At 44.9% G+C, this 72089-nt stretch overlaps 1 protein-coding gene and 2 pseudogenes across 1 annotated transcript in view; 2 read left to right on the top strand and 1 right to left on the bottom strand.

Annotated features, from left to right (window-relative positions):
- Positions 1-27513: 27513 nt before the first annotated feature.
- On the bottom strand, positions 27514-27609 carry LOC116748242 (annotated as a pseudogene).
- A 9294-nt stretch (positions 27610-36903) lies between these two features.
- Positions 36904-38093, top strand: LOC116747513 (annotated as a pseudogene).
- Positions 38094-60831: 22738 nt separating this feature from the next.
- Positions 60832-72089, top strand: part of NYX (nyctalopin) — a 19194-nt gene continuing 7936 nt past the window's right edge. Inside the window, exon 1 of the mRNA XM_032618891.1 lies at positions 60832-60915. Within this exon, the coding sequence (XP_032474782.1) occupies positions 60832-60915 (84 nt within the window). The remainder of the gene's footprint in view (positions 60916-72089) is intronic.

The raw sequence follows: 72089 nt of genomic DNA on the forward strand, positions 1-72089 counted from the left end.
TCCCACACTCTGCCTCTGACTTAGTTTTTGTTCACCCTGTTCCTTCTAGCTGGAATTGGCGCTATATTAATGTTTAAAATAATTTTATGTATTGTACTCAGAATATTAAGCTGCCATTTACAATTATAACGGATGTGGAGAAAATAATTTCTCTAATGGGTGGAAGAAAGGGTAGGTTACAGTTAGTGTAGAATGATCTCAACTATTTTGAAAATACATAGAAGGGAATCTGCTAAAATAATGACAATACTTGCTTCTGACTAAAAGCTTTTCTGTTGCTTCTTATTGAACAAATTTTATACAATTAGAATATATTCCTTTTTAAAAAATTATTTTTAAATTTTATTTTTGGCTGCGTTGGGTCTTCGTTGCTGTGCACGGGCTTTCTCTAGTTGTGGCGAGCGGGGGATACTCTGTTGCGGTGCGCGGGCTTCTCATTGCAGTGGCTTCTCTTGTTGCGGAGCACGGGCTGTAGAGCGCAGGCTCAGTAGTTGTGGCGCATGGACTTAGTTGCTCCGTGGCATGTGGGATCTTCCTGGACCGGGGCTCGAACCCGTGTCCCCTGCATTGGCAGGCGGATTCTTAACCGCTGCGCCACCAGGGAAGCCCTAGAATATATATTCTAATAAAACTTAGGTTTTTGTTTTTTCTTTTTTTTTTTTCACCACACTGCATGGCTTGCAGGATCTTAATTTCCTGACCAAGAATTGAACCGGGGGCCATGGCAGTGAAAGTGCTGAGTCCAAACCACTGGACTGCCATGGAACTCCCAAAACTTAGGTTTTTAAAATTTTTTTAGTTTGAAATGATTACAGATTCACAGGAAGTTTCAAAAATAGTACAGAGAAGTCCTGAGTACCCTTCCCCAAGTTTCCCCAGTGGTTACATCTGGCATAACTGTAATACAACATCAAAACCAGGAAATTGATGGTGGTACAAGCCACAGACCTTATTCAGATGTTACCAGTTTTACATGGATTTATATAATTCTATGCAGTTTTATCATGTGTTGATTTGTGTTCCATCATCACCAAGATCTCCCTCATGCTACCTCTTTGTAGTCACACCTGTCCCCTTCCTGCCTCCCCACCCTGTCACCAACCCCTGACAACTACTCACCTGTTTTCCATCTCTAAAACGTCATTTCAAAATTGTTGCGTAAATGGAATTGCTCAGTATATGACCTTTTGAGACTGGGTTTTTTTGTCACTCGGCATAAGGCCCTTGAGAGCCATCCAGGTTTTTGCAAATAATTTGTTCCTTTTTATTGCTGAGCAGTATGGATGTTCCGTGGTTTGTTTATCCACTCAGCCATTGAAAGACATTTGGCTTGTTTCCCATTTTTGACTGTTACAAATTAAAGCTGCTGTGAGCATTTGTGTACTGGTTTTTGTGTGGACATAAGTTTTCACTTTTCTGGCATAAATGCCCAGGAATGCAATTGCTAGATTGTATGGTAAGTTATGTTTAGTTTAACAACCCATCAAACCATTTTCCAGAGTGGCTGTACCATTTTACGTTCCCACCAGCAATGCATATGAGAGATCCAGTTTCTCTGTGTCCTCACCAACATTTGGTATTTTCACATTTTGGCTGTTCTAATTGGTGTGAAGTGATATCTCATTGTGGTCTTAATCTGCATTTCCCTAATGGCTAGTGATGTTGAACATCTTTTCATGTGCTTATTTGCCATCCTTATATTCTCTTTGGTAAAATACATGTTCGTGTCTTTTGCCCATTTTTTAATTATTGTTTTTCACTGTTGAGTTTTTATATATCATAGATACAAGTCCTTTGTCAGATATTGGATTTGTAAAGATTTTCTCCCAGTCTATAGCGCATCTTTTCGTTGTCTTTTTTTTCCCTTCGGCTGCGTTGCTGCACCTAGCTTTCTCTAGTAGCCGCGAGCAGGGGCTTCTCATTAAGGTGGCTTCTCTTGTTGCGGAGCACGGGCTCTAGGTGCACGGGCTTCAGTAGTTGTGGCACGCGGGCTCAGTAGTTCTGCCTGGCGGGCTCTAGAGCGCAGGCTCAGCAGTTGTGGCGCACGGACTTAGTGGCTCCGTGGCATGTGGGATCTTCCCGGGCCAGGGCTCGAACCCGTGTCCCCTGCATTGGCAGGCGGATTCTTAACCACTGTGCCACCAGGGAAGTCCCTTTATCTTTTTTTTTTTTTTGCGGTACGCGGGCCTCTCACTGTTGTGGCCTCTCCCGTTGCGGAGCACAGGCTCCGGACGCGCAGGCTCAGTGGCCATGGCTCACGGGCCCAGCCGCTCCGCGGCATGTGGGATCTTCCCGGACCGGGGCACGAACCCGTGTCCCCTGCATCGGCAGGCGGACTCTCAACCACTGCGCCACCAGGGAAGCCCCCCTTTATCTTCTTAACAGGGTCTTTTGTAGAACACTTTTAATTTTTTTTTAAAACGTTTAAAATTTTGATGCAGCCCAATTTATCAATATTTCCTTTTGTGGGTCTTGTTTTTGGTGTCATGTCTAAGAACTCTTCACTTAGTCCTAGGTCCTAAAGATTTTCTCCTATTTTTTCTGATAATTTTATTGTTTTACATTTAAATTGATGATCTATTTTGACTCAGTTTTTACTGTGTGAGGTTTAGATTGAGATTTACTTTTTTATCTATGGGTGTCCAATTGTTCTTTCTCTATTTGTTGAAAAGACTATCCTTCCTCCATTGAATTGCTTTTGCAACTTTGTAAAAAATCAGTTGTTTATCCCCGTGTGGGTCTATTTCTGGGCTCTCTGTTCTGTTTCATTGATCTATGTGTCTATCCTTCCACAAATACCAGAGTTTCAATTATGTTTCTAGCTATATAGTAAGTCTTAAAATTGGCTAGAGTGACTTCTCCCATTTTGCTCTTTTTCAGAACTGTTTTAGCTATTCTAGTTTTTGCCTTTCCGTATTAATTTTAGAATAAGCTTTTCTACATCTACAAAAAAATTTTGCTGGGATTTTGATGGTTATTGTCCTGAACTATAGATCAATTTGGGAGAGAACTGACATCTTTACTGTATTGAAAACATATATATATATATATATATATATATATATATATATATGTATATATGTATTTTGAATTGAGGTATAATTGATGTACAGTATTATGTTTTAGGTGTACAACAGTGATTCACACTTTTTTTTTTTTTTTGGTACGCGGGCCTCTCACTGTTGTGGCCTCTCCCGTTGTGGAGCACAGGCTCCGGACGCGCAGGCTCAGCGGCCATGGCTCACGGGCCCAGCCGCTCCGCGGCATGTGGGATCCTCCCGGCCCGGGGCACGAACCCGTGTCCCCTGCATCGGCAGGCGGACTCTCAACCACTGCGCCACCAGGGAAGCCCTGATTCACACTTTTTAAAGGTTCTATTCCATTTATAGTTATTATAAAATATTGGCTGTGTTGTACAATATATCCTTGTAGCTTATTTATTTTATACAGGGTAGTTTGTTCCTCTTAATCCCCTACCCCTATCTTGCCCCCTCCTCCCTCTCCCCACTGGTAACCACTAGTTTGTTTTCTATATCTGTGAGTCTGTTTCTTTTTTGTTATATTCACTAGTTTGTTTTATTTTTTAGATTCTACCTATTAGTGATATTATACACTATTTGTCTTTCTCTCTCTGACTAATTTCACTTAGCATAGTGCCCTCCAAGTCCATCGATGTTGTTGCAAATGGCAAAATTTCATTCTTTTTTATGGCTGAGTAGTATTCCATTGTATATATGTACCACATCTTCTTTGTTCATTCATCTGTTAATGGACACTTAGGTTGCTTCCTTATCTTGGCAGTTGTAAATAATGCTGCTATGAACATCCGGGTGCATGTATCTTTTTGAATTAGTGCTAAAACTTATATCCAGCCAACAGGGAGATTATCTGGTACTTTTCACATGGAACACTCCCATTAATTCATCCTAAGATCATGCTTCTCTTTTGGAGCATGTCCATGGTGCAAGTGTCTCCATGAAATGCCACATTTTGTGGAGAAAGTTCATGCAGGAATATTAAGGAGTCCAGCTGCTAGTCATGGCAGCCTGGGTATTTCAGACCAACTCTCCCGTTGAAGATTACCATAAAAATGCAAGTGTAAATTTCATGCCGTCATTCCTTTTCTGAGCCAGTAAGCACCTCCTGGAAGGGTCGGGAGAGAGACAGAGGTCTCCCAATAGCCAATTAAGTAAGTTAGTAACTGCCTGTGCAGAAATTGCAACATTCAGCTAATCCCAAACTTGGAAGAAACCTTACACCTTTTCAGTTTCATCTTCTTAAAACTCATTATTTTGAGAGTACTTTGGAGTCTTACTTGAATATTAATTCTCAGCATGCTTCGAACTTAATTACCATAGTGTTCCAGAATTTTAATAACACAAAATTTTAATGGCAGTTTTCATCAAGGAACTGTGTCCTTGCAATGTACTGTGGAGACTTCCCGTAGGAGTTCTTTAGCTTCCCGTAGGAGTTCTTTAGCTGGCATACACTCAGCCAGAGCCTTTTCTTTCACAAGGGGCACAGAAGCTGCCATGTGTAATTCACACTCCTGTTCATTCTGTAGATTTCAAAGAGATCTACAGGGTTAACAGTTTATCTTGTAAGAGGACCTGTGGGATAAATTTATCTTGGTATTAGTGTAACAAATAGGCTTTGCTTCTAAGAAACATGTTTTTCTCTTCTGAACACTGTGGAAGCTGTACATGATTTCACTTGCCACCTCCCCCCACCCCACCGAGCCCCAGGTCTATGGCATTTACTGACGATATCCCTGGTTGAATCTTCATCTACTCAGTTTTTCTTTTCCAACTTCTTTTCATTTTCTTGCATGGAAATTTATAAGTTGCCTCCAAATTTTGGAGATAAGGTATAAATATATAAAATGAAACAGCACTATTTTTTTTTTTTTTAGTGTATTGTTTTGGTTTCTTACCAAACAAGAAGGAATATCTTGAGGACAGGAATTTAGATTTAATGATGATAATAAAAATTACTTTTTAAGAATTAAAAAAATGTTTCCTAAAATTTGTCAGCACAGCAACTCAAGTAATCTTATTCATTTCCTGCTTAGGAATTGGGTGGGATACAACTCTTCAGGTTTTATCACTAGCAGGAAGTTGGGTTTATCTTCCTGTCTTGTGGCTTTCCAGAGACTCAGTCCTGGATGGTTCCTATGAATGTGTTATCTACTAGGGGAGATCAAACAACTGATGAGATTTGTTTTGAATGGTAGCGTCAATAAGGTGGACATAGCTACAGGCTCACTATGTTTTAATGATGAAGCAGCCAAAATAAAGGTGTTTTTAAAGGTGTGTAGTACCAGAAGATAAGGTTATGTTTGGGTAACAGCCCCGTTTAAAAAGCTTAAGAGAGCTTCCCTGGTGGCGCAGTGGTTGAGAGTCCGCCTGCCGATGCAGGGGACACGGGTTCGTGCCCCGGTCCGGGAAGATCCCACGTGCCGCGGAGCGGCTGGGCCCGTGAGCCATGGCTGCTGAGCCTGCGCGTCCGGAGCCTGTGCTCCGCAACGGGAGAGGCCACAACAGTGAGAGGCCCGCATACAGCAAAAAAAAAAAAAAAAAAAAAAAAGCTTAAGAAAGGAACTAACATCATCACCCCTGGCCCTATCATGCTTTTTCTCCTCTCACATGTTTTCCATTACTTCCTAGTGAGGAAGCATGGAGGGTTCCTGTTTAAGGCCCAATCTTCTATTCGTGCCTTTCCCAAGAACCTAGTGCTGTGGTACTCTCTCATCTATTAGTGCATCATCCATATTGCCCTCTCTCCCAGATCATTCCTTTATTATCTCCCATCTCAAAGCCCTCTCTTGATCTCATGTCCCTCTCCTGCTTGCTACTCCATTTTTCTCCCCCCCCCCACCCCAGCCTGTCTCCACAAAACCTCAGGTTCACTGCAACTACTTCCTTACCTCTTGTATTTTTCTTTTACTCTAATCAGCTTTTCTTCTCCATCATTCCACTGAAGTGGCTCTTATTGAAGTCACAGTCGCCTATTCTTCCTCATCTTACTAGGCCTTTCAGCAGCCAGCGCTGACACTGAGCGCTGTCTCGTTGACCCTTTTGTCCTAAGGTTCCCACAAGCTCACACTTACCTGGGGAGGGCCCCAGGGTGCAGTCATTAATCAGCCTCTCTGTCTCCAGTCTCTCCCTAAGTGCTTTCATCCATCTTTATGGCCTCGGCTATCATCTCTTTTAATTATTTAATGTTTTATGTAGATAATACATTCACTTATTTCACGTGATATATGAAGCTATAGTGAAGTTTTATTTCCACCTGCCCCATCCCAACTCGTAACCCCATATTAGTTACTTGTATATCCTTACAGAGTGTCCATATACAAAAGTAGCAATGTATGAATATACTTTCTCCTCAGTTTACATGAAAGAACACTATAAACATTGTTCCATACCTTTTTCCTACTATACAATATATACTGGAGATTTTTACATATCAGTACACAGAAAGAGTCCATTCTTCTTTACATTTGTATAATCAGAATATTCTATTGTGTGGCTATACCGTAATTATCCAACTATCCTCCTATTGATGACCACATAGGTAGTTTTCCATCATTTGCTATTACCAGTGATTAACTTTGTACACATAAGTATGTCTATGGAAATTTGGGTACATGTGAACAAGTTGTTCCCCACGGGAGTTGAATCAATTTGCACTTCCACCAGCAATGCATCAGAGTGCTTCTTTTCCCATAGCTTTGTCTGTGAACACAGTGACAAACTTGTATTTTGGCCAGTGTGACCGATTCTATTTTTTACCTGTATGGTTTTAATGAATAGTTCTCTTCTGAGTGACCTTAAACACCTTCCCGTATGTTTAAGGGCTATTTGCATTTCTTTTTCTGTGAACTATCTACAAATATCTCTTGCTTATTTTTCTTTTGTGTTAGTGGTTTTTCTTATGGATTTGTAGAAGCTCTCTATATTAGGAAGATTTGTTCTTTGTTATGAGTAGCCAATTTTTTTTAACTTTGTCATTTGTATTTTCACTTTCACTTTCACATCATAGTTTTGTTTCTCAGCTATGCAGAGAGCTTTTTTTCTGTGTAGGTTTTTTTTTTTTTTTTTTTTGCGGTACGCGGGCCTCTCACTGCTGTGGCCTCTCCCGTTGCGGAGCACAGGCTCCGGACGCGCAGGCCCAGCGGCCATGGCTCACGGGCCCAGCCGCTCCGCGGCATGTGGGATCCTCCCAGACCAGGGCACGAACCTGCGTCCCCTACATCGGCAGGCGGACTCTCAACCACTGCGCCACCAGGGAAGCCCTTCTGTGTAGTTTATTTCATCAATCTCATGGCGGAGGGATGGCTGAGAGGCCCTCCATCTTGACCTTGCATCATTAGCCAATGAATTGAGTTCCTGGAAAAGGAGGCTCTGTCCCCCTTTCCATACAGCCAGGCAGGGAGTCAGAGTGGTGGGTTGGGAGGCACTGTTTAGTTACTTTTAAACTTTGGTCATTTTCCAGAGCCATCTCCCAACCATCAACATTCTGGACGATGCCCTGGAGTCTGAGGGTTGTCAGTGCCAGGTGTGGGGGTGCTTGTGCCAGGCTAGAAACTGGCCCCCAGGGACGCAGTGGCCCCCAACCCGTCAAACTGGGTGGGCAGGGTGCCTGGTGAGGAACAAGGCAGCTCCAATCCACTGATGCTGCAAAGGAGTGAGGTCTGGAACGTGACTCCAGCTGAAGCTTCTGGAAGGTCAGTGTGGGTGCATTCAGAGTTCAAATTCTCAATGTCCCCCAATCCTGGCCTGGGGCTGGATGAGATTGGAGGGCTGACCTTAAGCAAGCTAGAGCGAATAGAAGGTACACCATGAGCTCTCCCGTGGATTTCTCCCTTCATTTCAAAGCCTTATCTCAAACAGCCTCTATCCCTAGGACATGGCCCTGGGGACATAGCCCGAGCACCTGCCGTGGCCTCTGTTCCTCAGGGGTGACCTTGCTCGCTCTTCCTCAGAGCTCTGGGAATTTTCTCAGCCTACTTAGGAGAAGCTGTCTTGACTCTTCCAGTCATGAACAGAGTTCCCCCACCCCCTCCTGGGACTGGAACTGTTTTCCAAAAGCTAGAAGATTGCCGAGTAGGCAGGGGGCAAAGGGCTCAGCTGCTTTTCCCTCAGGGCAGAGTCCCCTTTAGCTCCACTCTCACTGGCTTCTGCGAGAGACGTTCCGATGGGCTTATTTATTTATGACTGAGATCCAGATGATGAGGCGACATGAGAAACATACAAAGGCTCCATAAAATTTAGCAAAGACTTGGGCAGCAGCCCATGTGAAATCCATTTGTTTTTCTATTTAAAAAGGGGTGGGGGAAAGCCTTCATTCCATGGCCGCAAAGGAACTTACACCATCTGCTCATCTCCCAGCCAAGGAATACAATTCCAGGAAGCAGAAGGGAGGCTGATCAGTGATGGCTGTCAGCTGTGAACAGCTGTTTATTCTCAATGACTATTTCCACGTAGACCCATTGCAGGGATCTGCTGTCCTTTACACGGCACAGACGAAACAAAACCCACCCCTTCTTCCGCCCTTTGACACGCGGTGACCCTCGCTCAGTCCTGCCTGGGACTCGATGACAAGCCCAGGGGCAAAGAAAAGCTGGGTCTCAACGGACTCTGACCTACCTCACAGGGAGTCTGTCCCCGCAAGGCAAGAAAACAGCCTTCAGTTGTTCCAGGGACTAAGGTTTCACTCTTCCTGTTGCCAGGAACTGAGCTTCTGAGTAGCAACTGTCCGCGTCCCACACAAATAGCTTCGTCTGGATTTGCAGCAAGATCTGGGCTGGGGGGCTTTGCTATGAATTCTAACCCTGTGATTTCAGCACATGTCCTCTCGATGTTGTAAAAGCGTGTGTGTGTGTGTGACTAGAATCACTTCTGGATAGGAAGTTATACAGGCAAAAAAACAAGCAAAACAAAACAACCCCAAAACAAACAAAAAAGATGACGCTTTGCTGTGAGTACAAAGGAGCCACAGCTCAGCCTGACGGGTCCTTCCAGAGAGATAAGGAACTGGACAGCAAAAGTCACGCGCCGCCCAAGCCTCAGAAGAGAGGTCGAGGTGAAATGGAAACTTCCTGTTTATTTTAGTCCTTTAAAGCCCCGGGGGCGGGGATTTAAACCATGGCTGTGGCACTGGGAAGGAATCAGAACAGATAGATCAGTCCAGAAAATTGTGGCGTTGCCTGGCTCATCGACCACGCCCTCGCGTTCCCACCTGAGGACAAAACAGAGCTAATAGCATAATCACGCAAAGGAGTGACCCAGAACTTGCACCATATGCTTTCTTTTTTCATTTTTTAAAAAAATTTATATATATTTAAAATTCTTGGCTGCGTTGGGTCTTCGTTACTGCGCGCGGGCTTTCTCTAGCTGCGGCGAGCGGGGGCTACTCTTCGTTGCGGTGCGCGGGCTTCTCATTGCTGTGGCTTCCCTTGTTGCGGAGCACGGGCTCTAGGCGCGCATGGGCTTCAGTAGTTGTGGCTCGTGGGCTCTGGAGCACAGACTCAGTAGCTGTGGCACACGGGCTTAGTTGCTCCGTGGCATATGGGATCTTCCCGGACCAGGGCTCGAACCCGTGTCCTCTAGTATTGGCAGGTGGATTCTTAACCACTGGGCCACCAGGGAAGCCCCCCGTATGCTTTCTATTAACCAATTTTAACCTTACAGCGTCCTTCTTGGGGTGGGGGTGGGGATGGGGAGCAGATACCATCCTCATTTTTTAATTTATTTTTTAATTTATTTTTTTACATAATAGAGGCCTCCCAGGAGGCTAAGTGACCCAATCACACACAAACAGCAACTCAAAGGCTGAGTCGGGAACTGGCTTGGTCTCAGGCCCTCCCCCTAGCCCAGCTACTTCCTCCTAAATATCTCTAAGCACTCAGTTTCTTGGGCCTTTAGTTTTAGCACCTGGGCTGCAATGTTCACGCTCATAGTCTCGCCATTTCCACCATGCGCACTTGGAAGTGAAACCGCACACCCCAGGTTGGGATTCGAACCCACAGTCTCTGGCTTAGTGGGGGACTCGAACCCACAGTCTCCCAGCTGAAACCGCACACCTCATCTCAGGACTTAATGAAGTTCAGATTCTTTAGGTCTCGGCACAGGAGGAATTCAGCGAGAGGCAAAGTGATAGGTAAGTAGATTTATTGAGAGAGATGCGTACTCACTCCATAGACAGCGTGTGGGCCATCTTGGAAAGGGAGAGGCCTGGGGGTTGTAGAGCTGCTTAGTTTTTTTTTGTTTTTTTGTTTGTTTGTTTTTGCGGTACGCGGGCCTCTCACTGTTGTGGCCTCTCCCGTTGTGGAGCACAGGCTCCGGACGCGCAGGCTCAGCGGCCATGGCTCACGGGCCCAGCTGCTCCGCGGCATGTGGGATCTTCCCCGACCCGGGCACGAACCCCTGTCCCCTGCGTCGGCAGGCGGACTCTCAACCACTGCGCCACCGGGGAAGCCCGAGGTGGTTAGTTTTTATGGGCTGTGTAATTTCCTAGGCTAATGAGTGGATTATTCCAACTATTTTGGGGAAGTGGTGGGGATTTCCAGGATTTGGCCACCACCCACTTTTTGGCCTTTTATGATCAGCCTCGGAACTGTCACGGCGCCTGTGGGTGTGTCATTCAGCATATGCTAATGTATTACAATGAGGGTATAATGAGGCTCAAAGTACACTGGAAGTTGAATCTTCCACCATTTTGGACCTAGCCGGTTCTAACCAGTTTATGTCGTATCCTAAACGGTTATGTCATTCTCTTAAAGGTTGTGTCCTGCCCTATTCCCCCGTCTCAGAAGGTCATCCAACCCAGGGTCACCCAACACCTCAGAGTAGTCCCAGCTAATTCTCAGGACGTACACAAGCAGGGCTTCCAGAATTTAGCACAGGGATGCTCAAACTGTGTCATACCTGTGGAGCATGTTAAAAATACATACGGCAAGGATGTGGAGAAACTGGAACCCTCATTCATTGCTGGTGGGATTGTTCTGTGGTGCAGTTGCTGGGGAAAACACTTTGGTGGTTCCTCAAAACCAGAGTTATCCCACGACCCAGCAATTCTACTACTAGGTATCTACCCACAAGAAGTGAAAACTTATGTACACACAAAAATTTGTACACGAATGTTCACAGCAGCATTATTCATAATACTGTAGTCAAAGAGTGGAAACAGGGCTTCCCTGGTGGTGCAGTGGTTGAGAGTCCGCCTGCCGATGCAGGGGACACGGGTTCGTGCACCGGTCCGGGAAGATCCCACATGCCGCGGAGCGGCTGGGCCCGTGAGCCATGGCCGCTGAGCCTGCGCGTCCGGAGCCTGTGCTCCACAACGGGAGAGGCCACAACAGTGAGAGGCCCGCGTACCGCAAAAAAAAAAAAAAAAAAAAAAAAAGAAAGTGGAAACAGCCCAAATATCCAGCAAAAGATAAATGGAAACAAAACGCTATCTATCCCTACAGTGGACTATCATCCAGCAATTTAAAGGAATGAAGTACTAACACCTGCTACACCATAGATGAGCCTTAAAAACATTATGCTGGGTGCAGAAGCCAGTCACAGGGGACCACATATCATATGATTTTATTTAAAGGAAATTTCCAGATTAAGCAAATCCATAGAGACAGAAAGTGGCTTAGTGGTTGCCAGGGGCTGGAGGAAGGTGGAGGATGGCAGTGACTACTAATGGGTATGGAATTTCCTTTGTGGGTGATGAAAATGTTCTAAAATTAGCTAGTGGTGATACTTGCAAAACTCTGAATATACTGAAAACCACTGACTTGTATACTTTAAAAGGGTGAATTTTCTCATCACAAGGAAAAAAATTTTTTTCTTTTATTTTGTATCTTTATGAGATGATGGATGTTCACTAAACTTATTTTTCACTTTAAATTAACTTAAACTTATTCACTAAACTTACGTAAGCCAAACCGTTATGCTATAGACCTTAAACTTATACAGTGCTGTATGTCGACCGTATCTCACTAAAGCTGGAAGAGAAAAAAGGGTGAATTTTATGGTATGTAAACTAGATCCCAGTTAAGCTATTACCAAAAAAATACATACACCTGGGCCTACCTTCAGAGATTCTGCTTTAGCAAGTCTGAGGTGGGAGCTGGCCAGCTGCCGGGGAGAGAGTGGTTTACGAGGAAATATGTATGACACTGAAACCGCACAATTCAGACTGGGACTTGAACCCAGCCAAAACCCAGATTGTGACTTGAACCCACTGCCTTTTTTTGGCCACGCTGAACGGCTTGTGGGCTCTTAGTTCCCCGACCAGGGATTGAACCCAGGCCCTTGGCGGTGACAGCAAGGCGTCCTAACCACTGGACCACCAGGGAATTCCCCCCACTGTCTTTTTTTGTTTTTGGCTGCATTGGGTTGCCTTGGGTCTTCGTTGCTGCACGCGGGCTTTCTCTAGTTGCGGCGAGTGGGGGCTACTCTTCGTTGTGGTGCGAGGGCTTCTCACTGTGGTGGCTTCTCTTGTTGCAGAGCATGCGTTCTAGGTGTGCGGGGCTTCAGTAGTTGTGGCTCGTGGGCTCTAGAGCGCTGCCTCAGTAGTTGTGGCACACGGGCTTAGTTGCTCCGCGGCATGTGGGATCTTCCCGGACCAGGACTCGAACCCGTGTCCCCTGCCTTGGCAGGCAGATTGTTAACCACTGCACCACCAGGGAAGTTCCCCCTCACCCCTGCTATCTTTTAATTGAGATCACACACCTGGTCTCAGGACTTAATGAAACTCAGGTTCTTGTTGTCTCGTTACAGAAAGAATTCAGTGAGAGACAGTGATAGGTAAGAAGTGGATTTATTTAGAGAGAAACACATTCCATAGACAGAATGCAGTCCCTCTCAAAAGGCAAGAATGGCCTTGGGATAAACACACTCCACACACCGAGTGTGGGCCATCTCAGAAGGCGAGAGGCCCTGAAATATGGGGTGGTTAGTTTTTATGGGCTGGGTAATTTCACAGGCTAATGAGTGGGGGGATTATTCCAACTATTTGGAGGAAGGGGCGGGGATTTCCAGGAATTGGGCTACTGCCCAGTTTTTGGCCTTTTATGGTCGGCCTCGGAACTGTCACGGCGCCTGTGTGTCATTTAGCATATGCTAATGCATTACAATGAGCGTATAATGAGGCTCAAGCTCCGCTGGAAGTTGAATCTTCTGCCATCTTGGTTCTAGTTGGTTCTAATCAGTTTTTGTCATGTCCTATGGCTATGTCATTGTTTTAAAGGTTATGCCCTGCCCCCTTCCCTCCTGTTTCAACGTCACTCACATCCCTGAGGAGCTCACGGTCACACTGGGGAAACATAGGGGTCTCTTAGGGGACCCTAAGGTCAAACTGTGTGGTCTTAGAGAAGAGTACAGTTGTGGAGAGAGAGGACCGTTGTGGGTCAGGGTGGCCTGGGAGGGGTGGGAGAACTGAGCAGAGCCTTAGAGGAGAGACAGGATTATGCAGACAGAAGGATGCATTCTAGGTGGGAGACTGGGCCTGGGAATGTGCATGGCATGTGCTGGGAGTGATTGAGGGTCTGCGCAGACTGACCGGACGGTCAAATTGGGGAAGTTGGGGAAGGCAGTTTTGCAGGAGTGGGCTGAGGGCCTCCCTGAATGCCAGGATGCATTGCAGCTGAAGATGTGGACCCAGAGATGATTATAACGATGTGAAGAAAGCAGGGTTTTAGGAGGAATAGCCTGGCTTTTGTGTAAAAATGTAAGCAAGGAGTGGCAGTAAAAGGCCAACTGAGAAGCTGGGGCAGGAATCAAGAAATGAAATGGTGGGGTTCTAGGCCTGGGGCTTGATGGGGGACTGCAGAGGAAAGAGCAAAGTCAGAGTTTAAAGGGGAAATTAGAATGAGATTGGCTAATGGAGAATGAAGAAAAAGAATCAGAGGGAACGCTATACAATCATGGACCCACAGCTGTTTCCCGAGTGAGACCAGGACCTGGTTTAAATCTCAGCTCTGCCACTATTGGCTGTGTGACTTGGGCAACTCACATGACCTCTCTGTGCTTTAATATTTCCAACAGTAAAATTCAAATAATAGTAACTGCCACATAGGTTGTCATGAGGTGTAACTGGGAAAATCCACTTGAAACAGGGAACACTGGAGAATTCGAAATGGGCTTTTCTGTCTTGCATTTCTACAGGCCACCTTCTCCCTGGGCAGCCTGAGGAGCCATTTGCTTGGGAGTGAGGAAGGTTTTCCTAAGTTTCTTGTGAGAATCGGAGAGAATTTCTTGGAGAACTTAGATCACAGTATTTCTTCCAGGATGGACAGACAGTACCCCTTCCACCATCGATGGGGCCACGGGACTTGTCTTTGAGGAGGAGGATATGATCTAGAGGAAGTGAAAACCCAGCCTTTGTCCCTTCTGGTCACCAGGAATTATGGGAAGAAACATAGAGGCAGGGCGAGGAGAGGTGTGGCAGTGGGTCCCAAGGTCACTTTTCTGGGCTTCTGGCCAGGAAAGGGTGGAAAGTTGGAGAAATTGAAAGGGAAGCCAGAAGCAGGAGGCCTTTGACCAGATTCACCTTTGGTACCGTGAGAGGATACTGGAGGTCACATGGGGAAGTCTTGGCGGTGCAGCATGGTGAGATAGAAGGGCAGGGCTGTAGCCATCCAGGAGTGTCCCATGGTGCTGCATGGCCTGGACAGAAATTTCTGTTCTGGCTGGATTCAGGCTAAGAAGAGGGAGTCAGGCTCTAGGTAGAAATTTAGGAGTCCACATCCACTGAGCCCCTAGAAAGTTCTGCCCTGGGAAATAGAGAGTGGTGCAAAGGTCAATTACAGTTTGAGCTCTCAAAAAGTGATCCTTGAAAACAGGCTTGGTGAGCTCACTGACGAACAGGGTGGGGAGACGCATAAATTAGGGAAGATGAGGACAGAAGCCTGGAAGCACCCCCAGCCAAGGGGAGGACGAAAGACAGTCACCGAAGAGGCCAGCAGTGTAGCAGGAAAGCTGGAAAAGTACTGTGTCAAAGAGGCCAGAGACGGCCAGGGCTTCAATTCCGTGAGTGCTCAGGGCCCTCCCACTGCACTGGGTGGCCAAGTGAGGCTAATCCCTGTGGAAAGAGTTGCATTCCCTGCATCCTTCTCATAGTCGTGCTTGCCTTACATTTTAGTGTGGGCAGGCTGAATTGTCCAGGCCTTGAGTGTACTTTTCTGGGGGAACCAGAGCGCTCTTGTTGGATCCCAGGCTGACAGGAAAGCATCCTGGAGGCCACCCAGGCCCCTACTGGTAGAGGCCCTGCTGAGGCCACACCTACTGGAGCCAGGACTGATGAGTCAGGGCCTTTGACAGCCCAGGGGAGTACTCCCTGTCAGCGGGGAGCCTGGGTCCTGGCTCCAGGCCAGAGGTCATGGGATCAACTCAGTCCCCATCTACTTCCATGGCAACCTGGGCAGGGTGGCCCCATCCCGGTGCCAGCATGGCAGAGGCTGTGGGAGTGCCCAAGGACAGGTGGGTAGGTCACTTCTGTGGCCAGGCCTGCCTGGTCCGATCCCCGAACGGGGCCAGGAGGGTGTGTTGGGCAACTCTCTGAGGACGGCAGTGGCTGTACACACAACCCCCGATTTCCACATGACTTGCCCCTTCTTGTTCTTCCTGCCCGGGGTCATTTTAGTTGTGCCGTGGTTACTTTCCTTAGCACTTGAACTGAAAAAGGAAACTAAAAAGAAAGAGCGCCTCTATTTGGACTCAGAGGGAAGTTTGGGGATGGCTTTTCAAACCCCTGGTTGAGAAGGGAAGAGTGGGGATGTCATTTTCTGAGACTCTCGGATGCTTTGAGAAATTATAGAAATGACAACCGTTTTTCATGCGATAATTCATCCTCATGGCACAACATGGATACGGCACAGCCCTGTTTGCCAAGTGGTTTTGAGATTTTTATGATTTGAAACTCCTGTGTTTTCTGCCAATTTTTATATGTGAAAGCTGTTCCCTCGAATTATTAAAGTAGACAACTCGTTCTGGCATTCACCACTGTAGTTTGATCCTGGAACCTCAAAAATCAGTCTTCTCAGACTTCCCTGGTGGTCCAGTGGGTAAGAATCCGTGCTCTCGATGCAGGGGGCTCGGGTTCGATCCTTGGTCTGGGAACTAGATCCCGCATGCATGCCGCAACTAAGAAGCCCGCAGGCCACAACTAAACATGCCTCAACGAAACATGCCGCAACGAAGATCCCGCATGCTGCAACTAAGACCTGGCGCAGCCTAAATAAATAAACTAATTAAAAAATATTTTTAAAAATCAGTCTTCTCGCTCAGTAACATAAACTCCAAGCTTGTTCATTCATTCATTCAGTAAATAGTTTTTGAGCACAAAATGTGTGCCAATATACTGCTTGAAGCTGAGGTTGCAGAGATGAAACATATAGTCTATGGGAGCAGGGAGGGAGCAAATAAAAACAAATGTATCCTGGGCTTCCCTGGTGGTCCAGTGGTTAAGATTCTGCGCTTCCACTGCAGGGGGCACAAGTCCAATCCCTGGTCGGGGAATTAAGATCCCACATGCTGTGGGGCAACTAAGCCTACGCACTCTAGAGCCCACGCACCACAACGAAAGAGCCCGCATGCCACAACTGAGACCCGATGCAGCCAAATAAATAAATATTAAACAACAACAACAAATGTACCCTTCCATTCTATGTGAAAGTGTTATGCTAGGTGGTACAGATGCTGTCTCCTGGGGGCCTCCTGAGCTCACCGGCAGCTGTGCTAGGCAGGTAACAGCTTTCTACCTCAGGGCCTGCCTCTCTCAGCTTCTCAGTTTGAGAACCTGGAGGGGCAACTGGGAATTGTAGGGAGAGAGTGGTTACCAAAGGGGAATGGGAGTTGGTGAAGAAATGCCCCAGCCTTGTCCTCCACTGGGACAGATTTGAGGCATGTTTCCCACCCCCTCTCCCAAATCAGATGATCCCCAGGGGAATTCAGCCTGGTTGCTCTCAGTGATTATCAACTCATAAACTTATCCTTTATTGGCTTCCCTCTGTCTCACTTTCCCCACTCTTTCACTGGTGATTCCTGGGGTCACCTCTCAAATAACGACCTGCACCCCAAATCCTTGCCTCAATGTCTCTTGGTTTGCTTTGGGGGGAGCACAAGCTAAGACAGTAGGGATGTGAACAGTGTCGGGGGGTTATGGGAACACAGAGGAGGGGCCCCTAATCCAGATGGGGTGGGTCATGACAGTTTCACCAAACAGAAAGCCTTGAACCAAGTCTGGTGAGAAGCCTGAGTTGGTCAGGCAAAGAGGGAGAAAGGGTTGTTTTCCAGGCAGAGGGGCCAACAAGTGGAAAGGGATAGGTGTGTAGGAAATCGTGGAGAACTGGAAATAGTTCAGAAGGACCAGGATGCAGGGTACGCACACGTGAGAGCTGTCCAGTGATCGTCCTTGCAGCCAGGGCTGGGGTGGGCTCTGAGTCTGCAGGGTCCCTCTCTGCCCTATTCCATTTGCCATCAAGTCCTTTCTCAATTTCAAAATTGGTTTACCATAAGCAAGCCCCCCAACCCAGTCTTCTCCTCCCAACTGGCGCCCGCTGGCAAAAAGAGACAACAGCTCATATTGGAATGCCAACTTTTTAGCAAAAGTTTAGAAATCTTTCACAAACGTAAGAACAAAAGCACATTTCCACCCTACTGTTTCGAGGGAAAGAATGTGGATAAAGCAGCCATTAGTCAATCGCTTCTTCCTGCAGGAAATATTTATGGCGCAGCTACTGGGAGCCAGGAGGGTGCACAGCCAGCACAAAGAAATGGCAGGCGCTGTTCTCACAGGGGACGTCTCTGTGCCCAATTGCAAGTGGACCTCTACCTGAAGATGAACCATAACGTTCATACCAAGTAAAAGTAGCCAGTTGAACAGAGGGGAAGTTTCTCCTTCCGTTTCTCCTGCTACTTTTCCTTTCCTCACTTCCTCCCTCCCCCTGTCTCCTGCCCTTCTTTCCTTCTTCCTCCCTTTGAAGGAGGAAGGAGAAACAAATGAAATGTAGTTTCCTTCTCTTCAAGTACCCACAAGGGCAGAGCTAACCTTGTTCTTTTGTTTGTATTTATTTTTCTGAACAGGTAATACACACAAGAGAACGAAGGTAACCTGGGAACGATCTTCCTCCTCTGTCCTCTTGTCACTTGGTCCACTCCCCAAAGTGTTCTTGGGACAGGTTTCTTGTGTATCTTCCGTAAATATCCTGTGCATTTACCAACATATCTGATTGTATCTATTTTTGGGGCCCCATATATATAGTAGGATTCTATACACCACCTAAACCTTACATTTTTACCTAACAATGATTCCTGGAGATGTCTCTACATCGGTGTATCTGTTGTTGTTTGTGGATCATCTTGTACACGTGTGGATATACCCGTAGGATGAGTCTTTAAAGGTGGAGTTACTGGGTCAAACGGATGAGCAACTTTAATTTTTTTTTTTTTTTTTTTTTTTTTTTTGCGGTACGTGGGCCTCTCACTGCTGTGGCCTCTTCCACTGCAGAGCACAGGCTCCGGACACGCAGGCTCAGCGGCCATGGCTCACGGGCCCAGCCGCTCCGCGGCATGTGGGATCTTCCCGGACCGGGGCACGAACCCGTGTCCCCTGCATCGGCAGGCAGACTCTCAACCACTGCGCCACCAGGGAAGCCCCGAGCAACTTTAATTTTCATAGATATTGTCAACTTGCCCTGCATAGAGGTTATGCTTATTTACATGCTGGCCAGCAAGAAATGAATAAGCCAGTTTCTCCACGCCCTTTTAAACACAGCATATTAGTTTTCTATGGCTGTGTAATAAATTACCACAAACTCAGTGGCTTAAAACCCCACCCATTTATTAGCTCACAGTTCTGTAGGTCAGAAGTCTGGCATGGCATGGCTGGGTTCTCTGCTCAGGGTCTCACAAGGTTAAAAATAAGGTGTTAGCAGGGCTGAGTTCTTGTCTGGAGGCTCTGGTGAAATATCTGCTTCCAAGCTTGTTTTTGTTGTTGGCGAAATTCAGTTCCTTATGGTTGTAGGACTGAGGTCTGCCTCTGCTGGCTGTCAGCTGGGGGCCACTCTCAGCTCCTAAAGACTGCCCACAGTCCTTGCCACATGGCCCCCTCCATCTTCAAGTGAACAACAGCTAATCAAATCCTTCTTGTGCTTTGGATCTCTGCCTTCCCTGTCTCTGACCTCTATACCTAGCTTTAAAGGACTCATGTGATTAAGTCATGCCACCCAGATTATCCTAAAGTCACCTGATTTGGGAACATTATCACATCTGCAAAATTCCTTCACAGCAACACCTAGATTAGTATATGAGTGAAGAACTGGGAGAAGGTGATGGTATACCATGGGGTGGGGATTTGGGTGACCACCTTAGAATTCTGCCTGCCACACACTGAATTATCAAACTTTTTCATCTTTGTAAAATATGAGAGATGAAAATGGAATTTATTGGATTTTTCTCTTTCTATGTCTGGAAATCTTTTCACATATTTAAGATCCATTTACATTTCTTTGTTTTTTTTTGGTGAATGATATCTGCTTATATCCTGTGCCCCTTTTACTACTGGGTTTCTGGTCTTTTTCTTTTCCTTAAATTAGAAGAGCTCTTTATACGTTAAGGATCTTTGCTACCTTAATGACTTTGTTTGTCTTATCTATTTTACCTAGAACCCCCACCCTCATCCTTGCTGCCTCCAGAAGCACCATTCATTCTTTACAGCCCAGGTCAAACCCACGTTGCCCGGAGGGCCATGCCTGACCATACCAATGCTCATTTATCAACTCCTCTTGACTCTTTTCTTATGCTGTTCTATGTTGGTTACTCTTGGCTCCCCAGCTGTGATGTTGAGTGTTTTCATTGCAGGGATTCAAAGAGATTCAAATATAAGACTGAGCATGTGATATGCATAAAACTAGTGTCTGTAAACCGATAAATTGATGCCTTGAACTGGAAGTCAAAAGTGTAGGCTTTGTCTTCACATTTCCTATGTTCATTACAAATACACATCACCATACACCCCTAACAGCCTTGTCTTTGTGACTTCCATCCATTTTTGTAATTATTAAATGGTACTACATGAGTAACTTCTCATGTAGTCACTCATTTTGTTAGTTAATTTATTTCTCTTTGGCATGGTTTAGGTAGTAAAATTTGTCTCCAAATCTAACATTTTTGGATATTATTTGATTTGAAATTAAGATTTTATCGGAGAATATGTGTTCATTTCTTAAAGAGTCAAGTAGAACTGAAAGGCTCATAATAAATCAGGGCAATCACCCTGCCCCAGGCTTCCCTACTTCATTCACTTTTCTTCCAAAGCAGATATTTTCAGCCCTTTTCTCTCTTCCTCCTGATATATCTCTCCATATTACTAGTTAATACCCTTAAACCACTATGTTTTATTTTCTAAGTTTAGACATTATCTGTGGACTTCCCATCATGGTGATGAAAACTGGACCTTTTCAGATACCCTGATCCCATTTTCCCCCTCCCTCTGCTCCCCCCAACAGGGCTATATTACATTTTTTGGTTAAAACAAGTCAGCATTTCTGTTATTATGGCCAGGCAAACATTCACTGCTGAGCTAGATTGAGCTCCACAGCCACACTTTCTTTCTGACTCAACAGCTCTATAAATGTGGCTATATCAGTAAGGATGCTCTAAGCTGCAAGTAACAGAAAACCCATCTCACCAACAGTGGCTAGAGACTTCCCTGGTGGTCCAGTGGTTAAGACTCCACGCTTCCACTGTAGGGGGCATGGGTTCCATCGCTGGCCGGGGAACTAAGATCCCACAAGCCACGCCACACGGCCAAAAAAACCCAACCAAACAAACAAACAAAACAAAACAGTGGTTTAAACCATAAGTCTCTTTCTTACTTTCTTAATGTGTGTAAAGCAGGAAGGCCAAAGGTTGGTTCAGAGGCTTGGCAGTGTCATCAGAACCCAGTCCCTTCCCTCTTTCCATTCTGCAATCCTGTGTCCTGGTTTTCATATTCAGTTTTGCTCCTAATAGCCACAAGGTGGTTGACACAGCTCCAACTGCAGCATTCAGGAAGAGAAAGAAAATTCTCCTCCCATGCCTCAATCTTTTATTTTGTTTGGAGGGGAGGTAATTCCTTTCCCAGAACTCCAAGTGGACTTCCCTTTATATCTCATGGGTCAAAACGAGGTCGCATGAGCTCCCAGCTGCAAGGGAAGCTGGGAAAGCATTTTCACTTTCTATAATGAAAAAGGAGTGAGGAATGAGTAGCCAACCAATAGCGTAAGCCTGTTGGGGTGTTTCTTTCCACAAGTGGCAGAAGACTCAACTTAACATGGCTTAAACAATAGTGGGGTTTGTCATCTTGTAAAAGAAGTCCAGAGCTAGGGAATTCCAGGGTTGCTTAATTTAGCCACTGACTCAACAGTGGCAGCAAAGTTCCGAGCCTTTTCCATCTTTCTGCTAATTGTTGGCTTTGGTCCTCTGGCTGGTCTCGTCATGGTCACAGGGGGGCTGCAGCAGCTGCAAGGATCACAGAGCGTCGATTGGATTGAAGGGAGGATGTCCTGTCTCCTTGTCTTTTTCTTAAGTGTGAGAACTTTCTTGGAAACTTCACGGCAGACTTCTTCTTGGGTCTCATTGACCAGTGTTGTGTCACGTGTTTATTTGTAAACCAGTCACCATCAAAGGGGATAAATTACCATGATTGGCTTTGACTAATCAGTATTCTCCCTCTGGGGGACAGGAGGAGTCCCAACACTCCTGAAGTAGATGAAACTGACCTATACTTAAATGAAGTCAGAGTTCTATTAACAAAGAAGGAGGGATGGCTACTGCGGATAATTTCTGCCACACCATTTTTTCCTGGAGTTTATAAGTGCCTTGATTTTTTATTCACCTATTTTTTAAAATTCCATGAATATTTATTGAGGCTCTACTAAATTCTGAGCACTATTCTAGGTATTGGGTATTCCTCTTAAACAAGAAAAACTTAGTACTTGGTTTTATGGACTTTACAACAGGATCATACAGGTTAGGAACATTGATTAGTGGGTAGTTGTCTAAGCTGTTATTAATAATTATCTCCCGCAATTTTCATGTGGGTCTACATGTACTTGTCTGAGGAACTCAGTCTGCTCAACCATTATTTATTCTTCTTTAAACTTTCAAACATTTCTTGACCTGACTCTGAATAATTAATTTGAATTCTTAGGAGAGGTTTTACAGTTTCAATGGTCAATTACTTTTCAGATCCCTCAAAATGGATAATCAACAAAACAATCTCACTTCCCTAGAAGTGAAAGGACCAATATTTTTGTTTTCTTGTGATGAATACTTTTAGGAACATCCAACCATTCCTGATAATGTTTAACTACTGTTCTCACTGAGAAATAAAGAAAGATGAGACACACTATGATATAGAAGGAAGAGGGATTTTTAAAAGACTTCATGCTTTTTTCAGATAATCCTATTCAGGGCGCTTTCCCCCCTATTGAATTAGAATAAACAATAGATGGTCTCAAGATTTGCCTCTACTGTCCTTAGCAATTGTCTCCTGAAATTTCATTTCTAGGAACTACAAAATTTCAGAAGTTTTTCTTTCTTCTAAACCCTACTGTAACTTTGTAAGTTTTGCTTCTCCAGAGTCAGTATTTATACTTTGAGCAGATGTGCCAGCAATCTCAGTAGCATGTTCTTTATGGCTTATAACTATGACGATATTTATGTAATCACTCAGTTAACTACCACAGTAGAATGTAAAGTTCAGGGGCTTTCACATTAACTGTAGTGTTTTCATAAAAAAATTTTAGTAATGATAGGAACAACTTTTTGTTTGAATTTAGAGAAATCTTTCTAAGAGATAAAGTTTCACTCGATACCACTGGCTAATTTTTTTTTCCTAATTAATTATTTATTTTTTGGCTGCGTCGGGTCTTAGTTGCAGCACACGGGATCTTTCATTGCAGCGCGTGGGCTTCTCTCTAGTTGTGGCGCGCAGGCTTAGTTGCCCTGCGGCATGTGGGATCCTAGTTCCCCAACCAGGGACCAAACCTGCATCGGCTGCATTGCAAGGCGGATTCTTAACCGCTGGACCACCAGGGAAGTCTCTCGCTGGCTAATTCTTAAGAGTCTTTGGGGGACTTCACTGGTGGTCCAGTGGTTAAGATTCCCCGCTTCCACTGCAGGGGGCGTGGGTTCAACCCCAGGGAAGTTCTGCATACCTCGAGGTGTGGCCAAAAAAAGAAGAAAAAAAAAATTGAGGCTTTGGAAGAAAACTCTTCTACAATTGTTCCACTTTTTGTTAGTGCTGATAAAATATTGGTTTTAAATATGTGAAAATTGATGTTTAGTACAATCTGAAATCATGGCTGTGTTAGGTAATGGGGTGATCCACTTAAATGACAACTGTTTATTTGACTATAAAAGTACTCTTCCATTTTAATAGAATAATTTCATGAAAATTTTCTTCACAGACATAATAGAAGCTGAAGAACGGGTAGGGAACTGATGGTTCTTTGGCTGTGTTTGTGAAGTCAGATTTCCCACTGTAAAAAACATTCATGCCACTTTTCCACTGAGTATAGATGGTACAAGGTCAACATTTTTAAAACTACGTCTTCTTCTCATGCCTTTTGCACTCATTTTGACACTGAAACAAAAAACTGCATTTAAATATTTCCTTGAAGGTTTCCCCAAACTCTTCAAACAGCCTGGAATGGTTGACAAAGTTAGCCCAACTGATTCAAGCACAGCTCACCACGGACAGCCATGGAGCATTCCCCTGGGGGCCCAGGCCTTCAGCTGGTGAGGAGTTGCCCAGTGCTTCCCAGCCTCCCACTGGACTTTGCCCCTTGGCACTCCAGCTCCTGGTGCTGCATTTTCCCTCTCAGGTCCAGTCCTCCTCTTACCCTTTGGTCTCCTTGAATGATCTCAGCTACCTCAGGCCTGGCGCTCACCGGGCTCACCGAACTTGGCCTTGCCACCAGCTCTTTCTGTACTAGCTGCATCCTGCAGGGGTCCTGCTCTGGCCTGGCCCCAGGATGGACCCCTGGACTTCCTGGCCACTCCTCACCACGGTAGAGTCATGCCCCATGTTACAGGGATAGGGATGAGGTGACTGTCAGGTCCCGAGGCCTGCCTTTCCGGGTGTGTCATGTTACCCCTCAACCCCCCACCATGCATGCGTCCCTGCCGAGGACAGGCTTTGACATCCACTTCCTGATTACCGAGCATCCTGTTGGACTTCCTGATGGATGTGCCCCATCCATCCATGTTACGGCGTGATCTGATACACCTCACCACCTGCATTCAACAGACCTCCCTTTGCCCTGTTTACCAAAGGGCCTTTCCACCTCCACAGACCACCCTCTCCCTGATTTCCAATTGAGGCTGCAGTGTCACATAATTATAAACTTCCTTGAGTGCTTTCTGTGTGCTGACACTGCACTGTTTCCCGTGGATTAGATCCTTAAGCCTAGTTACAGTCCTGTGAGGTAGACAGTATGTTCAGCCCATTTCACAGCTGAGGGAACTGAAGCTTCCAGAGTCCCTGTCACTGGGCAAGAGTCACCGCAGCTTTCCAATTCATTCCTGGCAGCCAAACTGAATGACTCATGTGGCCCTATGCTAACTCATCATCCAGTTAACAGGTAACCTGTCAATTCACCTCCCTCTATCCAGAACATTCCATTCCTTGATCACTAGAGCTTTCATCCCTACTGCCTCCGAGACTAACTCATAATGCCAGCTGCCTGTTAATATCTAGCAAGGCTTCTCCTTGCCCTGGTAGGACACAGTGCCTGTCAGCTTTAAGGGAGGCCAAAGGGATACCCTACAACGAGGGCAAAAGGGAAATATGGCATGGGCCAACAGACATTGGGCTCCAAGCGGACAATCAGAGAAAACAACCCAAGACTCTCCTCCCTCCCACTGCTTCAGCTGTCCCTGCTGAAAAGCTGAAGCCCACTTTCTCCACCCGTGCAGGCTCACAGGCTTCCTCAGCCCCGTGGAATTCCACTGTCGGTGGCCCCTCTCTAGGCACCCCACGGCATCTTCTACCACTCCCTGCCTCAGCTGGCTCATTGAGAGCCTGCCCCATTTCCTCCCCGTATGAGTTTCCTATCACTGCTGTAACAAATGACCGCAAACTTAGTGACTTAAAAAAATACCCATTTATCATCTCAAAGTTTGGAAGGTTAGAAGTCCAGACATCAAGGTGTTGGCTGCGTTCCTTCAGGAGCCTCTAGGGGAGAATACATTTCCTTGCCTTTTCCAGCTACAGGCTGCCTGCATTCTTTAGCTCATGGCCCCTCCCTCCATCTTCAAAACCTTCAGCGTAGCATCTTCCAATCTTTCTCTCAATGTCTCTCTCTCTTTCTCACCTCTGCTTCCATCATCACATCACCTTCTCTAGCTCTGACCCTCTTGCCTCCCTCTTAGAAGGAACCTTGTGATCACACTGGGTCCAGCTGGATAATCCTGGCTGATTTCCCCATCGTGAGATCCTGAACTTGGTCACATGTGTAAAGTCCTTTTTGCCACATAAGGTGACATAGTCACAGGTTCTGGGGATTACCATACCTCCCACCACAACAGCCTGCCCACTAGAGATGGGAAGCAGGAGGACACGGGGGAGGAAGTACTGGGTTGTGGCAGAGACCTTGGCTAGCTCTAGTTAATATGTACTGTGGGAAGAGGAGGTGGATCAGAAGCACCAGAGGAAACCTGATTTTCTTCTCAGGAAAAGGCAAAGGTCTTTCCTTAGACAAATTTGGAGAAGCTCAATTCTTCCTTGCCCTACCCAGCTGCCTAGTGGGGAGATGGCAGAGGGATGGGGCTGCCCATAAACCAGGTCATCTTAGCACACCCCATAAGATGGATGGCCAGAAAGGAAAGCCACCACTTCCACACACATACCTTCTCTTGCCCTGTCCATGTCCTGCCCCCTGGCCTTGCCCCTGTTCTATCTCTGCTTCTAACCTGGAGACTTGCCTGCTCACCTTACTTTCCCATCCTTGGCCCCAATGGTTTTTGAACCAGGCCCACCCTCTGGCTCTTCCTACTTCAGAAGAAATGTGTCTACCATCCTTGGTCCCCTGAATGCCAATCACTGTACCTCAAGGAGGAGGACATTGCTCAGGGAACTCTTCCGTCGCCCACAGGCATTCTGACCAGGATGTGCTGCACACACAATCTTCCCTCAACAGAACACGGGTCACTGTGAGCTCAACTTTGTAAATAATTGTGAGGTGGCGTTTTTTTTTTTTTTTTTTTTTTTTTCCAGCCCCACGATCTCAAACAATGCTTAATGATTCGGTTCATGTAGCTATAATTCATCAAGATCCTGGAATTTAGGGGGAAATGATGATTTGCAGTGACATGCAGATAGACTATTTAAAATGCTCAACATCTGGAAAACAACCGTATGAATGGTGTGGCCGCAACAGATACCAGAGAAGTGGGAATTTTAAGAACCATACTGAGGGTTTCTGGGTCCTAAGAACAGCAAAATGAAGTCCTTGTAGATTATATAGCAAACTGTTTTTATTTTTCAAACCTTCTTTATTATAAACTAAAACACAGACACAAGCAAAGCAAATGTATGACAATGAATTATTTTAAGCCGAACATCCTTTTAACTACCACCTAGGTCAAGAAATAGAGCTTTGCCAGGTACCCTAGAAACCACTTCATGTTTCCCATCCCAATCATAGCCCCCTCCCTTGCCCAGAAGTAACCATGATCCTGACTTTTATGTTAGTCACAAAAAAACAAGTGTTTTATCAACCGATTTTGCATCCCTACAGTAAGTTTAGCTTGTCTTTTAAAAAACATTTTTTATTGGAGTATAGTTGATTTACAATCTTGTGTTGGTTTCAGGTGTACCGCAAAGTGATTCAGTTATATATATAATCATTCTTTTTCAGATTCTTTACACATAGGTTATTACAGAATATTGAGTAGAGTTCTCTGTGCCATACAGTAGGTCCTTGTTGGTTATCTATCTTATATATAGGAGCGTATGTATGTTAATCTCAAGTTCCTAATTTATCCCTCCCCCCATGTTTCCCCTTTGGTAACCATAAGTTTGCTTTCAAAGTCTGTGAGTCTGTTTCTGTTTTGTAAATAAGTTCATGTGGCATTTTTTAGATTCCACATATAAGTGATATCACATGATATTTCTTTCTCTGACTTACTTCACTCTGTATGACAGACTCTAGGTCTATCCACCTCATTACAAATAACTCAATTTCGTTTCTTTCTTATGGCTGAGTAATATTCCATTGTATATATGTGCCACATCTTCTTTATCCATTCATCTGTCGATGGATGTTTAGGTTGCTTCCATGTCTTGGCTATTGTAAATAGTGCTGCAATGAACATTGGGGTGCATACAGCTTTTTGAATTATGGTTTGCTCCGGATATATGCCCAGGAGTGGGATTGCTGTGTCATGTGGTAGTTCTATTTTTAGTTTTTTAAGGAACTTCCATGCTATTCTCCATAGTGGTTGTAACAGTTTACATCCCCACAAAAATATGGAATGCTTCATGAATTTGTGCGTCATCCTTGTGTAGGGGCCATGCTAATCTTCTTGGTATCGTTCCAATTTTATTTTATTTTTTTTATTTCTTATTTTTTATTTTTTTATTTATGTTTTAATAAATTTACTTATTCGTTTATTTATTTAGGCTGTGTTGAGTCTTCGTTGCTGCGTGCTGGTTTTCTCTAGTTGCAACGAGGGGGGCTACTCTTCATTGTGGTGCGCGGGCTTCTCATTGCGGTGGCTTCTCTTGTTGCAGACAACGGGCTCTAGGTGCACGGGCTTCAGTAGCCGTGGTTCGCGGGCTCTAGAGCTCAGGCTCAGTAGTTGTGGCACACGGGCTTAGTTGCTCCGCGGCATGTGGGATCTTCCCGGACCAGGGCTGGAACCCGGGTCCCCTGCATTGGCAGGTGGATTCTTAACCACTGTACCACCAGGGAAGTCCCCCATCCCTTTCTTTTCTTTACAGTTTATCTGTTGAAGGGCCTGAACCATTTTGTCCTGTAGGGTTTCCATTATTCTGGAAGTTGCCCATTCATATTCATGGCCCATTCCTCTGCCCTCTATCAGAGGAGACTTGGTCTGTGAAAAGGAGAAGTGGCAGACATGACCACCTTAACCGGCTCATCCATGGTCTTTTCCCAGAGATCTTGTGAGGGGGACTGGTGCATACTTAGCTCTCCGTGGTTGTGGTGACTCCTGTTTCCTCAGCCTGGTCTACTGGGCTCTGAGCAAGCCCAGCTGTCCTCATGAAACTCCCTCCTGGTGCCCCCCACCCCATCCCAGGGCCAAGGGACCTCGCACACAGCCACAGTGCCTGGGCTTCATTCCCAGCTCTGGCTGGCTCCAGTGAGGTTGTGCGGGAAGCACCCAGCCCTCTCCACAAAAGCTGCTGTAGAGCCTGCCTGGGATGGGGCTTGTCTTCCCATAAAATGGCCTTGCGGTGGGTCAGGCAATCTCTGCCCGCGGTAATGCATCTGGCAAGTGGCTTCAAAAGTGAGCCTGTATGGGGGACAGGGGGCAAGATAGGGGTAGGAGATTAAGAGATGCAAACTACTATGTATAAAATAAATAAGCAATGAGGATATATAGTACAGCACAGGGAAATTTGGCCATTATTTTGTAATAACTTTAAATGGAGTGTAATCTATAAAAATATTGAATCAATACAAAAAAGTGAGAGTGTATCCTGTGTAGGCCTACAACATGGGCTGGGCTGCCCCAGGAGGCAATGGGAGGTCCTAATCCAATATTGCCCTGCAACCTGGGTAAGAGGGCCCGGCCCTGGGCTCCATGCTTTGGAGGGTGCCACATACCACAAGAACATACAGGATACATACGGTAGAGAGTACGTGGGCATCTCCGCCTTGGAATCCAGTGGTCAGTGCTGGCAGAGCCCTGAGCCCGGAGCTGGTGTGACTCACAACTGTTCAGGCCCCAGGGAAATACTTCTGCGCAGCGGCTTACACTGTGTTTTCAAAATAAAAGGCGACTATTTCTGGATGCTGTGAAGGTCTGTGGGCTGTGCCTCCCCTGATCTTGGAGAGGCCACTGCTTCAGAGGGCCGGGAGAATTTGAGCTGCAGAAAGTTGAGGTGAAAGAAAAGACAAATTGATTTGTCAGACCCTTCCTTCCAGAGAGCATGAATGCAAGAGATTCACACATAATCAAGTATAATTTCCCATTAACGCTGCACGTCCGCATTCTTGTTTGCCTTTGTGGTTCCAGAGGTACCACATGGTGGCTAGGAGCACCATGAGACATTAAAAAATTCGTATTACTCTTTTTTGTTAAAAAATAAATTTATTTATTTATTTTTGGCTGCATTGGGTCTTCGTTGCTGCGTGTGGGCTTTCTCTAGTTGTGGCGAGCAGGGGCTACTCTTCGTTGCGGTGCGTGGGCTTCTCATTGCAGTAGCTTCTCTCTGTTGCAGAGCATAGGCTCTAGGCTTCGGTAGTTGTGGCTTGCGGGCTCAGTAGTGGCTCGCAGGCTCTAGAGCGCAGGCTCAATAGTTGTGGCGCACGGGCTTAGTTGCTCCACGTCATGTGGGATCTTCCCGGACCAGGGCTCGAACCCGTCTCCCCTGCATCAGCAGGCGGATTCGTAACCACTGCACCACCAGGGAAGCCCCATATTACTCTTAAATCTATAATATGCATGGTACCTACACACACACACTTGTAATGTGCAGGAAACCTGATGTCAGCTCTCTACTATGGAGCCCGAAATGGGCACTGAACACTAATAATGCAAAAAGTTATGTATTTATAAAAACAGTTACCAAGATTTAATTAAACTTTCAAATTAATAAAATTTCAGTACGATTTGAATAATTTTGACTTTAAATTCTGATGTATACATTTTAAGTAGACATGTGCTATGGGGGCCTGTGTCTGTCTTCTTTTTTTTTTTTTAAATACATATTTATTTTTTTGGCTGTGCCGGGTCTTAGTTGTGGCATGCATGTGGAATCTAGTTCCCTTACCAGGGATTGAACCTGGGCCCCCTGCATTGGGAGCACAGAGTCTTACCCACTGGACCACCAGGGAAGTCCCAACTGTCTTCTTACCTCAGGGCCAGACCTTGTCCTGGCCCCAGGCTCCCAGGCAGCTCAGAGTAATGTCCCAGAAGCCCTGCTAACTGCAAACTGCTTTCTTTAAAGCTCAAGACCTGAGCCATTCTCCTTTTTTTGAAAAAAAGAAAAGAAAAGAAAATTTATTTATTTATTTATTTTAAATTTATTTGGCTGTGTTGGGTCTTAGTTGCGGCACGCGAGATCTTCCCTAGTTGTGGCATGCGGGCTTAGTTGTCCCATGGCATGTGGGATCTTAGTTCCCTGACCAGGGATTGAACCCACGTACCCTGCATTGGAAGGTGGATTCTTAACCACTGGACCACCCACGTACCCTGCATTGGAAGGTGGATTCTTAACCACTGGACCACCATGTACCCTGCATTGAAAGGTGGATTCTTAACCACTGGACCACCCATTCTCCTCTGAGGATGCTACAGTTTCCTCCCTTTCCCCTTTTTGCCTCTATCTCTAACATTTCTATTATAACCACAGATTAGTTGATTAATTATAATCCTAAAACCCTTCAACTGTTTTGTGGTAGTAGTAAGATGTCAGGATTTCTTCTCTTCAAAACTTTTCTGCTGCTTCCAAATTCTCCACTTTTCTAAATTTTCAAGTTTTCCAAATGACGTTTGTCATCTGAAAAAAAATTATAAAGAAAAAAAAAAGACACACTTCCGTTGTTGAGAAGGATGTAACTCTTTTTGATCAGGAATCTGATTCCAATAGACTTTCAGAGAATTGATTCAGTCATTCAGTGACTATTGGCTAGTGTCTACTATGTGCCAGGCACCATTCTGGAAGCTGGGGAGAGAAGAGCAAAGCTTTATTCTTTGGGGAAAAAAAACAAAACAAAACCACAGGATGAAGCCAAATGGATGATGGTTGAGAATGAGGAAAGTCAGGAACAGGTGACAACTCTGAATTGTTTTGGGATTAGTTTATTTTGTCCTCCAACTAAGTCTTCCGACCTATGAAATGATTTCAATATTCTGTACACAAGTTTATGCAACAAACCCTATTTTATTGTATTGTATTGTATTGTATTTTCTTCTAGTTTTATTGAGATATGTTGACATACAGCACTGGATAAGTTTAAGGTGTACAACATGATGATTTGACTTATATACTTCATGAAATGATTACCACGATAAGTTTAGTGAACATCTATCATCTCATATAGATACAAATTAAAAGAAAAAGAAAAAAATATTTTTTCCTTGTGATGAGAACTCTTTGGATTTCCTCTCTTAATAACTTTCATATATAACATATATTATATATGATGCATAATATATAGCATATATATAACACATTATATATAATATAATGTTAATTATATTAATCATGTTGTACATTACATCCCTAGTACTTACTTATAACTGGAAGTGTGCACCTTTTGACCACCATCATCCAATTCTCCCTCCCCCCAACCCCACCTCTGGTAACCACAAATCTGATCATTTTTTCTATGAGTTTGTTTGGTTTTGAAATGTAATTGACCTACAACACTATGTTAGTTCCTGGTACACAACACAGTGATTCGATATTTCTACGCGTTACAAAACGATCATCATGATAAGTCTATGTTTACCATCTGTCACTATGCAAAGATATTACATAGTTGTTGACTACATTCCCCATGCTGTACATTTCATACCTGTGACTCATCTATTAATAAACCCTTTTAAAATGGATAATTAGTTATTATTCCAATGAAATGGAATAAATTTTATAGGTTAAATATATTCATTTACACGTTTCTTAATTCTCTAGGGTAGAGCAGTTGCCCACTCACTCCTTTGAAAGATAAGACAGACATAGACAGCCACCCAGGGGATTCACAGGAAAGCTGGGACCAGAATTTGGGGAGACAGAATTGAGTCACTGATTAACTAAGGTGCTCTGCTGAGTTACCTGGAACAATTCCTCTAACCTTTTGAGGAGATTCTGCTAAGTTGTCTTTAGTGTTCCGCCTTATCTTAAGCCCCTCACTTCCCCTTTGTCTACTGACTTCCTGGGGTTAAGCCTGCAGTCTGCAAACCTGAGGTCTGATTCTGCCACAGATCTCTATTTTCGGCTCCCTCAGCTAACTACTCTTCTCAACAACTCTGCTTTTCTCCTTGTGACATCACATAAGTCCTAGGAGTTGTCCTTCCCAGTCACTGAAGGGCTGTGCTATCTGTGGGAATATAAAGGTATGAGTATGCTTTGGCCCCAAATTTTATCTGACCGGTAGACATGAATGATAGATGTATTTGTATCCCAGACTTCTCCTTGGAGTTTCAGCTTAAATCTCCAATCGCCCATTAGCCATTTCACTGACTTCCAAGGGCTGAGCCGCCTCACATGTCTCAAACTGGCCTCATCACTTTCCCATCTACGTTATTTTTTTCCTCACGTGTTCTCTTAACTGATGGCAACTCCATCTAACTAACCTAGCGAGCTCTAAAATGGAATCATTTTTGAGATTTTTTTTTGTGATGTACGAATGCTTATGTTTAAAAATTCATGGAAAAAAGCCTTAGTGAGAATGCATAATAATGAAAATCAACCTCTTTCATGGAGTCATGGGGTAGAAGACCAGTAGCCGCCTCCCCAGGTGAGAAGTCTACTGCAGATTTTGCATTGGTCGAAGATCTCAGCTTCTTGCTCAAAGAAATAGCAGGGACAGTTCTTTTTTGTGTGTTTGTTTTTATTTTTATTGAAGTATAGTTGATTTAGAATGTTGTGTTAATTTCTGCTGTACAGCAAAGTGATTCTGTTATACATATATATATTCTTTTTCATATTTCTTTCCATTATGGCTTATCACAGGACATTGAATATAGTCTTCTTTTTAAATTGAAGTATAGTTGATTTACAATGTTGTGTTAGTTTCTAGTGTACAGCAAAGTGATTCAGTTATATATATATATTTATATATATATATATTCTTTTTTCAGATTCTTTTCCATTATGGTTTATTACAAGATATTGAATGTAGTTCCCTGTGCTATACTATACTTATACTTTATTTTCTATCTATTTTATATAGAGTAGTGTGTATACGCTAATCCCAGGCTCCTAATTTATCCCTCCCCTCCCCTTTCCCCTTTGGTAACCATAAGTTTGGTTTCTATGTCTGTGAGTCTATTTCTGTTTTGTAAATAAGTTCATTTGTAGCATTTTTTAGATTCCACGTGTAAGCAACATCATATGATATTTGTCTTTGACTTGCTTCACTTAGGATGATAATCTCCAGGTCCATCCATGTTGCTGCAAATGGCATTATTTCATTCTTTTTTCTGGCTGAGTAGTATTCCATTGTATATATGTACCACATCTTCTTTATTTGTTCATCTGTTGATGGACATTTAGGTTGCTTCCATGTCTTGGCTGTTGTAAATAGTGCTGCTATGGACATTGGGGTGAATGTATCTTTTTGCATTAGAGCTTTCTCTGGATATATGCCCAGGAGTGGAATTGCTGGTTTTTAGTTTTTAAGGAACCACCAGACTGTTTTCTATAATGGCTGCACCAATTTACATTCCCACCAACAGTGTAGGGAACTTCCCTTTTCTCCACACTGGAATAGCAGGGAGGGTTCTATAATGCCCCCAGCATGGGGGCGGGGGCCCTGGGGTGATGGGGCACACCATGATGACGCCGGGAACTTGACAACTGCTGAAAAAGGCAGGCAGAGTGGGGACAGTCTGCTGGAAGGGCAAAGTTCAGTTCTGGCCTCATGCCTCTTCCTGGCCAGCTGCCAAGCCTCTAGCCTTGGCATTTGAAACTTGAATATTTTGTAAACTGACCCCAAATTGAAGAGAGAAGTTTACTTCCATTGGAAGGGGGAAATGGCATCCCTGGTGTTAGGGACTGTAGAAGGAGCAGCTTCTTCTCTGTCACTACCTGGTGGAGGGAAGGAAACAGGGAAGGCCTCAGTGAGGGGCTTTCTTATTACCTAGCTTCAGGCTAGCTGTTGCCTGGTTGACATTTCACTTAGCTGTGATGGAACTTCCTACAAAAGCATGGTTGTCTCCTTATGTTAGTAGAACTGGAGGAAAGCCTGTCAAGCTTACTCTTGCCAAGGGTCTGGATGATTACTTCCTTCTTGAATTTATTTTGATCTGATCAGGTTCCCAGAGCCAGTACCATCCTTAGATCTGGGCTAGAGGGACCCCTGCCTCTGAAATGTGCTCCACATTTCAGAGAGCCATACAGGTCATAAAAACACACTTATTAACAAGCACATGGGCACCTCTTGGCTTAGGATCAGCTAGTCGGCATTGGCACAGTCTGGCCTGTGACCTTGAACATCCACTCCCATTACTCACTGGTGTTCTGGCATCTTGTGTCCTTCAAACCAAACGTGACCAGAGCCACATGCTGTGGAGACTTGTGGGTTGGGCTGCTGAGGACGCCAGAGGTGGAGAGCATTTCAGAGTGGTTAGAGGGACTGAAGTGCTTGGTAAGAGAAAAGACATCATCACTGAATATCACACAAATATAAGCGATTGCCCCAGTGGTTCCAAGTGTCCATATTCTTGCTTCTCTTAGAATCCCAATTCATGGTTCTGGAGGTACTCACAGAATTAAGGTGATTTTCACAACATCGCAACTGAGGAACATTGGCAAAATATTGAACAATATTTTAAAACATATAAACAATATTTTAAAACATAATATAAAAAATTTATATTACTCTTAATTTGGTATATATGTAGGTCTCAACCTAATGTGTGAAATGTGATACCAGATTTTTTTATATTGTTTTACTGTTATAAAATATTTAATAAGAATTAAATTTTCAAAAACTTAAAATGTCATCTTTATTTAAATAATTCAGATAAAAATTTGATGTCTGTTGGTTATATTTCCCATTTAATTAAAAATGTTTTTATTATGGTAAAATGCACATAACATAAAATTTACCACCTTAACTATTTTTAAGTGTACGGTTGAGCAGTATTAAATATATTTATTTTGTTTTGCAATCATCATCGCTATCCCTCTCCAGAATTCCTTTCATCTTGCAAAATTGAAACTCTGTACCCATTAAACACTAACTCCCCATTCCCCGACCCCCCAGCCCTTGGCAACCACTGCCATTTAACTTTTTTTTTTTTCAATTTTATTTATTTTTGGCTGCGTTAGGTCTTCGTTGCTGCGCGTGGGCTTTCTCTAGTTGCAGCGAGCGGGAGCTACTCTTCGTTGCGGTTCACGGGCTTCTCATTGCGGTGGCTTCTCTTGTTGCGGAGCAAGGGCTCTAGGTGCGCGGGCTTCAGTAGTTGTGGCATGTGGGCTCAGTAGTTGTGGCGCATGGGCTTAGCTGCTCCGTGGCATGTGGGATCTTCCTGGACCAGGGCTCGAACCCGTGTCCCCTGCATTGGCAGGTGGATTCTTAACCACCGCACCACCAGGGAAGTCCTGCCATTTAACTTTAATACACAATTTTTAATATTTTATAAGAAAAATGTTTTTGAAACATATGAAAATGTTTTAATATTTTGATTTTTGCTACCTACCTTAATTTAAAAATTTGATGTAAATATATTAAAAATGTATACAATTTTAATGCAGTTACATCTTGTGAGATAATAGAAAACATATATTGGTCTCTGTCCCTGGTTTCTGGCACAAGCTCCCCAAACCCTTGTAATTTCCTAACTGATAAGAGCACCAGGAGCATCTTTTGTTCTAATATTTGATCTTTGGCCCCAGTTCCTGACACAGAGCTCTTAAGTCCCTTGGAATTTCCTGGGTGACAGCAGTGTCTTTTGTTCTAATGAGGTGGCTCTTGGTGGGGTCCTGAATGGGGGCTGGATCACCAGAAAGACCAAGCCATGATTAGAAGCTTGGAATTTTCAGTCTCATCCCCCATTCTCCAAAGAGGGGAGAGGGGTTGGAAATGGAGTTAATGATCAACCATGCCTATGTGAGGAAACCTTCATAAAAGTACCGCAAGTATCAGGTTTGGAGAGCTTCCGGGTTGGTGAACATGTGGAGATTTGGGGAGAGTGACTCACCCAGGGAGGGCTGGAAGTTCCAACCCTCTTCCCACATACTTTCCTCTACACATCTCTTCCATCTGCCAGTTCATCTGTATCTTTTATCATATCCTTTTATAATAAATTGGTAAACAGTATGTAAACTGTTTCTCTGAGTTCTGTCTGTCACCCTAGCAAGTTAATCAAACACGCGGAAGGGGTCATGGGAACTTCCGATTTACAGCTGGATGGTCAGAAGTACAGGTAATAGTCTGGGCTTGCAATTGGCGTCTGAAGTGAGGGTGGGGCAGTCTTGTGGGACTGAGTCTTTAACTTGTGGAATCTAATTCTGTCTCCAGGTAGATAGTGTCAGAATTGAATTGTAGGACACCCAGCTGGTGTTGCAGAGAATTGCTTAGTGGGGAAACCCACACATATCTGGTGTCAGAAGTGTTGTGAGTGTGGTCATAGTGTGGGTGTCAGAGATACATAGGAGGGAGACTGAATTTTTTCGAACACACATCTTCTGTTTAAAATTCTTTAGATAATTACTATCAACAGAACACAAGTTATGTGAAATTTTTAATTATAGTAGCATAATTTGTGACTTTGTAAACTCAGGCAATAAAATAAAAATTAAGCAATATATATATGCTAATGTATGAATTATGTATGTCTTTATTTTATTAATCCTCCAAACTCACAAAATACAGACACACACAAACATAACGGACTTCAGTAGCCTTTGATGTTTTACTGAATTTCAGTCATACAAAAAATATCATAGGCGCGCGGGCAGCGGCGGCGGCGGCGGCGGCGGTGGCGGCCCAAGATGGCGGGGCTGGGAGGGGGTGGCGGGAGTGGGCTGGGCGACGGGGGCGGCCCGGGTCGCGGGCCCCCCAGCCCTCGCCCCGCTGGCCCGACGCCCCGCGGGCACGGCCGCCAGCCCACCGCCGCCGCGCAGCCGCTGGAGCCGGGTCCCGGACCGCCCGCGCGGGCAGGGGGCGGTGGAGCCGCCCGCTGGGTCCGGCTGAACGTGGGCGGCACCTACTTCGGGACCACCAGGTCGACCCTAGGCCGGGAGCCCAAGTCTTTTCTCTGCCGCCTCTGCTGCCAGGAGGACCCGGAGCTGGACTCAGACAAGGACGAGACAGGGGCCTATCTGATTGACAGGGACACTACCTACTTTGGTCCTACCCTGAACTACCTCCGCCCTAGGAAGCTCATCATTACGAAGGAGTTGGCAGAAGAAGGTGTGGCTCGTTGCGTCTCTCGTGCGAGTTGTTAAGGAAAGGGTACGGGACAACGAGAACATAACTTCACAGGGCCCCGTGAAGCACGTGTACAGAGTCCTGCAGTGCCAAGACGAGGAGCTCACGCAGATGGTGTCCACTATGTCTGACGGTTGAGCTAGTCAGCATCGGATCTTCCTATAACTATGGAAATGAGGATCAGGCAGAATTCCTCTGTGTTGTCTCCAGAGAATTAAATAATTCTACCAATGGCATTGTCATTGAGCCGAGTGAGAAGGCAAAGATTCTTCAGGAGAGAGGATATCGGATGCAAAGTCCGGAGTCCTAACCGACGAGAGAGCAACCCAGCAGAGCACCTCTGTGAAATTAAATCTTGCTCCTGTACAGTAACCGAACTACTGCAAAGCAAAGCTGAGCCTGGCCCCCTCGGTGGAGAAGCGTTCTGGTCAAAACCAGAGGAACCCCAGCCACCCCCCCCCCCCCCAACACACACACAGGAACTGGAAGACAGAGGCTGCTTCCGCCTGCAGAATACCTTTTCAGAACCTGCTTCTGTTTTCTTAGCCAGTGTTATAACAAATCTTTACAAGAGCAGCTGTGCCGGGTTCCCAGCTGGAGCTGATCTAGGGCTAGGGGGAGGGGAAGAGGAAGGCCTAGGTCTTTGCACATATGCTGTGCTTCAAGGAAGCTGGAGCAAACGAAGAGGTTTTTCCTTGCGCTGTGCCATGTTTCCACCTGAGTGGGCCATGTCGGACGTTGGCAGCCGCTTTGTAACACCATCTTTTTTTTTTTTTTTTTTTTTTTTTTTGCGGTACGCGGGCCTCTCACTGTTGTGGCCTCTCCCGTTGCGGAGCACAGGCTCCGGACGCACAGGCTCAGCGGCCATGGCTCACGGGACCAGCCGCTCCGCGGCACGTGGGGTCTTCCCGGACCGGGGCATGAACCCGTGTCCCCTGCATCGGCAGGTGGACTCTCAACCACTGCGCCACCAGGGAAGCCCTGTAACACCATCTTTCCCTGCTCATGCACCCCAAAATAATGCAGCAGATGCAAAGGGTTCTAGCTTCAGGTTGTTGAACTGAGGTTTGGGTAGAGTTGCCAGAGTACCCCACATTCCTATGAACAAAGCCTCTTGGAGGAGGGGGAGGATAGGGTGTCCTTGGTTGTGGTTGGAGACTGGGGATCGCAGCTCTGGATTCGGGGCACCCAGCTGCTACCATGTTCAGCTTTGCGTCGTTTGTCTCCAGCAGCCTGGACCCCCCCAGATAGCTTGCTTTCTCCCCAAGAAGAGGTTTGAGGCAGGCGGCATCCTGCACCGAGTGAGACAGACAGGCGCTTTAGGTAGTTGATGTAACTGCTTCTGCAGTCTTTTCTTGCCCTGCATTGGCCCATCTTCCTTCCCTGACTTTTTGAAATGGGGCTGAGGGTAAAGGGACTTTAGACCCTCGATGGCTTGGGGTGTGGACGGCTGTTTTCTTTGAAAGTTGCCAAATATGTTATGTTGTAGTATCCAAAAGTGGTATCATTTTTGTGATCGTCTGTTGGAAATGCCTTGACCCAAAGTGCGATATTTGTGTCTCTTCTTGGTTTCTGACCTGGGCGGCGTCAGTGAGCCCCCACCCCCGCCCCACCGTACCCCATAGTGTGTGTGGGTTTGCTGGGCAGTCTGAGGACTCCCCCATCTCTGACCTAGCCCTCACCACCACTTCTTTCTGAGGAGTGCCAAGGCGTCGAGGATCAAACGCTGTTGGACCCAGAGGAGGAAAGCCCTCCTTTGGGCTGTGCCCTCAGAGCTCGTAACTGGACTCTCTAAGCTTTTGAGTCTCGATGAGCAGTCATGGAACGCAAAGGGGCCAGAGAATCCTGACTTTTCCCTGGGTGACTTTCTTAGGGTGGCAGATGGTCTGGAGGAGGGGGAGGTGCCCGTGGGGAATGCTCCATCCATTAGAGCCCCCTCAAGCCCATGGCTCCTGGGCACCTTCAAAGCTGAGGTTCTCTCTGCTCCACAGCTCAGCTGCTTACTGCGTGGGTCTGGGGTCATGGTGTTTTGGAAATGACTAGCGACTAAGCCAAATGTCGTCTGAGCTTGTGACCTGCCCCTAGCCCAGGTGGCCTAACCCTTCTCCAGGATTCGCACGTTGCCCTCATGTGTCTTTGTAGAGTAGGGTAGAAGTGTGTATCCAGGGCGTCTGCTGACACGCCGTGTCTGCGCACAAACGCGAATGTGCACGTCAGCACCTCGGAAGTCTGGCCCGAGCCCAGGATTTTTACAGTTGTAAAATGTTAGAGGAAATTCTACCTACAATAAAAACAGTCATGCCTTCAGAAAGGTGACAGATGTCCATCCTGTCATCTTTCAGGGAAAAAAAAGAAAAGATTTTGAGTGAGTCAAGGAAAAGCTGCCCTAAGTAGGACAGAACTGTGGGCGAGGTGCTCTTTGGCCGATCTGAATAAGAACCGTCGGACTGAAAGGAGGGAAAGCAGCTGCATCTGGGGCCTCGTGCCCAATCAGATTTGCTTTCTGGGGCTCACCTGATGATCCGCCTCTGGTCCCAAGCCAGCAAGAAGGAGGCGTGGGCCAGCCCCTCAGGATGCATTGTTTCTTTCATCATGCTTCTCAGAGGTCCACGGTGCAGCCTGCGAAAAGACCGCTGAGCCCCTTGCTAAGTGAACTAAGGAACTAGAGGGCTGCCTTTCACCAAGTTTCCCTCCTCCCAGCAACCCCATGACAATTTCCGTTGTTCCAATGCTCCAGGAATCTGAGAGTGATTCATTTCTTAAGGTTTCTGGAAAAGTATTTTGAACCTAGTTGGTGTTTTTTTCTTGAAAGCCTTCTTCCTCCGGGGGAGTAACTTCAGGCAGAGGTCTGGCCATGGGCTGGGGGGTATCACATGACCAGTGACCCACGCTCTCCAGCTGCCCAGGGCTGCCACGTGGGGAGTGTCTCCCTGCTTCCTTCCCTGCCCAGGTCCGAGGCCGTGGGTGATGCAGGCGAGACCCAGGGAGCAGCCTGGTGTCTCCTGAGCGACGACCCCGAAGCCCACTTCCATCTTCTCCTCAGAACCTGCGCTTTCTTGGCAGTGAGGCAGGGCCCAACCTCCTCTAGAGTAACTTAGTTTCTGCCCAATTTTAACTGATCTCAGGGGTGTCCGTGAGGTGCAGAGGAGGAAGGGACAGAGATGCTGAGGGAGTAGGGCTGAGAAGTCATCCACACCTCCAGCATGGCCTTTGAGCCAGGCCTTAGGGACCGTGCCTGTCACTTGTGGGTGCCCTTTGTTACCGTTTATGTGTTTGAATAAAGTCTGAAATGCTGTGACCCTTTTTTTTTTTTCTCTCTGGTCAATAAAGACATGAAACAGAAAAGAAAATATCATAGCTTTACATATATATTTATCAACTTTGTCATTGTGAGGGTGTATTTGTCAAGATAGGAGAATAGAACATGTTTTTTTTTTTTTGCAGTACACGGGCCTCTCACTGTTGTGGCCTCTCCCGTTGCGGAGCACAGGCTAAGGACGCTCAGGCTCAGCGGCCATGGCTCGGACCGGGGCTCGGAACACTCTCTTGTGGCATGTGGCTCTATTTATTCACTCCCACTGCTGTATAGTATTCCATGGTATGAATATTACACAACTTACGTATTCTTTCTGCTGTTGGTGAACACTTGGGGTGTTTCCAGTTTGGAGCATTTATAAACAATGCTACCAAGACTATTTTTGCACACATATCCTCGTGCATATATACAAGGATTTTCCTAGGAATACTCTAGGTTTTAGATTCCCAAAATATGGAGATGAAATAAACATCCAGATAGGATTCATTGTATGTATTGGAAGTCTGTGCTTAAGAGACAAATGAATGAAAACAGAAATGAAGAATCTTACCTAATTCAATGAGCAAACTGTTGTTCAAGTTTAAGCCAGAAAGCTGTGTCATTTTTATGTACATATGAGAATATACAGTTCCACTCACTCTTGCTTCTTTTACTTTAAATTTAGGTATCGTAGGTGTTTAGTTTGTGGATTTCTGAAGTTCTCAATCCTAGGAAAAAGGGAATGCAAAGTAGCCACTCCATTTTTTTGATCTTCCTTTTATCTTGCCAGTTTTGTGGTGGTTCCGTCAGCTCAACTCAGTCCTATAGTTATGGTATCTGTGTGCAGGAAACAAGATTTGGAAAGGAGGCAGAAACAGCTCCTGCTGACCCAGATCGATTTCTTCTGAGTGAATATCTGTAATTAGGCCAGTAATGATATTTTCCTGGAGAAAGAATTGAGTGAGTTTAGGAAAAGGGTTTCAGAGCCCAACATGCATGTGTGTGTGTGTGTGGGGGAGGGCAGGGGCAGCTGAAGTGCAAAATAAGAGTTCAGTTCAATATTTAATCCGCCCACTTTCTGCAAGAAACAGATTTTTAGTAACACCAATCCTGTCCTTTGAAGAGAGGAAGATCCTCCAAGAGTGAAGGAATATAAAAGTTTTAGAAAGAAACATGGGTGATTTAAAAAAATATTTTCATTGGGAAAAGCCATTTAAAACAAGTTCCTAAACCCAGAATTCACAAAACAAAAAAAAACTGGTAGTTTTAAAATTTATTTATTTATTTATTTGTTTGTTTTTGGCTACGTTGGTTCTCCGTTGCTGCACGCGGGCTTTCTCTAGTTGCGGCGAGCAGGGGCTATTCTTCATTGCGGTGCGTGGGCTTCTCATTGTGGTGGCTTCTCGTTGCAGAGCGCGGGCTCTAGGCGCACAGGCTCAGTAGTTGTGGCTCGCGGGCTCTAGAGTGCGGGCTCAGTAGTTGTGGCACACGGGCTTAGTTGCTCCGTGGCATGTGGGATCTTCTCGGACCAGGGCTCGAACCCGTGTCCCCTACACTGACAGGTGGATTCTTAACCACTGCGCCACCAGGGAAGTCCCAAAACTGGTAGTTTTGATCAATATGAAATTTTAAATGTCTGTGTAAACAAAAATACCATAACGACAAAAGATAGATACATACCAAAAAAAAACCTTTGAAATACACATGGCAGACTATAGGCTAATTTCCTGAATATACAAAGAGCTCTTACTAATCAATGAGAACAAAGACTAGTTACCCAACAGAAAATGGGCAAAGGTCAGGAATGGGTAATTTACAGAAAGAGAAATATAAGTGACTAATAGACATATGATAAGATGCTCAATGTAATTCCTAATTAAATAAACACAAATTAAAATGACAATATTAGCCTATCTAATGGTCAACGATTTAAAAGTTAGATAGAACCAGGACTTGGTGGAAACAGAAATTCTCATTCTCTCTTGGTCTGAGTGCAAATTGGCAATTCCTTCAGGAGATAATTTAGCAAGACCTAGCAATTTGGCAATATTTAGTACAGTTTAAAAATGCACAGGGCTTCCCTGGTGGCGCAGTGGTTGAGAGTCTGCCTGCCGATGCAGGGGACACGGGTTTGAGCCCTGGTCTGGGAGGATCCCACATGCCGCGGAGCAACTAGGCCCGTGAGCCACGACTACTGAGCTTGCGCGTCTGGAGCCTGTGCTCTGCAACAAGAGAGGCCGCGATAGTGGGAGGCCTGCGCACCGTGATGAAGAGTGGCCCCCGCTTGCTGCAACTGGAGAAAGCCCTCGCACAGAAACGAAGACCCAACACAGCAAAGATAAAGTAAAAATGCACAAACTCTTTGAGCCAGCAATTCTACTTCAAGGAATTTATCCTACAGATATACTGAAACAAGTGAGTAAAGATAAATGTGAGAGAACATTCATTGTTACATGGCTTGTATTGTCCGAGGAGTGGCATTGGTTAAGTCATTTGCAGTACATCTTTACTGTGGTTGAATGAGGTAGATCTGTGGGTCCTGATGTGGAAAGATCTCCATGGTAGTCACTAAAGATGTTCCCAAATGTTCTGCCTCTGTTCTCTCTCCCCACACAGGGTAGGATTGCATTTTCCCACCCTCTTTGAAGATAGGTGTGGCCGATGATAACCAAGCAAAAATGACATATGTCCCTTCTGGGCCAACACCTTGAGTGTTGGTGTGTGACATCCCCTTCTCCCTGCCCCAATGACTGGACACACATGTTGGGATGGGACCTGGGTCTCTGAGCGACTATGATGAACATGAATATCTTATCTACCCAGCTTAGACAGGTAGTAGGAGGGGGAAATAAACATTTCAACCACTGAGACTGTGAATACTTTTCATCACTTCAGCATATTCCAGCCCATCATGACTAATACGATCTCCATGATAATTAAGTGAAAAAAACACCAAGTGCCAAAAGAGTGATCTCATTCATTTATAACCTGTACTGTTGTGTTTAAAAAAATAAAAACATGGTAAGTTTAAATTTAAAACTAGCTAATGTTTCCACAAAAAGATTCCTACAAGAATGTTCATGGCTGCCTTATTCATAGTAGCCCCAAACTTGAAATGGCCCAGATGTCCACGGAGGATGGATAAACAATTGCAGTATAGTCATGCAATGGAATACTTACTATCCTGTAGTGGAAATGAATGAACTACACTTAAGGTCATAAGACAGATACTCATACAGATAAGACCCTGAGCAAAAGAAGCTACACACAGAAGAACAGGTACAGTTGATTCCATTTATGTATAGAAACTGGCAAAACGAATTTATGGTGGTAGAAGTTAGGAGAGTGGCTATCCAGCAAGGTGCTTGAGTTTTGTCTGGGGATGGGCTGGGGGAGGGGCGGGCTTCTGGGGTAAGGGCTGCACGGCTGTGCTGTTTGTGGAAATTCATGAAACTCTATCTTATCATAGGCGCACTTTTCCATATCCAGCCTGTACTTCAATTAAAAAGTGCAAAATCACATCTACTTGATATAAAGAATAAACAAACAGAAAGAAGGCAGCGCTGGGCCAGGACGGTGCTGGCCAGCGGTGCCCTGTTGGCAGCCGTTCCAGGTGGTGTGCAAGCCTGGGCACGTTCATGCACTGCAGCCCTGAGAGGCTAGGTCCCTGGTGTGAGCCCCCGAATAAATCCCGAGCAGGCTGCACCTCCCCTCTCATGCGTGACCTCGGTACCAGCTGCTTAGCACGGCATTAAAAAACCCTCTATGGACATCTGCTGGAGCCTCCGTGGTGAGCAGGGCTTTCCAGCGGGTACAGTGCGTCCTTGGCAACCCGGGCAGGAGCCTCATTCTGTTGCAGGAAAGATGCAGAAACACAGGCTCAGACAGGAGCTGCTGGCCTCTTGGCAGCGATGCTTAATTAGCTTCCTGCAGGAGACTTTGTTTTTAGCATCAAAAAAATCATCTAGTTGAAGCAATTTTACTGAACAAGGAATCAAATGAAAAACCACCTTATTGTTTAATCCATTCCTATATAGTGTAGTACAGGGGTCCTGCCTATTTAAAACTACTTTCATAATAATACTAAGGCAGTGTTTGCATTTGTCACTGTCATTCTCTCCCTAATGTACTGTAGTGTTTTATGTTTGCTAACACAAAAGATTGAGGGGAGAAGCACTTGGAGAATCCAGCTGTCTTCTTTAAGCATAAAAGCTGAGAGATTTGCAAACATGTAAAACAATGCCACTCTTCTGGCTAATTTTTTTTTAATTTTGGCAAATATAGTTATTTTTCATAAAAGAATATGATTTATGTTCATATGTAATGGGTTTCTTATTCTTATTTTAAATGAATACATATTTTTAAATTTTCTGTTTTAATTCCTAATACAGTAAATATTGATAGATGTAACCCACACAAACAACAAGTCTTTGAGGTCTTCAGTAAATTTTAAGAGTGTAGAGGGGTCCTGAAACCAAAACATTTGTGAACTGCTGCTAGCTCTATAGTTTTTTCAAAAAACTTTTTTTGAAAAGTTTTTTCTTTTTCTTTTTTTAACATCTTTATTGGAGTATAATTGCTTTACAATCGTGTGTTAGTTTCTGCTTTATAACAAAGTGAATCAGCTATACATACACATATATCCCCATATTTCTTCCCTTTTGCGTCTCCCTCCCTCCCACCCTCCCTATCCCACCCCTCTAGGTGGTCACAAAGCACCGAGCTGATCTCCCTGTGCTTCTTTTGAAATAACTTTAGATTTACAGAAAAGTTGTAAAGCTGGTACCGAGTTCCTATGCACCCCTCACCAAGCTTGCCCTAATGTTAGCATCTTACATAATGTACATGGTACGTTAGCCAGAATGAAGGAACCAACAGTGGTACATTACTATTAACTAAACTACAGACTTTGCTTGGATTTCCCCAGTTTTTCCACTAATATTATTTTGTTGTTGTTGTTCCAGGATCCAATCTGAGATAGTACATTTAGTGCATGTAGTTTTTCCTAATTTTTAAAATTTCAGTAATGGTCTTTTTATACTTTTAAAATGTATGCATTATGGTGAATGCATAATATACACCCAGCTCTGTACTTACAATAGGTTATGAAAAGCTCATAAATCATAAGTGCAGAGCTGGATGAATATTCACAAACAGCATCCAGAACGAGAAACAGAATGTGACCATAGCTTCAGAACCCCCTTTCATGCCCTATTTCAGACACTACCTCCCCAAAGATAACCACCATCCTGATTGCTAACAGTGTAGAAGAGTTTTGCCTGGTTTTGTACTTTATGTAAATGGAATCATACAACATGTGCTCTTTGGGTCTGGTGTTGTTTTTGCTCAACAATCTGTTTGTGAGATTCATTCATTTGTCATGTGTACTGGCGGTTCATTCCTGTTGCTATAGAGCCAACTTTTTCTGTGCTGGACCAGAGAGTAAAGATTTTAAGTTTGTGAGCCATATAGTTTCTGTTGCAACTACTATAGTTTCTGATGCTGGTGAAAAGAGCCTTAGACAGAATATAAACAAATGAGCGCGACTGTGTCCCAGTAAAACTTTCAAAAACAGGCAGCAAGCTGGATTTGGCCTGCAGGTTATAGGTTGCAGACCACTATATATGGTATCCCATTGTGTGAATATCCACAATTTACGGATCCGTTCTATTGCTGAGGTGTGTTCTAGTAGTTTTTAGTTTGGGGCTATTAGGAATGGTGCTGCTCTGAACATTCTAGTACATGAATTTCTCTTGGGTATACACCCAGGAGCGGAATAGATACTGCCTAATGGTTTTCCAATTTGACGGTACCAATTTACACTCCCAGCAACAGTGTATGAGAGTTCACTTATTCTATATCCTTACCAACACTTGGTATTGTCTTTTGAGCCATTCTGGTAGGTGTGAAGTGGTATCACATTATGGTTTTCATTTGTAATTCCCTGGTAATTAATGAAGTTGAGCAACTTTACATGGGCTTTTGGGAAGTGTGTATTCAAGGCTTTCATTCCTTTACACTTACCATCAATGCATGCTTGCTATTTTAATTGCTTTTTCCACTTTAGATTATTTTATATGAACATTTTCTTGTTTTTACATGGTCCACATATGTCATTAAAATTTTGCGTAGTTGTCACCCATACTGCTGTATATCGTGTTGTTTTCATAATTCACTATTATCAATAGCCTGAATGCTTTTTGTTCAATATAGGTTTTGTGTGTGTGTGTGTGTGTGTGTGTGTGTGGCGGAGGGTTCTTTGGGTTATACTTCCCAGAATAAGATTACTGTGTCAAGAGTTTGAATAATTTTATAGTTCTTGTTATATGTAATAATTGTATATTTTGTATAATGTTTTAATTGCTTAAAAATATTCTCTTACAGAGTTGCATTAGTCGACTCTTTTAATTAAAAGGTACAGAAATTGAACTAGAAACAGTTTAAGCCTCATAGGGAATTTCTTGGGAGGAGGGGGAAAGGGGAGTTGTTATTTAATGGGTACAGAATTTCAGTTTGGGATGATGGAAAAGTTCTGGAGAAGGATAGCGCTGATGGTTGCACACCAATGTGAGTATACTTAACGCCACTCCTCTTAAAAAGGTTTAAAATGTTAAATTTTATGTTCTATATATTTTACCACAATTTTTTTTAAAAAGAGGGGGAGCAACTGGACGTGCTTCTGGCACGGCTGGATCCAGGGATCAAAGTAATATCATTAGGATTCTGGCCCTCTCACTCCCGTATCTTCATTCTTTTCTTTGTGTAGGTTTCAGTCTCAGGTAGACTATCTCCACAAGGCAATTGAGATGGTCACGAGCGTCACAAGGTTTATGTTCTCCTTAACCCTCAGAATCTTGGAGAATTTACCATGACTCTCTCTCCCCCAATGTTCATATCAGACTTTGAAAAGGGCTCTTGATTCACCCGTGTGGATCACATGCCCATTAGGACAATCACTTATCTTCAGAAGAATGAGTTACTCTGGCTGCTTGGGTCACCTCCTCATCAGAATCAGGGGTTGACAGTTCCACCGAAGTCATGCAGAGTTGGGGAGGGGAAGCTCCCCAGAGAAAGAGACGACCTCTGTTAGCAGAAGGGAGAATTGGGGCAGGACAAAAACAACAGATGTCCCCTACATATGTTCTGGATTTCCTGTGTAACTCAAGCACTTCCAAAGAGAGCATTTAAATGTGTCACATAGCATTCCTATGTGATCGGCATTTTGTTTTTGTTATTTTTAAAAATTTTAATGCCTTGTGGTTTGACTATTTGGTGGACCGTATTTCTGCCTTTCTGCAAATACCAAACCTAGTAAGTTCAATAAACTCATTACTGTGTGCTAAATCAATGAAAGAATGAGTCTTTGTGGTCCAATATAGAATCATAGTTTTTCGTATGTTTGTTTGCGAATGGTATGATTTATGTACATTTGAGAAAAGACCATATGAACCTGTCCCATCTTTAGTTTCCCCACATGTCTGTTAAACTCATATTGTTTATGGGATTGTCTTCTAGCATGGATTACAGAGGCCCTGGAACGTAGTGAACACCCCACCAAGATTTTTATCAAATGAGTTATTCAATCATATAGTATTTTCCAATATATTCTTTGTCTATTACTTCCTGAAATGGAATGTTGAGGGTTCCAATTAAAATAATATTTGTTTTTTATTTCTTCTTGCCTTTTTGTCCATTTTCTTTCCCTGACTTTGTTGCAGTGGTTTCCGTAACACATACCTTCGGTATTTTTCAATTTTCATAATTTAATGTACATTTGGCCATTATGTAATGACCTTACTTATTGTACTGCCTTTTGCTATGACACCTGCTTTATCTGCTACCAAAACAGTAATCCCAGCTTTTCTTCTGTTCACATAAGAATATCCTCTTACACTGGGGCTCTGTCGATTTTTTTTGGTTTGTGTGTCTCATGTAAGCAACAAATTGTTAGATTTTGCTCTTTTAACGGTCAATGAACTGCCTTTTTTTTTTTTTTTTTTTTTTTCTTTTTTGCGGTACGTGGGCCTCTCACTGCTGTGGCCTCTCCAGTTGCGGAGCACAGGCTCCGGACGTGCAGGCTCAGCGGCCATGGCTCACGGGCCCAGCCGCTCCGCGGCATGTGGGATCTTCCCGGACCGGGCCACGAACCCGTGTCCCCTGCATCAGCAGGCGGACTCCCAACCACTGCGCCACCAGGGAAGCCCTGCCTTTTTTTTTTTTTTAACTGCCTTTTTTAAGAGCAGAGTTCAGCCTCTTTACATTTAATGCTTAAATTGGTGAAATTTTACCATATCCCATTTCCTTTTAAATTTATTTAAATTTTCATTTGTTCTCTCCCTTTCGATTTATGGATTTTATGTGAGGTTCTTTCAACTTTTTGTTTCCTTTTGAATTCTGTTAGAAGGTAACCTTAACTAATCTGTTTTTCCAAAGTTTTTTATTTATCAGGCTTTTACACAACTGTTTACTTCTAGTATTTACTTCTATTATTAACCTGGGATGCTTTGAATTCTCATGTAGGAATGTTAAAAGTCTAGTCTTACAAACTTTATTCTCAGGCTTCCCTGTTGGCTCAGTGGTTAAGAATGTGCCTGCTAATGCAGGGGGCACGGGGTCCGAGCCCTGATCTGGGAAGATCCCACATGCCACGGAGCAACTAAGCCTGTGCGCCACAACTACTGAGCCTGCGCTCTAGAGCCTGTGCTCTGCAACAAGAGAAGCCACCGCAATGAGAAGCCCGCGCACCGCAACGAAGAGTAGCCCCCGCTCGCCCGCAACTAGAGAAAGCCTGCGTGCAGCAACGAAGACCTAAAGCAGCAAAAAAAATAAATATAAATAAATAAATTAAAAAAAACCTTTATTCTCTGCCCTCCTACCCTCAACCATCTATGGTTGTGAGATATTCTTATTAAAATTCAGGGAATTCCTTGGCGGTCCAGTGGTGAGGACTCTGTGCTTTCACTGCCGAGGACTCGGGTTCAATCCCTGGTTGGGGAACTAAGATCCCGCAAGCCGAGTGTCGTGGCAAAAAAAAAAAAAAAAAAGAAAAAAGAAATCACTCTGTACCAATTATTTCCCAAAATATTTACAGACTTGGGACTTCCCTGGCGGTCCAGTGGTTAAGAGTCTGCACTTCCACTTGCAGAGGGCACGGGTTTGATCCCTGGTAAAGGGACTAAGATCCCGTATGCACAGTGTGGCAAAAAAAGAGAAAAAAAAGAAAAAAATGTAAGATTTATTTTACTTTTTCTCGTCAAACTTGTCCTTTGGTGATATTAGAATGTACTAATTTATATATATATATATATATATATATATACACACACACACATATATGTATATACATATATAACTGAATCACTGTACACCTCTCTCTCTATATATATATGTGTGTGTGTGTGTACTTTGCTGTACACCTGAAACTAACACAACATTGTAAATCAACTATACTTCAATTAAAAGATAATTTGTAGCAGTTAAAGAAAATGTACTAATCTCTCATTTGCTTCTTGCTGATTGCAGACCTCCATCGTCTCTAAATTTTATTTTTGTGTTAAACCAGATCCTCAAAGAGCTATGTACCTGTGCCCCATCTTGTAGGCATCTGTAGCATGATGTTTATGGAAATGTGCTTTGACATATGTTGAAGACTGTAATGAGAAGTAGCCCTATTTAACTATTTATTGTGGAGATGGTTTTGAAAGCTTGTTTTGTTTGTTTGTTTGTTTAGATATCTCAATGCCTATATGTGTGTGTGTACCTATGTATATATGCGAGCCTGAGGAGAATATTTTCCTTAGTAACAGTGGCATTGTGTAAATTCATCGTATTCTATCTGTGATGGGGCTGTTGGCAGTTGTGTTAAATTTGAAAGTCAGCTCTAAAAACAGTATGTAACCTTATATCATGAATTTTAGGCATTAACCTTAGCTTCATCTTATTTTTTCCTTCCTATCCAATTTCTTCACTTTGGTTAGAAAAAATTGGGGGAGAAAAATTCTTATTATAGAGACAATTTATTTTATTTTATATTTTGTGTTGTATGCTACTAGAATCCCTTTTGGAATGAGATAAGTTTCAAAGAAAAACAAATAATAATATTCTTATTTGTATGTTCCAAGTCTGCTCAATGGATATTTCCCAAAAGATTGGCTGAGCACCTCCAAATTTGCGGCTCATCAACTGTGGACACACTCCCATTAGAATTACGTGAGGCCGTAGCTTTGCTTGATAATCCACTTAAGTGAAGAATACTCTTCAATCTTTATGATAATCTTTAGTGTGGAGTTCTTTGTTTCCACAAAGATCTTACATCCAAGGAAACTACAAGAGATCTCATTTCTGATATGATATTCACAAAATGACCTTAGAGATGGCCTTGGGGATTTATATGATGAAGGATTTTCATGTCCAATTTAACATTCAACTTAATGTTTGAAAAATAACAATGCCTTTCTGCACTTTCACCCACTTTGGTGGCTCAAGTTAACTAGAGATTCCCATGAGACCATCTTTACTAGAAATCCAATCCTTGTAGTTGAGTCTCTGCCAATAGTATTGGGTCAATTACACATTTTGCTTCCTTGTTATGGTTAAAGATGTAGTAGGAGAAATATTTATTAGTTTAAGAGTGGGGGGTAGCACTGTTTGTTGCTTATCATGCAGCCAATCCACCATCTACATTGCTAACAGAAGCCTGATTTTGTTTGGGCAAACATGTGCTTAGCTTCAGGGGACAAGGGGGTCTTGAGTTTAGCTTATCATAGCCCTCTTGTTCCCCATCTCAAGAGACTTCCTTTCCTGTCTTCCTCTGCAGTTAAGAGTAGCCATGTGACCCATCAAGGCCAATACGTTTGGAGGAGAAGTCTGCTGGGGGCTTTCTGGAAAAAACTTACTCTTGGTTAGAAACAGAGAGATGGGGATTAGGTGGTGGCTTCCCTAGGTACACCTCCCTGCTTGCTTCCTTTGAATGTGCGTGAAGTTAATGTCTGGAGCTGTGGCTGCCATCTTGCAACAAGCCTGAAGGTGAGAAGCCAACATGCAATGGTGGGGGGAATGGAAGGTAGGAAAGCACCAGGTCTTCGGTGGTGTTACCTGCCGAACCAACCCTGAGCCCACCTACCTCAGATCTCTAATTAAGTAAACAATAAATGTCTTTAGGTTTTAAGATAGTGGTTCTCAAAGTGTATTCTGGGGATCCCTGAGACCCTTTAAGAGGTCCCACGAGAACAAAATTTATAATAGTGTAACTGAGCAGGACCCTATAAGGCCTTCCTGGGACAGGACCACCCCTCCCCCATGTCCTCCACCTGTCTCTTGTTTGTAGAAAACCTTTAGCCTCCTAGGCCTTCCCTGAGTTCCAAAGAATATATTTAATATATTTAATCAGAGAAGTGAGAAAATGCAGAAACAAAGGAAAACAGTCAAACAGGACAAGATAATAGTTTGGCCATTAAACAAAGTCAGGACCTTTAGTTCCTCCTCAAGGGCTATAGATAATCTTCGGAGCCAAATCCTTTGAGCTGTTTTGCAGACACTGAAGCCCCCACCAGGTGGGAAAAGTTAACTGCCTGCTGCCCACAGGCACGCAGACCCCAGATCAGCTGGAACCAGAAGGTTGATGTTGACTCCTGATTACCTCACCCCCAACCAATCAGAAGAATGTCCACCAGCTGATCACATACCACACAACCCCCACCCCTCCCTCACCCTGTCTTTAAAAACCTTCCCCTGAAAGCCTTTCAGGGCGTTTGGGGAGTTGGGGTCTTTTAAACACTAGCTGCCCTGGACGCCTTGCTTGGTGCCCTGCAATAAACACTGCACTTTCCTTCACCACAACCTGGTGTCAGTAGACTGGCTTTACTGCACACAGGCAAGTGGACCCAAGTTTGGTTCAGTAACAACAGTATTAAGATGTTATTAGCCCTTTTCACCCTCATTCTCTCATGAGCATACAGTGGGGTTTTCCAGAGGCTCCATGTTGTTTAATATCACAACAGATTGAAGGCAGAAGCTGCTAGAAAATCCAGCTGTCTTCTATTAAGTCAGACATGAAAGATTTGCAAAAATGTAACACAGTGTCATTCTCACTCATTTTTTTGTTTTGTTTTGGAGAATAGTTATTTTTCATAAAAATGTATTATTTATGTTGACGTGCAATGGGCTTATTACTGTTATTTTAAAATGAATACAACTTTATTTTTTTTGGCCACACCATGTGGGATCTTAGTTCCCTGACCAGGGCTGTCCCCTGCATTGGGAGCGTGGGAGTCTTAACCACTGGACCGCCAGGGGAAGTCCAAATGAATACAAATTTTAAAAGTTTCTCGGTTAACTGGGAAATACAGTATTAACTTCTAATACAGTAAATATTGATAGATATAACCCATATAAACAAAGGCTTTTGGGGATCCTCAATAATTTTGAATGAAGAGTGTAAAGGAGTCCTGAAAGCCAAAAAAGTTTGAGAGCTTCTGACCAAAGGCATTATTAGGTGGATTTTTCTGTTAACTGCTGCAGAAATTGTACATTTCTGAAAAGCATTCCTGAATGACTTGGAACAGAATTCTTCTTGGGTGAGAACTGTCTTTGTTTAGAAAAGCAAACTAATGGGCCATTGTGGTTTTAGAAAGATAGCAGGGCTGGGGCCACCTGGGAATGAGACAGAGAGGAAGCCAGACTGCTCAGCATAAGAAAAGAATGAGAATCTGGGGTGAGTTTGCTCGGGAGAGGAACAAAGGAGAGGGAAAGTGTCCTCGGTGGGGAAAGGGGAGTGGAGTGAGGGGTAGATGAATGGCTGAGGCTACCTACATTATGTCTTAAACTCTCCAAGTCCTCTGTCAAAGTCTGCTACACATTCACGACAGCCTTGGTGAGTGGCGTTTTGGGGAGATCAAGGAAAAGGGGCTTTATTACATGTTAGGGTTGACAGGGAGTGGAGAGAAAACAAGAGGTGAAGTGTGGGTGATAGAATTCTGAGCAAACCCCGGAAATCAGAACCGGAAGTCACTAGGTAAAATGTACCCTTCACCACCCCACTATCCCATGATTCCCTGTAGATATTGGAAAAGGACACAGGGTTTCCCATCACAGGGGAATTTGAGAACAGTATATTAGAATTTCAAAGAGCTGCATCACTGTAGCTGGTGTCTGCATTAGCAAAGCGCTTGTCAGCTGTTTCCCAGAGGGTTTGGCATTTAACAGCTGAAAAGCTGCCCTCATCCCTTTCTAGGTGCCAGGAGACAGGACTCTTGTAACTCCTCCCCTCCTGGTGAAGACTTAAAAAGCAGGTACAGGTCTCTGGAGATCTTTTTGGATGTAGTCAAGTTGATTTTTCCAAACATGCAATCTCAGCATTTGATTTTATTACTGCTGCCCTCCGGGTTTTGGCAGGCTTACCTAAAAGTTGGCTACTTTTAAATGTTCATTTACTCTATTTACAAAGAAAAAGGTTTCTCTTGCCAGCATGCTTTCGCTCAGATTTGGGGACTCTGTACTTATTTAATATGTTTTAAAAGTCTAATGAGGAGTTAGTGAGCATTTGGAAACTTTGCAGCTTTCAGGATGAAAGCAGCCATCTGTGGTTATGACATCATCTCTGTTAATTACCCCTTTGCAAAAGTCTGCCTGAATGCAGAAGAGGTGGCTGTGTCTATGTGGGTATTTAACGTGATGATTAAAATATATTAATGATAGTTTTCACTTCTCAAGCACCCTACATCTTAGGATATTCTTTAAAAGTGCTTCCACAGGCTTTAATTAGCCCTTATAACTCTACTAGGAAGAAGTAAAACAGCTCCATTTTACAAAAGAGGAAAGTGAAACACAAAGAAGGGTCCTGTTTGGAGGTAGAATAAAGCTGCCTCCTCGCAGCTCAGCACTGAGCTCAATCTTTCTCCTCTGCTTGACCAAGAACTGACATTCACGAGCTTTAAATGAGAAGCACAGATTGGTTCCCATCTTGACACGCTAGACACCTGAGCCAAAACAGAACATTTTAGGTTCATGAGAAATTATTACTTATTATAAGCCACTTCCTAAAGTTATCTAAACAAACAAAAACAAGAAAACCAAAACAAATCAAAGGGACTATACAGCTCAGAAGTTCTGATTCTCAGTTTCCTCTGTAGTTTAACCATTTTGAGTTCTGGGTTATGTATGAAAATGTTCTAGATCAGAAAAGGAAAGCACGATTGCCAATTATTCCACTTTTTATAGGTTGTTTTCATTTTCAATGAAGGAAATATAGGAAAGTTGATAGGAATGCATGGAAGGAAATGCAGAGAAAAATATAAAATTTTCTTCCCACCAAATATATTTAGCTATGTATCTGAAAGGGGCCAAATGAGGAGCATACTTTTAAAAAGCTATTATGAAAAAACTTCAAACACACACAAAAGTAGAGGCACCCCCATGTATTCATCACCCAGTTTCCACATTTATCAACCTTCTGCTATTTTTGTTTCAATTCTCCCTGCCCCTTGTTTTGTGGGAGTATTTCAAAGCAAATCCCAGATATCATATTTCACCATAATTACTTCTGTATTTTTCCTAATGCATAGAATTTAAAAAATAGAACCATAGTACCATTATCACACCCAACAGAAAACCAATTCTTTAATATTATCTAATAATCAATCTGTATTTAGTTTCTACTGATGGTTTCAAAATTGTCTGAAAATTGCATTGACTACTATCTCTCTTTTTTTTTTTGGCCGTGCCACGTGGCTTGCAGGATCTCAGTTCCCCCACCAGGGATCGAACCCAGGCCAAGGCAGTGAAAGACTGGAATCCTAACTATTAAGCCACCAGGGAACTCCCAGTGACTCCCTCTTTAGTCTCTTTTACTTAACAGATCTTCCTTCTTCCCCTTCGTCCCCCATTCCATTCATTTGTTGGGAAAACTGGATCATTTGCCCTGTAGAACTTTCCACAGTGTGTATTTAGCTTATTGTGTCTTTGGAGTCTTTTAACATATTTCTCCATCCTTCACATTTCTTTAAATGGTAGCTAGATCTGGAGGCTTGATTAGCTTCAGGTTCTTTTTTTTTCCCTGCCCCAAACACTTCAATGGTAGTGCTCTGTGCTTTCTATTATGTCAGATCAAGAGGTACCTAATGTCTGGTTGTGCCACCTGGGGGGTATGTTTAAGAACGATCCGTAGGATGCATGATTTCATTGCAATACAGTGATTTCCTCATTCTATCACTTCTGCATTTATTATGTGTGATTCTTTTATAAAGAAAAACTTTCCCTTATCAACTAGTGTATTTGGTTACCCTGAAATACAACCCATAAAGGAAAGGCAAGATAAATGCTTGATTCTTTCCCTTTAGTTATCACCTTTCAGAATAACACCCTAGTAACCTCAAAAGTCTACTGAGGAGTTTTTCAAATATCATTATAAACTCATGGATTTAACAAATATATTTATTTCATTTTACAGTCAATATTCTTATTGGTCCATCTTTGGCCAGTGGAACCACTCAACGTTCCTTCTACTCAAATATCTTTGATGGCTTATCTTCTGAAATAAAAAGACGTTCCAGGATCATGTTGTACTTTGCCTGCCCCAGACCTGGAAACAGACTTTTCTTCAAGGAGCTCTGGTTCCTTTTACTTGGAAATGAAGACACCTACCTTTGATGCAATTTAAAGAGCGATGATTTCAAAAGAGACTCCAAGGAGGTGTACCTTTGGGCAGTGGGCAGCTTTTGTTGAGTGATACGCCAGGAAGGGACCCTGAGCCAGCTCTTCATTTACAGATGAGCAAACAGAGTTATCAGCCACAATCGGAGCTACATAGCCGGGTCAGGAGGGCAAGGCTCTGGGACACCTTCCCCAGGGTGTGACCTTTGACAAGTCAGGCCCTCGCCCTGGCATCCCTTCCAGCCGGATATTCTGCGGCTCCAAGTACGTGACTAACGTTTCAGGCACAGATGCACCCTGGGACTTTCCCGGGCCTCCGTCCCGCCCCGCCGAGCCGGTGAGAGTGGCCCGCGAAGGAGGGGACGGGCGGGGGTTGAGGGCTGGGAGCCGCCCTGGCCCGGCTCCGGAGCCTCAGCGCCCTCTGGCGGCCGCGCCTGGTGGGGTGGGGCTTGGCGGGGGTGGGGCTTAGCGCCCAGCGGCTCCGCCTCTTCGCCCCCGGAGGGGTTGGGGCTGGGCCGGCGGATGCGGGCAGGAGGTGTAGAGGCTTCACGAGGACGTGACCTCAAGGGGAAAGAAACCACTGTGTCACGAGTAGTTGCTAACCGGGGTTAGCGAGCTGAACTAGTTCTCCGAAGCCCGGGGAGGGAGGGATGGAAGGAGGGGCTGCGCCGAAATGTCCAGGCCCAGGGGCTGGGCCTGCAGTTGGGGCGACGTCACTTCACGGGGAGTCCGCGGAATGAAGGCACAGTTTTCTCCGCCCCTCCCTTCCCCTCCCCCCAATTCCAGAAATGAGGCCCTTGAGCCCAGGCAGATCTAACCAGACCGTCGGAGCTGGTTTTCTATTGGAAGGTTGGAAGTGAAAGGAAGTAGGATGGTTTGCTCATAGAGAACAAAGGAGTTAGATGCTGTAGCCACAGAATGGGTTCAGCCAAGGTAGTTTAGGGGTGCCTGGCAAGAAGGGGAGTGACTCCCCTCCCCTTCCCCCTTTCCCCTTCTACTGCCAGCAGCGGGAGTGGCCACGGGGATGCGGATAGATTGTGTCCCTGTCTTACTAGGGTCTCGGAATAACCCAGGGACTGGGAGACAGGAGGACTGGGTCCTAGCTCCACTTCCACTCAACTGTCACCCTGGGGAGCTGGTCACTTAACCTTTGTGGGCCTCAGTTTCCCGACTTGAAGAGTGATGGTCTGGACTAGATTATGGAATAGTTTCAAGTACTGTAAGGCATGGGAAGTGAGGGTATCTGTCCTGAGACCACCGAGTAAGTCAGAGAAGAAGGTGGCGCCAGGGGCCAAGGCTGTCATGTGCCCCAGTCCTCCTTCCATAATCCCCCCCCCCACCTCTGCCCACCAGTTCTCACATGGGCTTCGTTAGCAAACATTTGTGCACCGCTGCCTGAATGCCAAACATAGGCTCAGCCCTGATGTTTGTAGGACCTGGGACAAGAGTACACACAGAGGACCACATACCATATGTCTAAATATTTAAAGGTTATAAATCAAGCCAACAAACTCTTAAGTGAAATGTGTTCTACCCTTCTACCTTGACACATATACCTCCATGAATAACAATCTGGAAGGCCAGGTTCAAGTTTGGAATTCTTGTATTCCCCAGCGTTCTGAGTAGGAATGTAGTGGCACAGAGAGTGGCCCCAGCTCAAGAGCTGTGGTGTGGCTTCCCTCTTTCCTGCCTGCGTCCATCCCACACCACAAGGGCCCTTTCCCGCACACGTCCTCAAGTGCAAACAGATGCCCTTTAAGGGGCCACTTCTCCAGTGTGCACAGTGGTGGTACAGTCTACCCTTGGAGGATGGACTAAGAAAAGCGGGTTCAGAATCTGTTGGGCAGGGTGTCCTGAGGTGCGGTGGCCCAATTCCTGGAAATCCCCGCCCCTTCCCCCAAATAGTTGGAATAATCCTCCCACTTATTAGCCTATGAAATTACCCAGCCCATAAAAACTAACCACCCCATATTTCAAGGCTCTCTCGCCTTCTGAGATGGCCCACACTCTATCTGTGGAGCGTGTTACTTTCTAAATAAATCCACTTTTTACCTATCACTTTGTCTCCGAATTCTTTCGGTGACAAAGAAAGAATCTCAAATTCGCCAGGAACAGTCCCAGGTACCCAGAATCCGGTGGACATCTCCTTGGCACTTTGACTGCTCGTCCTCCATCTTGCCCAGTCTGAGGGTGGTACCCGCCAGGCGTTAAGGGGGTGCAGACTTGGACCAAGCACAGCCCTGGACCATCTAGACACTCCAAAGGGCAGGGCTGATGCCTGTGGGCGAGGAGGGAGGATGCCAAGAGTGGCTCATTTCTTAGAGGAGGTAGTACTTGGGCTAAGCCTGCGGGAAGGTTGGGGTTTCAGCAGGTGGAAAAGTGGGGAAAGAAAGGAGCAAAGGCCTTGAGGATCAGCCATCCAGAGTCGGAATGTCTGTGAATTGTGACCATGGTGTAGAAAGGCTGGAGGCAAATCTGTGTCCTCGGAATATCGCCGTACAACGTAGGGTGCAGCCACCAGCTGTGCAGCCCTTGAGGGGCAGCCTCACCCATCAGAGCAGGATGAGACCCTGCAGCCCATCCCAGGGCAGCTCTGCATAGGGCAAGAGTCCCGACACCCCTCCCCACACCATGCCTCCTTGGTAATCAGCATTTCCTTACCAATTCCAAGTTGGGGAAGCTTAGCTACTCCCCCAGCCGCCCTGATTTGCTCTAAGAGATGAGCCTGGAAAGAAGTTTTCTTTAGGAATTGGTCCATCAGCCTCATTTTGCCTGCCAGCCAGAGGCTGCTGGAGAAGGAACGACCCCTCATCTCCTCTGGAGCAGCCTCTACCAAGGGCGGGAGTTGGTGGATAAGTGCCCCAGCTCCCTGCCCTGCAGGAGAGAGAATTCTGAGATGTGTGCTCTGTCTCGAAGAGCTTGCCAAGGGATTAGGCTCCGCTTGGTCACAGCACCAACTTGTTTGATAACACCATTGATTTCTACCTTCCTCACTCTCCTGCTGGTGCTTCCGCAATTGCTACACAAATCAAGTACTTCCATTCGTATCATTGTCCCAGGACCTGCCTCTGGGGGAATCTGAACTAAGCATAAGTACATTTCATGTTGCAGTTGGGCCGGGGCTTCGTCATCAGTAAATAAAAGCGTGGAATGACGCGATCGCTGACTTCCTTCCCAGGCTCTGCTGGAGTTTACCTCATCCTCCTGCCTCGTATCAAATGGAAACAGGGCACTTTGCTTTGTTTAACTCGGTGCCAGGCTGAACATGCCCTCGAGCGCTGGCCCTGCGGAATGGTCACGTTTCCCTGTGGTGTGTGTGTACATGTGTGCCAGCAGGAGTTGGGAGCAGAGGAACGCAAAGAATCTGGTTTAGTATCCAAGTCCTTCCTGAGGGTGCCCGTCGGAGGCCGCCGAAGTCTGAACCCCTGAACCCGAGGAGGAATTTTGTCTTTTCCTATCATTAGAGGCCCCGTGCTGAGTCCCTGCTGGCTGCCTCCAAACCAGTGCAGCAGGAATTACAAAGAAACACTAGGGGTCCCTCCCTCCCCGCCCCCCACACTGCTGATGGAAGCTTTTCTAGAAGGCCACCTGCAAAGGCAAAGCCTGGCGTCCTGGGCTGCCTCTATATCACGGGCTCACTTAGCTTACTCCTCCTCCCTTTTCCTGCCCCTCTAATCAGCCACCAGCTACATGGAGACAGAGAGCCAGCACTGGTGCTAACTGCCCCGGCAGCCCCCGAGTGGCTGGGGGCCTGCTGTCTTGCTCTCTGGATAACAGGGTCCAGTCTGAAGTTTCTCCTTGGGGGCATGACAGTCAATCGCACTTCCTGTGACAACCCCTCCCTCCTTGCTATTTTTCCCCTTGGGAACTAGGTTTTGATGACGAGGCTGCTTGTTCCCCAGTTGCTGTCAGTGTGACTAGCTGGCCCAGTGAATGGGCCCTTCGTCTCTCCCCCGACAGGCTTCTCATTGCTCCTTACTTCCCACTCGGGAGAAATGTCTGATTTCACAGGCAGAGGCGGTCTTCCTGAGGGAGAGCCTTGGTTTAGAGCCCCAGGCCCACTAGCCTGCAGAAGGCTGAAGGCAAGGTGGACCCAGTAAGCACAGCCCAGGGTTGTAGGTGCCGACAGGCTGCTCTCACAGCCACGTTTCCGTCTGTGGCCTGCTGCAGAGGCTCCATGGGGCCAAGGTTTGGAATGAAGGCTGCAAGGCTGCCCCTGACACGAGCGGTCACAAGGGGAGAGCTGCCTACCGCTCTCACCTGGGCAGGGTGAGCCCGCCCCTGGGGACAGGGACTTCATCTGGGGGGCTCCCTCTGCCCACATCCGTACCCCATCCCCAGTACGGCTTCCTTCCCAGCAGAGGTTATGACAAGTTCAGCCGTATTTTGGCTTTCAAGACCCAAATGGAAGAAAACAAAAATTCCCCAGGGCACAGCAGCCTCAGATGCTCAGCTTCACACCCCGAGACCTCTTTGTGGGATGGGACTCCTGGCCCATCAGCACCGGCACACCGAGGCCGTGACAGCCAGGATGTAGCAGGTTGCCATGGATACCTGGGAGCTTGCTCGAGCAGAGCTGAGGGCCAGACCCTACAGCCAGGCCCCGTGGATCTGCTGGGCCCAGAAGAATGTGAGGGCAGCCGAACTGCTGCCACCACCTTGAGCAGACCCCCTTCATCACTCCCCTAAACCAGGGGTCTCGGGTTGGGGTAGGGGTGCTGAGACATCCCCATTCCTAACCAGCTCCCAGATGCTGCTGCTGGTCTGAGGCCACACTCTGAGTCCTGATGGGTTTGAGAAATCTCAGCCAGCTTCTGAAAATGGCCCACAGACCTGCTGCCTTACGGGGTGGCAAGCATGGCCTTGACCCCAAAGCCGGGACTCTAGGCCTCGTGATAGTGAAAAGCCATCTCCAGTCTGTTTTTGGATCATCCGCCTTCAACCACTCCACAGAGAAAGGAAAGCAGCAGCCTGCGTTTCGGGAAAACGTCATCATTTTAAGCTGTTCTGTCCCTTGCCCACCTCTCCAAGTGATATGACATGTCCTTGTTGAAAATGCTGATAATCCTATTTGGCAGGAAGCAAATTTCTGGCTGCAAATTGCTTGGGGCTGGGGTCGGGGCAGGAGGCGGGGTCTGCGGAAGGTTTAAGGAGAGAAAGGGGCCAGGCAGATGGAGAAGCTGAGGCCTGGGAATAAAGCTGATTGGTGTGTCAGCAAAATCTGTCACTGGCTTTGGTGATTCGAAAGGCAGACACGTTCTCTCATCTTTGTTAATCCTCATCTGATACAGGATTTTCCTGCCATTAAATCTGGAGAAAGAAAAATAGGCACACTCAGACCTGCATAAGCAACTATTTCTCCTCTGCCCCGGCTCACCATCCTCCCTGCCCCCACTTTCCTTCTCTGTCGAATCATTTTTAGCATCTGTGGCTGCTTGACTTGGGAGATGGATGGGCTGGGGGAGCCGAAGGGCACCTTGGAGGAGGAGCGGTATCAGGCAGAGCCCCAGGATGGTAAGCAACATTTGGGGACTATTCACTAACGCTTCTCTGCAGAGGTTTCCTCTCTGTCCATTTCCTTGCTGGGTTGTCAGTGAGTCCGTGTAAGTTGCTGCTGACGAAGGGTTTCCAAACACATCCAAGCTGTCAGTTTGGGGGGAGCATCTGATTGGCTGTTGTCACTGGTTTTTCTTAACCCAGCACCAAGGTGATGGGGAGAAATGCATGCAGAGAAGGGGGAAAGGCAGGGCATTCAGGAGGAAGTGGAGGTATAGAGAGGGGTCTGAGTGACCTGGTTGTCAAGGGACCCCTCCTGGGCACCCGGTGACCTGTGCTCTCTCCCCTTAGGTAGGGATTCCACAGCTGGGTGGTTCTAAGCCACCAGGTGCGTGAAAAGCTGCGGGATGCTGTTCCTGCTGCTGCATGGTGAGTTCCAAGGCCCCCTCCTTCCGTCCCCTAGCAGACACCTGCCAGTGGGTGTGGGGGTTGGGAAGTCAGTAGAAGATGCTAGAACATGCGTGGAAACGACAGGGCTTCTACCCAAGAAATGTGGGCTTCAGGTGGCTTCCATGAAAGCTGTACCTGGACACCAATACTCCTGATTAGGTTTCACTGAATGTGCGATCATGGGGGAGGGTACAGAGAGTTAAAGAAAACAGCAGGTCGGGGCGGCGGGGTGGTGTTTTTGTTTTTCTGTTTGTTTTAAAAACAAAACTCCCGAGCCAAATATATGAAATAAACTCTCGGTGGTTTTCTTATTCTAATTTCAGATATGAATTCATTGATGTAATTACCAAAAACTATAGTGGTTTTCTAATCACATTATTTTAAGCTCAAGAGATACGGGAACATATGTATATGTATAACTGATTCACTTTGTTATAAAGCAGAAACTAACACACCATTGTAAAGCAATTATACTTCAGTAAAGATGTAAAAAAAAAATCCCTTAAAGAAATCATCTTCCTAAAGGAGGAAGACGACATGAAAAATATCATGTTGGAATTATGTGATTATGGATGTTTAGGAATTTTTTCCAAGTTTTTTGGTCCTATTGTTATATGGGTTTTCATATAACAAGAAGACTCATCCCCAATTTTTTCCCACACTCTACAGCTCCAGGTGTTCCAACCCAACAGAGATAGCCCAAGGAGAAATCCCTTGTTAAGTTCTGCAGTAAGCAACTTACACAGACTCTGTTCTTCTGACCCTCAGGTGAATGTATAATTATTTGAGGTTATAACGACCCACATAATAGACCTCTCTATGCCATGCTGGCAGAGAAAATGTTACCAGATAAGTCTAAGAACGGTAGTAATAGAATTTTCTTATTCTTTAATTCCACCTTTTCAAAAAGTAGAACTTGCTGTATTCAAGGAATCAACAGGTACACACTGTACCTTCAGTTCCCTCTAGGGATATCATGAGAGAGATAATTGCATACCCTTTGTCCTTGAGAAACTTACATTCTTTAATGGCCAACTCAATAAGTAAATGAGAAAAAAAAATTGGAACAAGGCTCAGGGAACAGTATGGATAAATAGGACATGACTTCCTAGCTGCAGGAGTCTCCAAAGGATAGAGGTTGACATTTATATAATTACAAACAGTCAGCTCCTTGCCATTTCTCCTACCTAGAAAGGATATGAAGTTTGATTGACTCATTGGGACAGAATGTTTGCTTCGAAGAGCCAACATTATTTTAATTCTGTACCCAAAGCTCTCCCGTTCCTCACAGAAAGCAGACAGTATTCATAGCCTGCATGCTGCCAAACAGGAACTGTCCCTGCTGCAGAGACCCGAAATACAGACAGGCTTCTTGTGACAAATTGGAGAGCTGAGCGGTGACATCATTTGCTAACAATAGATGCACTTAAAATTAATGACTATCTCCACATTCCCTGGCGCTTTCATTTAAAACGCACTCAGCGGCACAGACAATATTACTCTGACTACAAGTCACAAGGATTGCAGACAACGTGTTCCCGAGAAGCAGGCAGGGATAGGACTCTACCACCCCAGCTAGAGAAAAATGACTGAATCAGCCTGACAAAACAAGATCATGGTGGAATCAGAGGTGGCTCATAGCAGCAGGGTAAATCTAGGGCAAAACTGAAACAGAAATTCTCCACAGGAGAGTCTCCTGGAAATGCCTCTCCTCTCCCCCCTCCCCCATGGCAACCCCTTCAGGGTCTTCCTGCTGTCCACAATATCCCACTTCCTTGCCTTGCTTTACAGGGGTCTTCACCCTTGGCTTGCTCTAAACCATGAGTCTTTAATGAGGGCCAGGATTTGGGGCTTATTTGCCTCCTGTCTCTAGAGTCTTACTGTAAGTTCTTTTTTTTTTTTTTTTTTTTACTGTAAGTTCTTAATAAGGGTTTGCTTGTTGAATGGGTGAAGCTGTCCAGATTAGAACCATGACAATACCTGATAAAGGTCTTGCATTAAAAAAAATATATATAAAAAACTCTTCAAATCCAATCATAAGACAACCCAATTTTTAAAAATTGGCAAACATTTTTGAATAGCTGTTTCATCAAGGAAGATATGCAAAATGCTAATAAGCATATGAAAAGATGCTCCACATCAGTAGTCATTGGAGGAATGCAAATCCAAAGCACAATGAGATGCTACCTCACACCCACTAGGATGGCTAGTCAAAACGACCATAGCAATTGTTGGTGAGGATGTGAAGTGACTGGGACTCCCCAGCTGGTGGGAATGCAAAACGGCTCGGCCCCTGTGGAGGACTGTTCAGCAGTTTCTTGGGTCGTTCAACATATATTTACCATATGAGCCAGCAATCCCACTCCTAGATAAATGGGAAATGAAAACACATGTCCACAAAAAGACTTGCGCCCAAGTCCTTAGTCACTATAGGTGACTTTAGTCACTTTAGTCAGCTTTAGTCACGATAGGTGAAAACTGGAAGCAATCCAAATGTCCATCGGCAGGTGACTGAATACGCATATGGCGGCACAGCCGTACGACGGAACACTGCTCAGCAATAATAAGGAATCAGCTGATCTTTGGAGCGACATTGATGAATCTCACAAACACAATGTTGACTGAAAGAACTATTTTATTTCATTTACATGAAGTTCTAGAACAGGCAAGACTATACTTCGGAAACTGTATCCTGGAGCAGAGGATGGGGAGGGGACTGCTGTCAAAGGGGCCTGAGAGGGCTTCCCTGGTGGGAAAGTGGTTGAGAGTCCGCCTGCCGATGCAGGGGACACGGGTTCGTGCCCCGGTCCGGGAAGATCCCCCATGCCGCGGAGCGGCTGGGCCCGTGAGCCATGGCCGCTGAGCCTGCGCATCCGGAGCCTGTGCTCCGCAACGGGAGAGGCCACAACAGTGAGAGGCCCGCGTACCGCAAAAAAAAAAAAAAAAAAAAAAAAGGTGCCTGAGGAAACTTTCTGGATAGTAGGAATATTCTAAATTGTGATTGGGGTGGGAGTTATGTGGGTGTATATGTTTGTTATACTTTCTGAACTACGTACACTTAAAATGGATATGTTTTATCGTAAGTAAATTATACCTGAATCAACTTGACTTAAAAGAAAAAAAGGAAGGTTGTAGGGAGAGAGCAGCTGCACCCCAATGAGAACAAATCCCTCGTTATTGAGGGTCAGGCACTGTGGAGAGCTAGGTAGTAGGTGGGTGAGATTCATCAACGTCATTACATAGATAAGTAGCTCCTTCCTTTTGATTGCCAAGTAGTTTTCCCTTGCCTGGGTGTACTGGTTTGTTTATCCATTACTCTATAGTTGAGCACTTAAGTTGTTTCCAGTTTGGAGCAGTTGTATTTAGACCTGGAGGACTTTCTGGGGCCTAGTGTTCTCCTCCTCAGATGGGACAGCTCTCCACCTCGAGATCCACAGGGCCTGCGAGGCCGTCAGCAGACCACGCCTCTGAAGATCAAATGATTTCTCCACCCGCCCCCCCATGATTCACATTGGCCAGCAAAGCTGCAGTGTGAATCCATGAGCCTTTCTTTTCTGTCACAGAAGATACCTGCATGATGTGAGAAGCAAGTTCTGGGGTCACTGTGAGATGAGAGGCCATGGAATGGTCTCCCTCACTGCATTTCTGCTTCCCTTAGCCCATTTGGTTCTGAAAATCCAGCACTGGGGCTTGGTCTGAGGAGTAATTGGGATAGCATTTACCGAGGGTGGGAGGGGAATGACTTGTAGAGCCAAAGTGGCTGAAGAGAGTTTGCTGAAATCAGAAAATGGACCACATTTTCCCTTGCTATTTTGGCTTCGTGAGGCACAAGTTCTTTGAAAACAATGAGGATGAAGAAACACTTCAAACTCAGCCTGTGGTTGGAAACTCCATGAGTAACTCTTTTCCTAGCAAACCTCAAGGGGCAAAGGCATATACTCGAAACGCTGAGGACCTACGGAGAAATCCCTCAGCTGGTCTGCATTAAGACATCATTCCAAAAAAAATATAATTAAAAAGAGACATCATTGTGTGGGCATCTGAGCCCGGCCATCGCCGCCTGCCTCCCTGCAGCTCGGGGGCTGGCCAGTATATTGGACCAGAATACAAAGGCAGGGACCCATTTCTGGTATTTGCCCCAATTCAGGGACACCTTGTACCTTTTTTGTTGTTGTTTGAAGTAAAATTCACATAACAGAAGATTAACCATTAACCAGTTTAAAGCGTACAATTCGGTGGCATTTAGTACATTCACATCCCAAAAGGAAACCCGGTACCTATTAAGCAGTCACTACTCTGTTCTTTCCGTCAGCCCCAGGCAACCACTAATCCACTTTCTTTCTCCATGGATTTGCCTATTCTGGATACATCATATAAGTGGAATCATATGTGGCCTTGTGTGTCTGGCTGCTTTCCCCTAGCATAATGTTTTTGAGGTTCAGCCACGTTGTAGCATGTGTCAGTACTTCATTCCTTTTTACGGCAGATTAATATTCCACCGTGTAGCTAGACCATGTTTTGTTTATCCATTTACCTGTTGTTGAACATTTGTTGCTTCCATCTTTGGGCTATTGTGAATACTGCCTTATGGACGCTTGCGTACAAGTATTTGTTAGAACACCCACTTTCACCTAGGAGTGGAATTGCTGGGGCATGAGATAACTTTATGTTACATCCTGTAGTGTTTGATACCACACAGACGAATCCCATCTTTATAAAGTTGGTCCACCTAGACCCCTGTTTTTTTTTGGGGGGGATTGGATTTTCTTTTTTTATTTCTTTTATTTTTGGCTGTGTTGGGTCTTCATTGCTGCGCACAGGCTTTCTCTAGTTGTGGCGAGCGGGGGCTACTCTTTGTTTTGGGGCGCAGGCTTCTCATTGCAGTGGCTTCTCTTGTTGTGGAGCACGGGCTCTAGGCATGTGGGCCTCAGTAGTTGCGGCACAGGGGCTCAGTAGCTGTGGCTCATGGGCTCTAGAGTTCAGGCTCAGTAGTTGTGGCACATGGGCTTAGTTGCTCCGAATCATGTGGGATCTTCCGGGAGCAGGGCTTAGAACCTGTGTCCCCTGCGTTGGCAGGCGGATTCTTAACCACTGCACCACCAGGGAAGCCTGATCCTTGGTTTTTGACTTGGGCTATATATTGGAATTCCCTGTGGAACTTTTTAGAGTGCCGATGCCTGCTTCCACACCTGAAGATTCTGATGTAATCTGTCTGGTGAGTTGTGAGTTGGTTAAAAGCTCCTTAGGTGATTCTAATGTGCAGCCCAGGTAGAGAACCATTCTAGATTCTTCCTTTGTAGTTTACTTGTAGTAATAACTTCAGTATTCTGACACTTGGTATTTTGCTTTCCACTCTGGGGCAGATATTCACATGGTCCTTGAAGTACTGGTCCCCTTGGTGAGATTGAATCTTGTGACAACAGTGGCTCATGGAATCTGCTGTTAGCTTGGCCCAATGCTTTCACAGCTGTTTCAAGTATTACAAGTCATTTGTTCCTCATAATTGTCCACCTATTACAGATAAGGAAACTGAGATACAAAAGAAAAAAAAAACAACAAATAAAGCAGTATGAGAGAGCAGGGGGGAAAAGGCAGTGTCATCAGAGTTTACGAGAGATTTAGCGTGAGAGGCCGCACCCTCAGGAGGAGTGTTTCCAGACCAAATGCTCTGGAATGCCCCACATGTGAATCCTGGAGCTATGACAGAGGCAGGCTGAGCGGAGGCCCATCCTGCTGAATTTCTCATCTTCCCCTCCCTACCTCAGGCTGGGAATAAAAGCACTGAAGCCTTTTCAGATTTCCACATGGAGCCTTCCCAAAAATTCTGATGGGAGAAAATAAATTGCCAAGTAACTGCCAATGAGTTTGACTTTCTCTTCTCACAAACTGGGATCTTTATTTTAATTGGTAAATGTTTTTTTGGCCAAGGGATTCCCATGGAACTCAGCTCTGGACAGCCAAGGAGATTTGTCTTTGGAATGATCCCTTCTGATTCCAGGAGAGGCCGCTTTTCATTTGAATTTGGAAAAATTGGGGATGGCCTAAACAATTTTTGATTCCATTTTCTATATTTCCTGCCAATGAATGGCAAAGAGCTTCCTTTTGGTTGAGGGGGTGCTGCCTGGTCTTGAATTTGAGTCGTTTTCTCTTTCAAGGTGAGGAGTTCATGAGATTCTCAGGGAAAGGGGGAGGGGCCAGAAGGAGGAGATGGTACCCAAGGGATTACGGGAACCTGTCTTACTTAGGACGTTGCTCAGGAATCTCACTGCAAAGCCATAGAACCCGCTCCAGGTCACTGAAGATGAGAAAGGGTTTATTCAGGGATGCTAGGTGTTCCCAGGCTTCCTGGTTGGAGGTCCACTGCCCGGAGCAATGCCTAAGTCAGGTAGTGGGGCAGTTCCAGCAAAGACCCCATGGCCACCACCACTGGCGGACACACCTGACCGTTCCCAGGCAACATGCTGGGTGCTGGGTGCCTGAAATTCCACCATGGGAGCCTGGAAGCCAGATGCCCTCTGCCACCATCCTGGCCAGAAAATGGTTTCTGCCTGACGCCTACTTCTGACAGGCAAAGCTAGGTCACATGCCTGGGCCCTAACTGCAAGGGAAGTTGAGAAAAGAGAGTTTCTGGCTTCTGTGTTGAGGAGGCGGGACTTATAATGTAGGAAATTCCCTAAATGTATGAACAGTACTTAAAAGGAGCTGGGTAGCCGGAAAAGGCATCAAATGTCCACTACAAGCAGAGACGGTGTGGTTGTAAGGAACAGAAATCCACTGGTCTGCCCAGATGTTTTGAGTGGGTTTCTGAAATGGAAGCAGGGAAATGTCACAGAAATAGCTATAGCAGGGCCTTATGGGAACTAAAGGGAGCTTTCCACTGTCCCTTATCTCCTTTTCTGTGATTCTCATGGCCAATCTACTCCTCTCTCTGCACACCAGTTTCCTTACCTTGCCTTTGGCTCCCACTCCCTGATGACTTTGACCTGTACATGGCTTTGGTACAAACCCCAGCCCCAATGCTATATAGCAGTTGGTGCTCACATGATCTCGCTGCCTGTTCCATGTTCACAGGGAAGGAACGAACCTGATTGGCTCTGCTTAGGTCAAATGTTCACCTGGGCTTCCCTGGTGGCGCAGTGGTTGAGAGTCCGCCTGCCGATGCAGGGGACACGGGTTCGTGCCCCGGTCTGGGAAGATCCCACATGCCGCGGAGCGGCTGGGCCCGTGAGCCATGGCCGCTGGGCTTGCGCGTCCAGAGCCTGCGCTCCGCAACAGGAGAGGCCACAACAGTGAGAGGCCCGCGTACCGCAAAAAAAAAAAAAAAAAAAAGTTCACCTGCAGTCCCAACAGCTGTGGCTTGGAGGAGGCTGCAGAGAAATATGGGGTTTTGAGTGGGGTATTTTTTCTTAGACGTGGTGCTTGGCAACAGCTGCTGTCCAACTGTGGAAAATGAGAGCCAGAAGGGCCCTCCAAGGTCAGAAGTGCAGGCTCTTCAGTTCACAGTTAAAGAAACAGAAGCTCAGAAAGGCTAGGGTTGGGGGGTGGGGGATAGTACAGTACAGTGGAAAGACAAAAATCAAAGGTTGATGGTGTTTAACCACCCTGAACCTGAGTTTCCTCTTTTTGTGAGTAGAAGAGAAGAATACTTACATTGCAGGGTTGTCATTAAATGGAATAATATATATAGCAAGCTTTGGCCCGAGCAAATACTTATTAAAAGTTGGTTGTTATAAGAGCAAAAGAAACCCATAAACTGTGGTTAATTTGAATAGCATTAGACATGCTTATATCACCTGGACAACATATGGTACCATACTTCCCAAACTCTGCCCTGTGCATATTTGCTGTCTTTGGGCGTGGAATACGTCTGCAGGCCATGTTCTGTTGAGCTCCCAGAGCCACTTCAAGCAGCTCTGTTCTGGGACTGCATGTACATGTAATCGTATAGTATGTACTCTTATGTCAGCTCTCTTTTGCTCACTGTAATGTTTTTGTTGTGTCAATAGTTTGTTCCTTTTTATTGCTGAGTGGTATTCCACTGTATGGCTATATTGTAATTTATTTCTCTGCTGTTGAGTAATTTCCTGTTTTGGTCTATTCTGAATAAGCCCCAGTGAACTTTCTTGTACAGTCTTTATGTGGACATTTTTTTTTCATTTCTCTTGGGTAAATACCTAGGAATGGAATTGCTGAATCATAGTCATATGTTTAGCTTTAATAGATACTGTCAAAGTTTCCCAAAGTTATTGAACTATTTTCCACTCACATCAACAATGTAAGAGAATCCCGTTGTTCTACATCCTCACCAGTATTTAGGGTTGTCAGCCATTCTAGTGAGTGTGTAGGGAAATCTCACTGTAGTTTTAATTTGCACTTCCCAAATGGCTAATGATGTAGAGCACCTTCTCTTGTGCTTAATGGCTACTTAACATATTCTTTTGTAAAGTGTTCAGGTCTTCTACTCATTTTTATTTAGTTTGTCTTTTCATTATTCTTCATTTGTAGGAGTAGTTTTTATATTCTGTATACAAGTCACACACACATACAGGCACACACACAAATGATATCTTTTTTAAAAAATAGCTTTATTGAAATATAATTGGCATATAACAAATTAAACATATTTAAAGTGTTCCCTCATGAAACCATCAGCACAATTGAGATAATGAACATATCCCACATCCATCACCCCCAAAGTTCATGCCCCTTTATAATCCTTCCCTTCTGCCCCTCCCTGCCCCCCCCATCCATCCCCAGGCAACCACTGATCTTTCTGTTACTATAGACTAATTTGCAGTTTCTAGAATTTTTTGTAAATGGAATCATACAGTATGTGCTCTTTTTTGTCTGGCTTCTTTCACTCAGCAGAATTATCTTGAGAGTCATCCATGTTATATGTATCAATAATCCATTCCTTTTTATCACTGAGTAGTATTCCATTGTATGCATATATCATAATTTGTTTACCCATTCAACTCTTTTTAAAAAAAATATATCTTAGAAGTCTTTCCATGTTATACAAATAGATCCATCTCCTTTTTATTTATTTATTTATACATTTATTTATTTATTTATTTTTGGCTGCGTTGGGTCTTCGTTGCTGTGCGCGGGCTTCTCATTGCGGTGGCTTCTCTTGTTGTGGAGCACGGGCTCTAGGCATTCAGGCTTCAGTAGTTGTGGCTCACGGGCTCTAGAGCGCAGGCTCAGTAGTTGTGGCTCACGGGCTTAGTTGCTCCACGGCATGTGGGATCTTCCCGGACCACGGATCGAACCTGTGTCTCCTGCATTGGCAGGCAGATTGTTAACCACTGCCCCACCAGGGAAGTCCCCCCATTCAACTCTTGATGGGTGTTGGTGTTATTTCCAGTTTTGGGTTATTATGAATAAAGCTGCTGTGAACATTCATGCCCAAGCCTTTTGTATGGACGTGTGCTTTTATTTCCCTACAAGTAGAATGGGTCAATCATAAGACAGGTGTATGATTAACTTTTAAAGAAACTGCCACATTGTTTCCAACATGGTTGCACCATTTGACATTCCTACCAGCAGTGTAAGAGAGTTCCAGTTATTCTATATGCTCTCCAACACTTGGTGTGGTCAGTCTTTCTAATTTTAGTCATTCTAATAGGTGACTATTTTAATTTGCATTTCCCTAACAACTAATAATGTTGACCGTCTTTTCATGTGTTTATTTGTCTCCTGTATATCTTTTTTGGTAAAGTGTTTCTTCTAATATTTTGCCCATTTATTAATTGGGTGATTTATTTATTTATAGTTTATTATTTAATAATATTATCAAATAAGTTTATTTATAAAATTATATTTATTTGAATATTATTATTTAATAAATTATTTATA

Source organism: Phocoena sinus, chromosome X (assembly GCF_008692025.1).
Source record: "Phocoena sinus isolate mPhoSin1 chromosome X, mPhoSin1.pri, whole genome shotgun sequence".
Lineage (NCBI taxonomy): Eukaryota > Metazoa > Chordata > Mammalia > Artiodactyla > Phocoenidae > Phocoena > Phocoena sinus.